Consider the following 60289-nt stretch of genomic DNA (forward strand, 5'->3'; position numbering starts at 1 on the left):
TACTCCCTCTCCCCAGATGGCAGCCTGCGGCAAGTGCAGCCGGGCTGATGGCCGAGTGGTGTGATGTGCCCAGTGTGGGCACTCAGGGCACTCCAAGCCAGAACTTCTTTGCAAGCGGGGCACCCCTTAGAACTGTGTGTCCGGGGTGGGGGTCGGGACCCTTTAAGCGCAGCCCTCGGCTAGCCTGAGACAGCATCTCCATGCTCTAAGTCCTCCTTTTATGCCCTGCCGGCACTGCTTCCGGCCATCCTTAAGCCCTGTTCAGAGTCCACTCAATGTGGACTTACTAGTTCGAACTAGCAAAACGCTAGTTCGAACTAGTTTTTAGTTCTAGATGCGTTAGTTCGAACTAGCTTAGTTCGAATTAACTAATTCGAACTAAGTTAGTTCGAACTAGCGCTGTAGTGTAGACGTACCCCAAGAGACAAAAGGGAGAAAAGAAAAAAAAAACCCAAATTCCTTTGTCCCAGTTTGAAAAGTCCCACCTACATTCCTATTGGTCACTCCACCTGGCTAGGTGTAGTTAACCCCTTAATCCCCAGGCTGCTGGCTAACCCTCATAATCATGACAAACACCATCTACTGGAAGGCATGGGATGCGTAGTCCTACGGATGGGGGTTCCACGGCCACCACCCCCAAAAGGAAAACGACGGGTGGTGGTGGTCAGGGACTCCCTCCTTAGAGGGACTGAGCCATCCCTCTGCCATCCAGACCTGGAATCTCAAGAGGTGTGCTGCTTACTGGGAGCTCACATTCAGGATGTCACTGAGGGTATGTCTACACTACCCCGCTAGTTTGAACTAGCGGGGGTAATGTAGTCATCCGCAGTTGCAAATGAAGCCCGGGATTTGAATTTCCCGGGCTTCATTTGCATGAAGCCGGCCGGCGCCATTTTTAAATGCCAGCTAGTTCGAACCCCGTGCCGCGTGGCTACACGCGGCACGGAGTAGCTAGTTCGGATTAGGCTTCTAATCCGAACTAGCTGTACTCCTCATGGAAAATGATTAGGGGGCTGGAGCATATGACTTATGAGGAGAGGCTGAGGGACTTGGGTTTGTTTAGTCTGCAGAAGCGAAGAGTGAGGGGGATTTGAGAGCAGCCTTCAACTTCCTGAAGGGAGGTTCCAAAGAGGATGGAGAGAGGCTGTTCTCAGTAGTGACAGGTGGCAGAACAAGGAACAATGGTCTTAAGTTGTGGTGGGAGAGGTCCAGGTTGGATATTAGGAAACACTATTTCCCTAGGAGGGTGGTGAAGCACTGGAATGGGTTACCTAGGGAAGTAGTGGAGTCTCCATCCCTAGAGGTGTTTAAGTCTCGGCTTGACAAAGCCCTGGCCAGGTTGAATTAGTTGGATTGGTCCTGCCTAAAGCAGGGGGCTGGACTTGATGACCTTCTGAGGTCTCTTCCAGCTCTATGATTCTATGATTCTATGAAAGGACGCAATGTCGTATGTGAGTCCTTCCCTAAGTGGAGGACTTAATCTGTCTTTTCTGCAAAGACAGGTTTTTTGCGGTTTTAGAAAGGGAAGTCTTCTACTTTACTTTGTAACTCTTTGGGAAACGCTGCTGTGGCTAGCCAGGACCATCTTCTCATAGTGATCGCTATAGCTGTGGAGCGAGCGGCTGTGTCCGCTACATCTAGGGCAATCTGGGGTCCTGCCCTAGCTGATGTGTACCCCTCTTGTACGACAGATCTCAGAAGTGGTCTCTTTGACTTGGGGAGATGTTGGAGCAGCTCCATCAATTTCGGGTAATTATCGACATTATGATTGGACAGCAAGGTGGCATCATTTGCTATGCAGAGAAGCAAAGTGGCTGATGAATACACCTTCCTGCCAAAGTTGTCTAGTTTTGTACTGTCCTTGTCCGCCACAGTGTTTCTGTATTGTGGTGTCTTCGCCTTATGTTGTGCCGTACCCACCACTAGAGAATTGGGTTGTGAGTGGTTAAATAAAAACTCGAGGCCTTTGGAGGGGACAAAGTACTTATTGTTGGCCTGCTTGCTTGTTGGCGCCACAGAGGCTGGGGTCTGCCAGATTTCTTCCTCAGCCTCCATAATCACTTCATCCACAGGAAGGGTGATTTTTTTACCTTTGCTGGGGGTGGAGGTTTTTCAGCAGACGGTATTGTTTGGTCTAGACTTCAGCCACCTGCACCTCTTGGGTTTCTGGAACCTGCTTGAACAGCTCTTGAAATTGTTTCAGGTCATCCGGAGGGGACATGTCACCTGGAAACACCGCTTCATTGGGGAGGAAGAGGACTGATCTGTAGGTGATGTCTCAGGTTGCTGGTCCTCTCCTTCAGATAACTGGCTCTCCTCTGCTGGGGCTCCACTTGGAAGGAGTTGGCAGGTGCTCCTGCTGTTGTGGTTGTGGCTCAACGAAAACATGATGATAAACCGGCGAGAGGTAACAACAAGGGGATCGCCTATGAGAATGTGATCTGTAGTAATGGCAAGCTGAGTAATGTGGTCTGTGGTAATGCTCACAATAACGATCAGAGTGAGCAAGTGATGAATGTCTGGATGACACAACACTAGCATGCCGCCTGTAATATTCTGAGTGAGAAGTCGGTCTTGGCGAATGATGCAAGTGTGGAGAAAACCTCGAGGACGGTGACTTCGAGCTGTGCCTGTCCCTCTGCCTCAGCTACTCCCTCAGTGGTTCCCGGTACGGGGTTCTCACCTTGGGTCAAGGAGAATGAGAGATGTCTCCTGTACGGTACTGAGGATCACTCGGTGTAGAAGAGCGATGATTCGGTGGTGATGGAGAGGGTGCCGGAGAAAAAGTCAGGGCTGGAGAAATAGAAATGCGCCAGTTATCTGACTTATCCATGACTTTGCTTGATGCTGATGTGGTGCCGCTCCTCGGAATCAACCCGGTTTCCCCCTTTCTTAGAGCCACCGCGCTGATGTGTGTGACTCCACCATCATGGGTGCCATTGCGTGTGGCACCGTTGTCAGTGCTGAACGTGTTGGTGCCTGTGGTGGCGAGAGCAACGACAGCGCCGATGGTCATGGTGCCGTAATATCATCCGTTTGGGCTCCCGGTGCCGCTGTTGGTCTCAGTGCCGATGGTGTTCTATGTGCCAAAGTAGTCAACTTTTCAGATTTGCCTCCTGCAGAGATTTCTGAGGCCATGGGGGCGGTGCCAGATGTACCAGGCTTGTCCCCTTTACTGATTCTGCTGACAGGTTCAGCAGGTAGAGATTGCATGGGGGATGCTCTGACTTTCTTCGCGGCAGTCACCCCTGGAGAAGAAGCCCTGCGCTTCTGCGTCACACCCACCTCTGAACTCGGCGGTGGAGCGAGGTCTGTGGGTTGTAAGGCTTTGTCAGACAGGATCATTTTGAGGGGCATTTCTTTGTCCCTACACACTCTAGCAGTGAGCCTAGAGTGATGCGTGCACTTCTGTGGGACATGTACCTCGCCCAGACAGCTAATCCAGGCCGAGTGGCTATCGGATGCCAGCATGGCCTCGTGGAAAGCACTTTTTAAAACCTGGTTAACCAGGCATTGTGTCCAGTTAGGGATACTTGTAGACTTAAAGCTAACTAAAACAACTCTCTTCTTCTTTGTTTTGGAAGGAAAAACCGCTAACAGAGAACAAAGCTTTTTTTAAAAAATACGAAAGAACTATAGAACTGTAAACACACGAAGACTAACACTAACTATTTCTTAACTAACTATTGACAGGAAAACTCTGACCAGATGAGGAGAAGAACGGAGTGCCGCCTGCGACCGAGGATGGTCGAGAGGAACTAGCAGGAGCCAGACCACACACGACAATTAAAGGATGTGAATGGTGCGAAAAGCTGACGGCGCATGTGTGGTCCAGATGACTACGGCTACTGAAAATCTCTGACCTGTGGCTCTGGGATGAGCCCGACACCTGCAGTGGAGCACCCCCGGGGACCACTTGAAGAAGAATGACAGGTTACATGAGGTATTTGGTCCAAAGCATCTTCAAGTTATGGCTACTTGTGTCCTTAAGTCAATTTCATAAAGCATGGGGGGAGGGATGAAACCTTCACAACACACTAGGGGCCACCCTCCCTCACTCTTCCCCTGGTTCAGGTGTAACCTTCTCATTCTGTTCCCCACTCTGGCGCTCCAAGGCAACCTCTACACTGCAGGCTTCTTCCACAAAAGCTTCTGGTGCAAGAACGCACCCACACTGCAAAAGCACATTGGAAAAGCGATGTGCTTAGGTGCAAGAGAGCGTCCAGAGTGCATGGATGCTCTCTCGCAAGCAACCTCTCATTGCCATTTACCCAATAGCCACCAGGGCACCTGTGCTTTTTCCAACTGGCTCTTTTTGCTCAAAAAAACCCTTGTTGCCCATCACACACACCTTTTTTAAGAACGGGGGCACAGGGGTATGTCTACACTACAGCACTAATTTGAATTAACTTAATTCGAATTAGTTAATTCAAACTCAGCTAATTCGAACTAGTGCATCTAGACCTAAAAACTAGTTCGAATTAGCGTTTTGCTAATTCGAACTAGCATGTCCACATTGAGTGGACCCTGAACCGAGGTTAAGGATGACCGGAAGCCTTGCTGGCAGGGCATCAGATTAGGACTTAGAGCGTGGAGATGCTGTCTCAGGCTAGCCGAGGGCTGTGCTTAAAGGGACCCGACCCCCACCCCGGACAGACAGTTCTTAGGGGTTCCCCGCTTGCAAAGCAGTCCTGGCTTGGAGTGCCCTGAGTGCCCTCACTCGTCACATCACAGCACTCGGCCATCAGCCCGGCTGCACTTGCCGCAGGCTGCCATCCGGGGAGGGAGGGTCTATCAGCGGGCTGCAGGAGAGCTTCCACCCCAAGGAGCCCACAGAGCCACCCCAGTCCTCCCCATCGGGGGCTCGTACCCCATTCCTCCCTCACCTCCTTCCACTTACCCCTCCCTAGCCCCCCTTCCTCATGTACTAAATAAAGGACACGTGTTCAAAAATAGAAACTATCTTTATTGAACAAAACTCGGAGAGGCTGGGAAAAGGAGGTGGGAGAGGGGAAGAGAGAGGGTGGGAGAGGGGAGGGCAACTAAAATGATGAGGGGTTTGGAACAAGTCCCATATGAAGAGAGGCTAAAGAGACTGGGACTTTTCAGCTTAGAAAAGAGGAGATTGAGGCTCCTGTTCCTGGGTGGCCAGGCTGGCAGCTGTCCTGCCCTAGACGGCCACTTCTCTGTGTCTAGTGTGGAGGTCGTGGACATTGGAGGCTTCCCCCCAAACCTGGATGAGGTCCACGATCTCCGCACTAAACCAGGCGGGCACCCATCACTTGTGGCCCCGGGCAGGCTCCTGTGAGCCGCCAGCGGGGTCCTGGGAAGAGGCGGAGGGCTGGATGGCAGCAGGTGGCTGGCTCATGCCGTGCTAGGTGCAGGGTATGCTGGTGGGGTGCTGGCAGGCTTGTACCTGGCACGGGCACTGGAGCCAGACCGTGTCCCTTTAAGGGCTCTGGGGCCGGGAGGGGGGCAGACAAGTTTCCCAGGTGGTGCCCAGAGTGGCTACACAGCCCTTAATTCGAACTGCTTAATTCGAACTAGGTGTTAGTCCATGTAGAATGAGGTTTACGTAGTTCGAATTAAGCGCTCCGCTAGTTCCAATTAAGTTGGAACTAGCGGTTTGTATGTGTAGCGCCTATGAAAGTTAATTCCAACTAACGTCTGTTAGTTAGAATTAACTTTGTAGTGTAGACATACCCTGGGGGTGCCTGGCTCTGGGGGAGAGAAAGGGGTAATTTTGTTAATATTTTGTTATGTATTTATTTATTTCCAAATAGAATCCCAAAATGTATATTAATTTTACATCAATAAATGTCGAGTTTTTGCAACTGCATGAATAATTGTATATTTATGCAAAATTTCAAACTGACAAAGTATCTGAAATTTTCCCAGAAGCCTGTTCTATTTGATTAACCATGGTCTATACTTATTTTTATTTCAACAAAACAAGGGATTCCAGTCCCCTCTGCTGGTAGCAGCAAGGAGAACAATGCAGGGGGGTGCAGGCAGGGGCACCCAGAGGGGCTAGGAGGAGACATGTGGGGGCTCTCAGTGTAGCAATTACCACTCAGGTCCCCCACCAAAATGTTACCACGAGTCACCTGTGACTGCGGGACTCACACACACTGATCTAAGTCACGTACATCAATGTAAAAGCGCTCACAGAACATGCACTGGGACTTTGCTATCTACTGTTGCAAAGGGACAAAGAGGCTGAGGGATCTGGGTTTGTTCAGTCTGCAGAAGCGAAGAGCGAGGGGGGATTTGAGAGCAGCCTTCAACTCCCTGCAGGGGGGTTCCAAAGAGGATGGAGAGAGGCTGTTCTCAGTGGGGGCAGGTGGCAGAACAAGGAGCAGTGGGCTCAAGTTACAGTGGGGAGGTCTAGGTTGGAGATTAGGACAAACTATTTTCCTGGGGGGGGGTGGGACGCGCTGGGCTGGGTTCCCCAGGAAGAGGGTGGAATCTCCATCCCTAGGGGTGTTTCAGTCCCAGCTGGACAAAGCCCTGGCTAGCATGATTGAGTTGGGTTGGTCCCGCTTTGGGCAGGGGGCTGGATTTGATGCCTCCTGAGGTCTGTGCCCACCCTGGGATTGTATGAGTCTATGATTGTTTGCACAGCCTGCCTGGTGCTTTCGGTTTCCCCGCAGGCAGGAAGAGAAAGAGACAACATGTCCGAAACTCTCCTAACTCTCCTGTGCTTTGTTAGTTAGTTTCAGGGGGAGCCGAGCTCGTCTGACCAGGGTAAACGTACACACCCACAAATGCTCTGCTAGCACTCTATAGACTAACACACCATGTAGACGGTGTCTTGAGCGTTCGCTGGCACAGCCGCTTCTTCAGATGTCCCAGACAGGGAAGCTCTCAGAGATGGAAGGTAAGAGGTTTCTGCTGCGTTTGGGTTGGTGACACGGATCCCAGGTGTCCTTTTAGCTGCTTCCTTGTGTCTGCGAGTGGAAGGCACGAATGATTTCAAACGGTTGCTCTGAAGGGCTCATAGAAAAGTCCTAAGCCAGGACTGTCTGGTCCGGCAGCACCATGGATGTCCCTGGACCACAGAGCCCAGGAACAGGGGGGTCTGGCAGCGGGCCCGAGTGTGATGGGGATGGGGGGCAGAGGGACACAGGAGGCCGGGACTCCTGTGTCGGGGTGGGGGATGGTGGCATGGCAGGGAGCTCTGGCCCTGGCAGCAGTGGGGCTGGCAGCAACTAGAGGCGGGGGCAGCAGTGGGGGAGGCTGACGCCCTAACCCGGTGGCAGCAGGGGCCCTTAGGGGAGGGCCCTCCCCTGGTCCGGCAAATCCCCTCGTTTGGAACTGGTCAGGTCCTGAGGGCGCCGGACCAGAGAGGTCCTGCCTGTCAATACTCCCTGTTTGCCGTTCCACAGCCCTGAATACCACCCCCGCCAAAGCCAGTGCCAGGGCTTTTGGTTAGAGCTGGGCAAAGCCTTGGGCCAAAACAATTTTGAGGGGCAAAAACTGCAGGTTTGGGAGACACACGGTTTGTGAATTTCAGTTGGTTTTGACAAATTCTGCATTTGAGGGAGAGACCCTCCTTACAGGGAAAACCCGACGTGTTTCATGTGGAGATTCTCTGGGTGAAAAGTGTCAGGAGTTGTTTTTTTTTTGGGGGGGGGGGGGGGGCAGCACCAACTTTTTGTTCCAGAATTGTCTCTGCTTTCTTTGTGTTCGAAATGATAAAAAATGGAAACGTTTCCTTTGTCCCAAAACAAAACAAAACTGCCACTGGTTGATTAGCTGAAAGTTGTTAAAATTTCCGTTCACAGTTCAGCCCCAAACCCTTTTATTCCCCTGGCATTTCAAAGTGGCCAAGGAGCTGAGAGCCGTTATCTTCCTCGCTCTAGGTTCATGGATTCTGGGACTAGAAGGGACCTCATAGGGTCATGACAGGACAAAGTATTATTTAGAGCAGAAGCTACATGCTGGAGGGGGAAGAGGGTGTCACCATGGGGATCAAATGCCCCCCTCAGCAGCCAGCCCAGGTGGGGAGTGGATCAGAGCTAACAGAAAAGGGGCAGAGCCACCCACTCCTCAGCTCGGCTTCGGCTGCCTACGAGCGAGGTTTATATCAATGTGTTTAGTTTCGCATGCAGAAGCATGAAGGGGCCTACGCAGGGTGCTGCGTTCCCCTGCCATATGTATGGGGAGCATATTTTCTGACTCACTATTGGGGACATGTTAGCCACGCCCCCGACCCCTGTTAGCCATGCCTCCAGCCCCCGTTAGCCACGCCCCCGACCCGTTATCCATGCCTCCAGCCCCCGTTAGCCACGCCCCCGACCCCTGTTAGCCATGCCTCCAGCCCCCGTTAGCCACGCCCCCGACCCCTGTTAGCCATGCCTCCAGACCCTGTTAGCCACGCCCCCTGACCTCTGTTAGCCATGCCTCCTGACCCCATTAGCCACGCCCCCTGACCTCTGTTAGCCATACCTCCAGCTCCCGTTAGCCACACCCCCTGATCTCTGTTAGCCATACCTCCAGCTCCCGTTAGCCACGCGCCTTGCACTTGTTCGGATGTACCACTGTCATCCAAGTTATTAATAAATATCTTAGAAACCTCTCCCTTTCCCCTCTGCTGCCATGTCTCCTCCCCACCCCTCACCCTCCTCTGCTGTCCTGGCTCTCGCCTTTCTCATTGTCCTCAGCCCTCCTGTCCCCCTTCCCATCCTCCTTGACCCCTGCACCAGCCCTTCTCTTCAACCTGCGCCCACCCCTCCTCTAGCCCCACTCTGATCATCCGTAGCTGCCCCTTCCAGGTGCCTCCCCCTTCCCTCACTGCCCCTGCCCTCCTTTTTCCCTTTCTTCCTGGTGCCCACCCCCTCACCACCCTCTGCCCCCGTTCCCCTCCTGCCCCTCTGTGCCCTCACACACGACTTGCTCCATCCCCTGCCTTCCTCATGCCCACACCTCCTTTCAGGAGGAGGCGGTGCTGCCGGCCCAGGACTAGAGTTGTTAGGTGTCTGGTATTCAACTGGACAGTCTGATTTTTGGGCCCTCTGTCGTGTAAAAAAATTCAGGAAATATTGGACACGTGCAATGTCTGGTATTTCCTGGTTTTCCGGCTGGGCACCAGAGGGAAGGCTGGCGGGGCCGGGAGAGTGGCTGGGAGGGGTGCAATTGGCGTAGGGAGCCTCTGGTTGTGTCTGACGTAGGAATGATGCCTTGGGGAGGAGGGGAAGCCCTGTCCGTGCTCCTGAGCGCTGGTCAAGTGCCTTGTGGAGCTGTAGCCAGACTCATTCGTGCTTTGCCAGGACCGTGCGTGGGACGGGCAGCGCCCTGGGATCTGCGTGTGCCCGGGTCAGTCCTGCTCCCCGCTGGCCGATTCTCTCTCACCCCGGCCAGTTCCACTCCCCCCGACTCCTCCCGACCAGCACTGCTCCTCCCGACCCCCTCCTGGCCAGCCCTGCTTCCTGTCGGCTGGTTCTCCTCCTCCCTATCTCCCTCAGCCAGCCCTGCTCTCCCTGACCACTCCCACATCTCCCCTGGCCAGCCCCGCTGCCCCTGACACCTCCCCCCGACCAGCCCTGCTTCCCGCCGGCCGTCCCCCCCGATCTCACCCGGCCAGCCCCACCAGCCCTGCTTCCCATCTCCCCCCCCCCCCTCCTCCCAGCCAGCCCTGCTCCTCTCCTGGCCAGTCCTTCCCTCCCCCCCCCCCCCCCCCCGCGGTTCAAGTGTGTCCCGTATGTTTTCTGAAGCTATCTGGTAACCCAAACCAGGACCCCGCATGACAGAGGCGGTTCTGCGGGGGTCGGGAGAGGCCACACGCCACCAGAAGCTGGTCCAGCTGCTCAACGTTCCCTAGTAGGAGGGAGGCAGAGGAGGCTGCGCCATGCGAGTAGCAATGGCACGGCCCCATTTCTTGCTTCTTCCTGCAAGCCAGTGTCCCCATCGAGCAGTGGAATGTCCGGAGGGGCTTTCTGGGATGTTTCACTGCTTGATGGGGCACCGGGACAGAGCATTTAAATTCGGGACTGTCCTGGAAAGATCGGGATGTATGGTCAGTGTAGCCGTGGTACGTTGCCAAGCCGGACATAAAATTAAGCAGATCACTGACCCTGGGCAATTTCCTGCGAGGGCTAGCGTGTGCCCGAGCTGACAGCCTCCCCCGGAGAAGGGCCCATCGTCAGCCCCACCCCCTTTGAAATCAAAGCTCAAGTGTGCCCCCTGCTGCGGGAGGAGGGCGCTAGGAGACATGCCGATGCCGGCTCCCCCATCACTGTTCCACCGGGGATAAAGGGTCAGCGGGTGGGCAGACAGGACACAGGAGTTTACAGTGGGCGCTGTAACCACCAGTCTACACTAAGGAAGTTAAAATACGGTTAACTGACTAGTCGATAGGCACTTCCCCAGCTCACCACTGGCTCCACTACTCCTTTAAAATGGGCAGAGCTGCTGCACAGCTGCCCGGGGTCCACGCAGCACTTCCCTGGAACCCAGGATCAGCTGGGGAGTCTCCAGCTCATCCCCGGCTCCATGGCTGACCCTTTGAAAGGTGCACAGGCAGCATTTTAAAGGGGCAGTCACCGCACAGCTGATCCGCGGATAAGCTATGCAGCGGCTGCCCCTTTGAAAAGCCACCTAGGGATTTCAAAGTGTGGGGCTACCCCTTCTCCCTCCCTTTGCTGCCTCTGTCTTATAGAGGCAGCAAAGTGGGGGGGATCTCAGCTAGTCGACTAGGCAAATGCTTATCAGATAGTCGACTAGTCTTTTACATCCTTAATTTACACAGTCATTCTTTCTGTGTGTCTCTGCCTGGCTCAATCACTCTTTAGTTATTCATCCACAGCTTCAGACTAAGTTTGATGCACTTATGCAGTAAAGCCACCAGTTTCACAGTGTCAGTCTGTCCAATCATGTGCTTTGAAATACTTAGTTGTTGGGAGCAAATTGCCTAGAAAGGCTGTGGAATCTGTGTCACTGGAAGTTTTAAAGAGCAGGTTAGACAGACACTACTTGATCCTGCCGTGAGGGCAGGGAATTGGACTAAATGACTTCTTGAGGTCCCTTCTAGTCCAGTATTCTGTGAGTCTATGAATAAAAGGAAAGGGACTAGGGAAGTGTTAATCCCCCCTTCACATACACAGCCCCCAGGGGTCACTGGATGAAATGAATAGGAAGCAGGTTTAAAACAAACATAAGGTCGTGCTTCTTGACTAAATGCACAGCCAACCTGTGGAACTCATTGCCAGGGGATGGTGTGGAGGCTGAAGGCACATAAAATAATTAGCTATTTCCGTGGACTGTAAGCCCATCACTCTCTAGCAACCAGGGTGAGCAGGGATGCAACTGATGTTCCCTCTGTTTTTAATTTCCATGTGCAGATTGTGCACCCCTGCCAGCTGGGGGCGCTCTGCTAAGCAGCTGGGCGGCATCTGAATCTATCCTGGGTGGCTGCTCAAGCGCTCAGCTGGCAGGAACACAGGATGAAGTCCTGGGCTCTGTGTCCCTAAGCCTCTGACTGCCTGGGGATGTGACAGCTCAGCAGGGGATGGATCACTCGATGGATCACTGTCAGAGGCAGGCACTGGGCTAGATGGGCCATCGTGCTGACCCAGTCTGGCCGTTAGGTTCTTATCTCATGGCCCAGGAGTTATCGCATCTGCCTGATGACAGGACAGTAGCCCTGTCAAGGCTGATTCCCCACTCTGGCATGATGAATGCAGAAGTGGGGGCCCACAAAAGCACCCCAAAATCTGATCTCTCCGGGCTTTGGTAGAAAACTTCCCCCCAAAATCTTAAAACCCTAGATTTTTTCTGCCCCCATCAAGTGTTTTTGAACTCACAAACGAGTGGACACTTGAAACCAACCCCAGGGCACCCCAAGGTCTTTTCCCCAAAGAGCTTGTAAAAGAAAAGAGAAAAGAGTCTGTGGTAGCTGCCCTCTAGTCAGGGGCAGGCTGATCCCACGACAGATTTTCCAGGACACAGAACTGAACCAATTCCAGGTTAATAAAAAAAGAAAGAACTTTTATCATCAGAACAATACTCCTGTTGCGAGCATAATGACTAGAAGGAAAAGGTCACCAATTAATACACTCATGGAGGATTCCGCCATGGGCCAAAACTTAGTTGCAAAAGAGAGGAAACCCCATTTCTAACAGCCACGCGGCCCACCCCTTATGGAATGTCTGTAAATATGGGGTGCATTGAGGTACAACCTTGGACACCTTTAACCCAGTAAGGTCCAGCTCAATTGACTTTAGAGACTGTATTGGTGATATAATGACTTGCTCTCTCTGATCCACTTTTACCACGTGACCCGTTCAATGGGTGTCATCTAGATTTTTGCATATCAGACTCGGTGGCAATTATTTTAAAACTAGCCAATTAGCCCATCATAAGACGGGATTTTCAGGTCTCTCCTCTACGTCGGTCTCTCGCTCTGTCTCTGTCTCTGTCTCTCTCTCTCTCCTCCTCCTCCTACTGCCCCCCCCCCACCTCTCCTCCGCCTCCTGCCTCTCTCTCTGTCTCTCTCTTTCTCTTCTCTTCTCCCTCCTGCCTCTCGCTCAGGGGACCACGGAGCCCACATGGCTGTTTGGGCTCTGCACTCCTTGTGCTGCATGAGGGGCGTGGAGCCCAAACGGTCGCTTGCACCGCTTGCTCCCACGCGGCAGCCTGGCTGAGCAGTGCAGAAGTCAGCCGAGAGCCACAGCGGGAGGGGAAGGGGGGCGGGTCGATGATGTTCACAGCTAGGGGGCGGGGCCTGGAGCCGCTGTCATGCCACACGTCACTGCCCTGCCCCCTTTCGCCTCCCACCGTGGCACTCGGCTGACTTCTGCGCTGCTCAGCCGGGCCGCCGCTGGGGAGCAAGTGGCGCAAGAAGCCGTTTGGGCGCCGCACTCTACAACGTGCACCGGGCCTTCCCGCTTCATTCCCATGGAGTGATCTTGCTCTGCAAACTTCCGATACAGCCCCTGATCTCCGACTTCCCATTCAACAGGCCTCTCTACCCAGCCCAGGCTGTTATCCATCTTTTGGATGTGAACACACAACTGCTCTGCTATTTTCTTACGGATTTATGTTAATGCCTCTACTGGATCCACTGGTTGTTTAGCACTTTGGGTTCCCACCCATCTGGAATATCAACATCTAACCACCACTGCCGGGGTGTTCGCATGTCCCTCCTGTCATTGCTATAAAAGGAGTGTAACCAGGACTGGCAAGGCCATTAGAATCACGGGCAGCTTTTCATCCCAGGCTTTTCCATTTTCCTTTGCCATTTTTCCTTAGAGTACGGTTAGTTTGTGTGACGGACCGGGCCGTGTCTGGGCACAGCTGAGGGCGTCCGCTCAGGGCGAATTGCTCAAATCCGGGGCTCCTTACAGTCCCCCTGACTGGCGACCTCTCCAAACAGGCCACAAACCAGTCCCACAGAGCGCTTCAGCAGCCTGCCTGAAGCCTCCCGAGCAAAACCCCTCCGACACCCCAGCAATATCCGTGCCCCAGATGGCCCCGGGCCTATACACAGGTGGGGGGTCCTAGCACCCAATCCCACCTACCCCGAACAAGTTCTGTCCGGTTCCAAGAAACCAGCCACAGATCCCTGGTCAATTTACCCTCTGGACCTTACCCACAAATCACGCTGGGCCAATCCTTTAGAATCTATATCTAAAGGTTTATTATTACAAGAAAGAAAAGCCTGAGAGTAAGGTTATTAAAGTACAGTACGTTACATGCACCGAATCTCCCAGTTCTCGATGCAGGCTCTAGCAGAGATGTTGCAGCTGCTGGTTTAAAAGTTCTTATTGCACATCCTGCGATCAGGATGGGTTCACAGGTCTTCCGGGCTCTTCAATCCCTGCAGTGCTGCCTCTGGGATGAAGTGCTGAGCTGAGAACAAAATGGCATCGACCGCATGGCCTCTTTATACCCTTCCTGGCCTCTTCTTGTATGCAGCAAGTCACCTGGTCAGAGGCCAATCTCTATGTTCCCTGCTGGCTGCCCTCAGGTGACAAATCCCATTCTTTGGGTGTGTCCATAGCCTATTGAGAGCCATTGTTCCACAGGGCTTCGCTACTCAGCCTGTCCATAGCCATGCTTAACCACATTCACAGAAATATTCAGCTTCCACACAGATTACAGATTCCTACCTACACACACAGACATTATACACTCACATAAATAGCGTACACAGGATCAGCAAACAATAAGCTCCCATTCAATACCCCACATGGCTCCCTTTCATACCAATTTCTGGGGCCAACACCCCCACCTAGGGGTGCAGCAGCGATCTGGCTGCTTCCCTCCAATTCAGCAACGTGACAGTTTGTTCCACTTGTCCTGAGAATTGGGGGTGTCTTGCTATGTGGAACCTTTGCTTAATGCCTGGCATTTTGAACAGCTCCTGCATAGTTTCCCCAATGACGTGTGAGCCTTGGTCTGAATCGATTTTCTTTGGCAGCCCCCACTGGCTAAACAATTGCCTGGCTGTAGTCAAAGCTGTGTTGGTCTTTGTTGGGATGGGTTCTACCCATTTTGTAAAGGAACCTACAATTACCAAACAATTCTTGTAGTTCCTTGGGGTAACTGGTAGCAGTCTGATATGGCCTGTCTGTTACGGGGCTGCCTTCTCTCTGGATCATCACACTACCGAACCGCTGTGTCTGGAAACGCTCTCTGCTCCCAGGGGCTTGTCCTGCCTGGTCTTACACTCAGCGAGGGAGCTGCTTGCCTGGGGAGTTGGGGTCCCCTCAGACCTGCCCCCCCCTGCCCTCTCCCCGGGGATCCCTGCCTCAGGTCTGCCTGGCTGGCTCAGTCTGTTTTCTGGGTTGCAGGTCGATCCCGCCCACAAACGATGGCCCCAGAGCGGCGCATGGAGCAGCCCGTGTGCCTCATTGAGAGCGACGACAAGGGGGCCCTGCGCGTGAACCCCCAGGCTGTGAAGATCCTGGAGGCCATCGCCCAGCCAGTGGTGGTGGTGGCCATTGCAGGACAGTACCGCACGGGCAAGTCCTACCTCATGAACGCTTTGGCTGGACAGAGAACAGGTGAGAGGCCTGGGCCATGTGCCCCCCCCCCCCTCATTATTCCTTGCTGCTCTCTGGGGCTCACAGTGACCTCCCTCCTTCAGCCATCCTGTGTGTCTGCGTCTCATGGAACCTGTCCTCTCTCCCCAGGGTTCTCGCTGGGCTCCACCATCCAGTCACACACCAAGGGCATCTGGATGTGGTGCCTGCCCCACCCCCGCTGGGCTGGCCACGCCCTGGTGCTGCTGGACACCGAGGGGCTGGGAGATGCACATAAGGTGAGCTGGCTCTGGTGGTGCTGATGGAACATGCTGTATCGTAAGGTGAGCTGGTTCTGGCGGTGCGGTGGGAACAGGTGGTCCTGTAAGGTGAGGGGACACCTGAGTTCCTGGGTAAACTCAGACTTCACCTGCCTGTGGCCATTTCATTTGCCCTCGAGTCCCAGGGGCACCTGGTGTTTGCTCTGCTGGCAGAAATCAGGGCCCTTGGGGAGGCTCAGGAACATGCACAATTCACTGGTTCAGGCAACAGCTGTTTAGACGCACTCTAAGCCAGACTCCCCACGGCGCAGAGGCTCCAGGGCGCCAAGGCAGGGATTCTACACAACAGCTGAGAGGGAAACGTGCCCTAGGGTTACCAGGTGTTCAGTTTTCATCCAGACAGTCCGTTATTTCTGGTCCCTGTCCGGTAAAAAAAACCCAGCTGCTTTTAGACGGAAGGCTGGTGGGGACATTGTTCCCCTGCAACATCTGGCGAGGGTGTGGGCGAGGCACATGGGGATATTTAAAGGTGCAGCTACACTTTTTTCTTTTTCTTTGCTCAACAACTTTGGCTCCCCCGAGTTTTTTTATTTTTATTTTTTTGCTGCCATGTTCAGAATTTTTTGTGAAAGCATCTGGCGACCCTAGTGCTCCCTGTTCTACAGCGGCTCTTCTAAGTGCCCTGAAACCCCCTGAGGAAATGGGCGGCCTTGGGAGCGATGGCCCTGCCTGTGGAGCGGGGTCCGGGGGATGATCCAGGCTTGGTTGGTTTGGCCCAGGAGGTTGAGCAACAAACCTCTCGCATATTATGGGAGGCCAGTTCAGTGGCTCTGACAGTGCTGGGGGCTTTGCACCCCCCCGTACGCCATGGCAGGAGTCTGTGTGAGACTGAGCTCAGCTCATGTCCAGCCCCCCTGCCTCTGCGGATCAGAATGGCCGGAAATCCGGGGGGGTGAGTCAGACGTACAACCCGGCTCTAGAGGAGCTGGGTGCCACTTGGTTTCTCTGTAGCCTCTGTAGTGGAGAAAGCAGGCAGCACAGGGGACAAGAGACCGTGTGATATTCCACTCACGCCCCCCAGACTGTCCGCAGCCCCTTCCCGGCCCTGTGAGAGAGGAAACCCTGGCCCAGCGCTAACTGTGCTGGAAGAACGTGCCACCGTCATCTTGCTGAGCCACATTCAGGCAGGGGAGTCAACAGGCCCTGGGCACAGTGGGGTGGGCCTGGCTCCTGGATGGGGTGGGGCCCTGGGCAGAAGGGCAGTGCTGGGGGCAGTCAGCCCTCCATGCTGTCTGGAGTGCAGGGCACTCTCCCCCCAGCCCTCAGAGCCACACAGTGCAGGCAGCGTTTAGGGTGCTGTGGACCTCTGGGTGCGTCCCGGGGCTCAGCCAAAGGTGCTGAATGATTCTGGCCGGTTCGCAGAGGGTCCCGTTGGGCTGCGCGGCGCAGGGCGAACACACCGCTCCGATCCGGCACTCGCGGGGGGGCTGAGGAGACGCGGGACAAGCAGCTGAAGCCTTTGTGGGGCCGTGTCTGAGGGAGGCTTTTCTCCGCAGTCTGTTCCCCTCCCGGAGCAGGGCTGAGCACTGAGGAGCCCCCCGGGTTGCTCGTGTCCCTGGTGCGTCTGCACTGACCGTGGGGCCGGGCACCGCTGTGGGCCGGGCGCTTTGTGCAGACCCTGCGGTGCCAGCGGGTGGGTCCCTGCCAGCGCGTCCAGCTGGCCCCGCAGCTAAGGGAGGCCTCCTGGGGTGGCTCGGCGAGTCACTGGGGTGGGGTTTCTGGGCTTGAGGGACGTCGTGCAGCCGGCCTGGCTTGCTGGGCCAGACCCGCCTCAGATGGCTCTCGGGACAGCCCGGGTCCTGCCCTGGGGAGCGGTTAATGGGACAGGCTGGCGCTGCCGGCAAAGCCCAACCCTGGCTCCTGCAGACAGACCCAGCCCAGCGCTCGCGGAAGGGGAGGGACGAGAACGGCCACAGTCGAAAAAGCAGCTTCTCCCTGGGACCCTCCTGCCAGGTGGCGCCAGCAGCATCCAGGGCCGGGCTGGGCATCTCGGTGCCCCTGGGCAGCTGTAAAACACAGACCGGCGGGAGCCCCCAGCCCGTAACCCGGGCTGACACACCCCTCCTGCCGCCCCGGAGAGGCAGCCCCTCCCCTCGCAGGCACCGCGCCTGGCGCAGGAACAAACAGGGAGCGAGAGGAGAGCAGCCCCCACGTTACTCATGGCACTGGCAGGACTGAGAGCCACAGACCTGGGGGCCGGACACCCACCCCAGAGTGCGTGATGGAGCCCTTCTGTACCCGAGTGTGGCAAGCTAGCAGCCAGCCTGCTCCCCACGGACAGGAACCGGCAGGACTCACACGAGGAGCCGCTCTCACCCAGCCCCTGCTCCCCCTGTGCCCGTTTCCCCAGGGCGACCCGAAGCACGATACCTGGATCTTCACGCTGGCCGTCCTGCTGAGCAGCACCCTGGTGTACAACAGCAAGGGCACCATCGACCAGGATGCCATGAGCAAGCTGCAGTATCCTTCCCGGCAGGAGAGGGAAGGCGGGGGGGGGGGGGCTGTATGGGGTTGGGAGAGGCTGCAGCTGCTGCTACCGGGCAGGGCCCTGGTCCAGGGTGAGCTGGGCCTGGTGGGTGGGTCCAGGGTCTATGCAGGCCCAGAGCCACCCCCCACAAAAGCGGGTGTTTGGGCTTCCCCATAATGCCCACCCAGCCTCTGCTCGGCCTTCCCCGCGGTCTCCCCGCCTCCCTGCTCTGGAGAGAAGTGACTGATGTCACAGTCGGGTGGGGAGTCATCGAGTGACACCCCCCCACAGGCGCCCATGGGGCTGTGGGCAGGTTCTCACCCTGAGTAACTGGGCGGGGGGGCAGCCCCGGTGTCAGATCGTCAGTGGGGGCTGAGCCCCGGCCACAGGACCAACTGACATGTGAGCCCAGGAGAAGGGGGGGAGGATTCAAAGGAAAAGTGTCTCCTGTTCCCAACAGCCACCTCAGGCTACGCACCCTCAGCCCCTCCCTCCCGACCTCTCTGCCGCTCCCCCAGGGCGGGGAAGGGCCTGCAGGGGGGCCTCTCCTCACTGCTCTGCGGGGGGTGTTGTGGGGGGACCGTGAGGACAAGCCGGGGAGCAGCAGGAGACCTGCAGAGGGTGCTAGGCAGGGAGAGGGGCAGCGCCTGGGGCACAGACCCCCCCCGGAGCCCTGCAGGCACCGCTGGGAGAAGCCGTGTGTGGAGACGTTCCAGTGTCAGCAGAGCCCGGGCCAGCCCTGGGTCCTCTCCCATGTAGGGGTCCAGCAATAAGCCCCACAGCCTGCTCCTGGCCAGGGAACTGGCCTGTCTCCTCCTGGCCTCCAACAGCAGGTCCCGGGGTGAAGGCTGAGTGGGGCTAGAGAGCAGGGAGCCCTGGGGCCGCGTGTTGCTCTGTCGTCTCCCCCCATTCTCCTCCCCCACGTGGACTCTGAACGGCCTGTGGTGCAGGAACAGGGCAGCGACGCCTGGGTCCGAAGTTCCCGCTGAGCTGTGTGGTGCCCAGACACACGGCTTCCCATTCGGCCCCGTGCCGGGCTCAGGGCTGCAGGGCGCAGACTCTCCCCAGCCCCCACAGCTGCTGCTGGGCCGCTCTGGGCTGGGGCCACTGGGGATGCATCTGATGAGGACAGAGATGCAGCAGCCGGTCGCCTGCCCAGAGCTTCTCTGGAGACCCCTGGCAGGGCCGACCCGTCAGTCCCCCGAGCGCCCAGCCTGGCTGCACCTCAGGGGCTGGCTGGGAATGTTACGTCTGATCGTGGCCCGAGCCAGCAGGCCAGGCGATGAGCCGAGAGTCCGTGTCTGAGCTGGGGAGGGGCTGGGCTCAGCTCCAGAAGGGAGGAAACATCCAGGGAAAGCCCAGACCCATGTGAGGCCAATGACAAAAATCCCATCAGTGTCTGTGGGGCAGGATCTCAGCCCTGGGCCATGGCTGGGCTGAACCTTCCCCTGGGGCCGAACGTGTCTCCCCACCCTTGGTCTGGTCAGACCATTTGTGAGGGGGCTTTGCCTTCCCCCGGGAGCCACCTGTCGCTCCAGCCACCTGTGAGACCCCCCAGATCCCTCGGCCTTCTAGGGCTGCGTCATGTCCTGCCTTCCTGGCCTAGCCCAGGTACAGTTTGGGGTTTGCACACCCAGGCACAGGGCCCAGATTGGGGGCTGAAGAGATGTGTGTGTGTGTGTGTGTGTGCGCGCACGTGCACACGTGCGCTGCAGCTGCCTCTAGTGCACAGGCTGCCATGGGAAGGGTTGGTCAATGGTGCACAGGGAATGACAGACGTACCCTGGTTTTGTGGGGGTGGGGTCCAATGTTCCCTCATCTTTTCCATCCACGTGTGGAATAAGTTTTTATGCGCACCCAGGCAAGTGCAGATGTGAACCACCTGTAGAAACTAACTGTTTTTTCAGGAAGAATGGCTCTGATGCAGGAGGGGGTTTTGCACAAAAAAGCGCAGTGTAGATGGCACCTTTTTGCACAAAAACCTCTTGCGCAAAAACGGCTCAATAAATTATGCAAATGAAGCACGGCAAAATGCTAATCCGCAATTTATTTGCATAGGCTCTTGTGGAAGAGGGAAGTGGTGTAGATGTAGCCTCAGTGCCCGGCTGGGGCTGGTCTGGCTGCTTTACTCCCAGCCCCTGTCACCAGCATCCCAGGGCACCTGTCTGGATTCCTTAGCTGCCTGGCCAGCTTCGTGTTTGAGCTCTCGGAGCACATCAAGGTGAAGGCTGACGAGGCAAAGCAGGAAGAGGAGGAGACTGCGGCTGATACCGAGTACGTCAGCTTCTTCCCAAGCTTCATCTGGACCCTGCGGGACTTCACACTGGACCTGGAGCTGGAGGGGAGGCAGGTGACGGAGGACGAGTATTTGGAGAGCACCCTGATACTGAAGAAGGGTAAGTGCTCGGCCGAGGCCGGGACAGAATTGCTGGGAAGTGAATCAGGTCCCAGTGCGGAGGGGCAGAGGGGATGGAACTGCTCAGGGCTCATGGTCCTTTCACAAACGCCAGGGCAGGGACCACCCTGGGGTGTGCAAGGGGCTCGGAGCGACGGGCTCGGAGCGATGGCTCAGGGGTGGACGTTGGCATCTGTGTGAAAGTGGTTCCCGTTAACACTGAGCTGTGGATGGGGGAAGGTTCCACGTGGTGATGTCGTGAGTGTCTGACGCTCACGCGGAGCCAGGCTGAGCTCTGTGCTGACCCACGTCTGGCCTGTGCAGTGACATGGATCTGTGTGTCCGAGCGGCTGTCTGCAGGAGCTGCACAAACATGCTCTGGGGACTCACTTCACAGAATAGGTTCCTCTAAGCTCCGTGTCTCTAGTGTGTTAATGAGTCATGTGGGGCCCTGACAAAGGGTCACTAAAGGCAGGACAGACGACAGCCCCTGCTTCCTCTCTGCCCATGAGGGATGTTACCAGTCAAAGATCGCTACTGGATTGCTGTGACTGGATTTGTTCTGAACAGTCCATGCTGACTGTGGCTTATTGCCTTGTTATCTTCTAGCTGCTCGCGAACTGATTGATTATTTCAAATATTAGAATCATAGAACACTGGGACTGGAAGGAACCTCGAGAGGTCATCGAGTCCAGTCCCCTGCCCTCATGGCAGGACCAAGTACTGACTGGACCATCCCAGATAGACATTTATCTAACCTGCTCTTAAATATCTCCAGAGATGAGGATTCCACAACCTCCCTGGGCAATTTATTCCAGTGTTTGACCACCCTGACAGTTAGGAACATTTTCCTAATGTCCAACCTAAACCTCCCTTGCTGCAGTTTAAGCCCATTGCTTCTTGTTCTGTCCTCAGAGGCCAAGATGAACAAGTTTTCTCCCTCCTCCTTGTGACACCCTTTTAGATACCTGAAAACTGCTATCATGTCCCCCCTCAATCTTCTCTTTTCTAAACTAAACAAGCCCAGTTCCTTCAGCCTTCCCTCATAGGTCATGTTCTCTAGACCATTAATCATTCTCGTTGCTCTTCTCTGGACCCTCTCCAATTTCTCCACATCTTTCTTGAAATGCGATGCCCAAAACTGGACACAATACTCCAACTGAGGCCTAATCAGCGCAGAGCAGAGCGGAAAAATGACTTTTCATGTCTTGCTCATGATATACCTATTAATGCGTCCCAGAATCATGTTTGCTTTTTTTGCAACAGTGTCACCCTGTTGACTCATATTTAGCTTGTGGTCCACTATAACCCCTAGGTCCCTTTCTGCCCTACTCCTTCCTAGACAGTCGCTTCCCATTCTGTATGTGTGAAACTGATTGTTCCTAAGTGGAGCACTTTGCATTTGTCTTTATTAAACTTCATCCTGTTTCCCTCAGACCATTTCTCCAATTTGTCCAGGTCATTTTGAATTATTACCTTATCTTCCAGATTAGTCGCAACCCCTCCCAGCTTGGTATCATCTGCAAACTTAATAAGTGTCCTCTCTATGCCGATATCTATATCGTTGATGAAGATATTGAACAGAGCCGGTCCCAAAACAGACCCCTGTGGAACCCCACTTGTTATACCTTTCCAGCAGGATTGTGAACCATTAATAACTACTTTCTGAGTATGGTTATCCACCAGTTATGCACCCACCTTATCGTAGCCCCATCTAAGTTGTATTTGCCTAGTTTATTGATTGGAATATCATGCGAGACCGTATCAAATGCCTTACTAAAGTCTAGGTATATGACATCCACTGCTTCTCCCTTATCCACAAGACTCGTTATCCTATCAAAAAAAGCTATCAGATTGGTTTGACATGATTTGTTCTTAACAAATCCATGCTGGCTGTTCCCGATCATCTTTTTATCTTCCAAGTGTTTGCAGATGATTTCCTTAATTACTTGTTCCATTATCTTTCCTGGCACAGAAGTTAAACTGACTGGTCTGTAGTTTCCTGGGTTGTTCTTGTTTCCCTTTTTATAAATGGGCACTAGATTTGCCCTTTTCTAGTCTTCTGGAATCTCTCCTGTCTCCCATGAGTTTCCAAAGATGGCAGCTAGAGCCTCAGATACCTCCTCTATCAGCTCCTTGAGTATTCTAGGATGCATTTCATCAGGCCCTGGTGACTTGCAGGCATCTAACTTTTCTAAGTGATTTTTAACTTGTTCTTCTTTTATTTTATTGTCTAAACCTACCCCCTTCCCACTAGCAATCACTATGTTAGGCATTCCTTCAGACTTCTCCGTGAAGACCAAAATAAAGAAGTCATTGAACATCTCTGCCATTTCCAAGTTTCCTGTTACTGTTTCTCCCTCCTCACTGAGCAGTAGGCCTACCCTGTCCTTGGTCTTCCTCTTGCTTCTAAAGTATTTATAAAAAGTCGTCTTGTTTCCCTTTACTCCCGTAGCTAGTTTGAGCTCATTTTGTGCCTTTGCCTTTCTAATCTTTCCCCTGCATTCCTATGCTGTTTGCCTATATTCACCCTTTGTAATTTGTCCTACTTTCCATTTTTTATATGACTCCTTTTTTATTTTTAGATCATGCAAGATCTCGTGGTTAAGCCAAGGTGGTCTTTTGCCATATTTTCTATCTTTTCGACACATCAGAATAGCTTGCTTTTGGGCCCCTAATAATGTCCCATTGAAAAACTGCCAACTCTCCTCAGTTGTTTTTCCCCTCAGTCTTGCTTCCCGTGGGACCTTACCTATCAGCTCTCTGAGATTACCAAAATCCGCTTTCCTGAAATCCATTGTCTCTATTTTGCTGTTCTCCCTTCTACCCTTCCTTAGAATCATGAGCTCTATGATTTCATGATCACTTTCACCCAATCTGCCTTCCTCTTTCAAATTCTCCACCAGTTCCTCTCTATTTGTTAGGATCAAATCTAGAACAGCTTCCCCCTGGTAGCTTTTTCAACCTTCTGAAATCAAAAGTTGTCTCCAATGCAGTCCAAGAACTTATTGGATAATGTGGGCCCCACTGTGTAAGTTTCCCAACATATATCTGGATAGCTGAAGTCCCCCATCATCACCAAATCTTGGGCTTTGGATGATTTTGTTAGTTGTTTAAAAAAACCTCATCAACCTCTTCCACCTGGGTAGGTGGCCTGTAGTAGACTCCTAATGACATCACCCTTGTTTTTAACCCCTTTTAGCCTAACCCAGAGACTCTCAACATGTCCTTCTCCTATGTTGCACTATGTACCAAATTTAAGATGACTGTTCTATATAGTCCTGGGTTTTCTTTATTCCCCTTTTTGTAGATGGGCACCATATTTGTCCTTTCCCATATTTGTGATTATTTACTAGTCTGTCTACTTCTTCCTGGTCATTAGAAGCCCTGGCCCAGGCAAAGCACTATGAATAACGGTGACTTGGTGGGATGACTCGCATGGAGGAGTAAAGGACAGGCAGGGGAGAAAAGGAGGAGGAGTTTCACTGTATGTAAGACTACGTCTATATTGCACCCTTTTCCGGCAAAATCTTATGCAAATGAAGCGAGAAGTTGAATACTGATGTGCTTCATTTGCATAATTAATTAGGGGATGTTTTAGTGCAAGAAGCTTTTGCATAAAAAGGAGCTGTGTAGATGGCTCCTTTTTGTGCAAAAACCTCTTCTTCCATGAGAACTGTTCTTCCTGAGAAAATGTGGAAGAACGGCTCTTGCGCAAAACAGAGATTTTGCACAAAAAGGAGCCATCTACAAAGCTCCATTTTGCGCAAAAGCATGCAAAAATGGCCCCTAATTAATTATGCAAATGAAGTATGGCAATATTCCACTCCATGCTTCATTTGCATAAGCTTTTGTGGGAAAAGGGTGCAGTATAGAGGTAGCCAAAGAGAGCAGTAGGATTGCTCAGAGCACCAGTGTATGGACGGAGAAAAGCCTGTTGAGAATCTTTGGGTTAAGTTTAGAGGTGCAAACAACAGCAGGGATATTGTGGTTGGTGTCTGCTACAGGCTAGATCCGGTGGATGAGGCAGACAAAGCGTTCTTCAGACAGCTGAGAGAAGATTCCAGATCGCAGGCCCTGATCCTGTATTGCTATCCCAACAGATGTCATGGGGGACTTTAATCATCCCGGCATCTGTTGGGAGAGCAATACAGCAGGACACAGACAATCCAGGAAGTGTTAGGAGAATGTTGGGAATAACTTCCTGGTCAAGTGCTAAACGAACCACCCAAGGACCATACGCAGCCCGACCTGCTGCTCACAAACAGGGAGGAACTAATAGGGGAAGTCAAGGTGGGTAACAACCTGGGCAGCAGTGATCATGAGATGGTCGATTTCAGGATATGCACCCTGGACTGCAGAGAAGCAGCCTGTGACTCCCTCAGAGACCTGATGGGCAGGATTCCCTGGGATGTTAACATGAAGGGGAAAGGAGTCCAGGACAGCTGGCAGGATTTTAAAGAAGCCTTATTGAAGGCGCAGGAAGAAACCGTCCCAATGAGCAGTAAGAAAAGCAAATATGGCAGGTGACCAGCTTGGCTTAGCAGGAAGACCCTTTGTGAGCTTAAACACTAAAAGGAAGCTGACAAGAAGTGGAAAATTGGACAGATAACCAGGGAGGAGGATAAATCTATTGCTTGAGAATGCAAGGGAGTTATCAGGAAGGTGAAAGCGGAATTGGAATTGCTGCTAGCAAGGGATGTGAAGGGTAGTAAGAAAGGTTTCTACTGGCATGGTAGCAATAAGAGAGTGATCAGAGAGGTTGTGGGACCCTTACTAGATGAGAAAGGTAACAGATGATGTGTACTTCCTGAAATGTTCAATAATTGTTTTGCTTCTGTCTTCACAGACAAGGGCAGTTCCCAGACTGCTGCTCTAGACAACATAGTAAGGGGAGGCGTGAGCAGCCCTCGGTGGGGAAAGAACAGATTAGGAACTATTTAGAAAAGCTGGACATACACAAATCCATGGGGCCGGATTTAATGCATCCGAGGATACTGAGGGAGCTGGCATTGCAGAGCCTTTGGCCATTATCTTTGAAAACTCACGGAGATCAGGAGAGATCCCGGATAATTGGAAAAAGGCAAATGTAGTGCCCATCTTTAAAAAAAGGAAGAAGGACAATCCAGGGAACTATAGACCAGTCAGCCCTGATCTATAGTGGAGGGGATCCTCAAGGAATCATGGAGGGGATCTTCAAGGAATCCATTTTGAAGCACTTGGAAGAGAGGAAAGTGATCAGGAATAGTCAGCATGGATTCACGATGGGCAAGTCATGCCTGACCAATCTGATTAGCTTCTATGATGAGGTAACGGGCTCTGTGGGCATGGGGAAGTTGGTGGATGTGATATACCTTGGCTATGTCTACACTGGGCCACTTATTCTGGAAAATCAGCCGCTTTTCCGGAATAAGCTGCGAGCTGTCTACACTGGCCCTTGAATTTCCGGAAAAGCAACGACGTTGAACTGTACGAAATCAGCCGCTATTCCGGAAAAACTATTCTGCTCCCGCTCGGGCATAAGTCCTTATTCCGGAACACCGTTCCGGAAAAGGGCCAGTGTAGACAGCCCAGTAGTCTTTTCCGGAAAAAAGCCCCGATCGCGGAAATGACGATTGGGGCTCTTTTCCGGAAAAGCGCGTCTACATTGGCCATGGACGCTTTTCCGGAAAAAGGGCTTTTCCAGAAAAGCAGCCTGCCAGTATAGACGCTCTTTTTCCGGAAATACTTATAACGAAAACTATTCTGTTTTAAGCATTTCCGGAAACTCATGCCAGTGTAGACACAGCCCTTGAGTTTAGCAAAGCTTTTGATCCAGTCTCCTACAGTAGTCTTACTAGCTAGTTAAGGAGGTATGGATTAGATAAATGGACTGTAAGAAAGATAGAAAGCTGGCTAGACTGTTGGGCCCAATGGATAGTGATCATTGGCTTGATGTCTGGATGGTGGTCGGTTTCTAGCGGAGTGCACCAAGGATCAGTTCTAGAGTTGGTTTTGTTCAACATCTTTATTAATGACCTGGATGAGGGGATGGATTGCACCCTCAGCAAGTTTGTAGATGACATTAAGCTAGGGGATAAGGTAGATACATTGGAAGGTGTACATAGGGTCCAGAGTGACCTAGACAGGTTAGAAGATTGAGCCCAAAGAAATCTGATGAGGTTCAACAAGGACAAGTGCAGAGTTCTGCCCTTGGGACAGAAGAATCCCAAACATTGCTACAGGCTGGGGACCGACTGGCTAAGTAGCACTTCTTCAGAAAAGGCCCCAGGGATTCCAGTGGATGAGAAGCTGGAGATGAGTCAACAGGGCGCCCTTGTAGCCAAGAAGGCAAATAGCATATTAGGTTGCATTAGGAGAAGCATTGCCAGAGGATCCAGAGGAGTGATTGGTCCTCTTTATTCAGCTCTGGTGAGGCCACATCTGGAGTATTGTGTCCTGTTTTCCCCTCTACACACTATTTAAAGGATTTGGATGCATTGGAGAGGGTCCAGCCACAAACAGTCTGCATGTGTCTTGTCTCCTCTCATTGCTCACTGCTATTGTGCCAGTAGTTTCAAAGGTTCATACGGGATGACCCAGTCATTACGTGCCTCTCAGCCGGGCTCTCAACTCAAACAAGACGGAGGAGCAGCTAGCACAGAGCTTGGTTAATAATATTACAGGGGGTAATGCAATTAATGCCAACTGCAGAGCTCTCTGGAAAGTAGGCTCTGTGGGCCTGGGAGTTACCGGGGGTCTGGCACGGGGCAGTAGCAGGGCATGGGCCCCACACTCACCTCAGCAGCAGGAGGCCGAGCAACCTGGCAGCCTGAACCCCTCTCCCCTGCTGTCCAGTTCCCAGGCCAGTGCACTTGGCATCGCCCTGGCCCCAGCCCCAGCGACACGCAGTGTAACAGTGTAACAGGCATCAGTGGGGCAGAGCTGAACTGGCTGCTGGGTCACTCCAGCTCCCACCACCACGGGAAGTGTGGGGGGCCACCACCTGTTGCTGCCCCATGTCAGGCTCAGGGTAATCCCCTGGCTCACGTCACTCGGGGGCGGTGGCTTGGGGCAGAGGCTGCAATGGAGGGCAGGGCAGAGCAGGTACGAGAAGGGGGAGAAGGGAGCAGGGACGGGGCTTGGTGGAAGCAGTGGAATGCGGGAGGAGTGGGAGAGGGGAAGAGGCAGGCGGGGCGGAGCCTGTGGCAGGGCAATTCCTCCTGGCCCTGCACTCTGATTGGGCCGGCCCTACACACGAGAATCCGTCTGTATAATGAGATGAGATCCAGGGCAGACAAATGGGAAGTTCTTCAAAATCTCAGGCACAAATGCGGCAGGTGGACTAACTGGGGAGGCAGCTGAAAGGGGCCGGGGGTACAAACTAGCAGCGTGAGTCGTGTGCGGGGAGGGAACGGCGTTAGGAAGCAGCCTGGGCTGGGTTGGAGAGCAGCGACTGGGGCTAATTCATCACAATGTCGCTGCCCAGGGCGTGGGAGGGTGGTTAAAAAAACCAACCCAGAGAGAAAGTGCAGGCAGCCCACGGAGTTCAGAAGAAAAACATTCAGGCCACAAATGGATTAAAAACTCACCAACCGAAATAACTGTGAGCCCCAAATGCATGTTTACCGCTGTCCCGGCCACCTGAGCCTGGGAGGGGGAGGAGACAGCTTTTAGCAAGCCCCTTTCTCTCAGCACATCCCCCAATGGGTTGTGGGGAATAGAGACCACCTGGCATCTGGTCCTGGCTTACCGAGACAGTTCCTGTCTTTCTCCTCTCCCATGCTCCTGGGACTATTTCCTTGCTAGCCCTCTTCCTCCGTACATCCCTGTGTGTCTTTACTGGGCCTTCCAAAACCCTTATGGGGACTGTCCAGGTGGTGGGGTGGGCTGACCACTAGGCACTCTGCCCTCACGGGCATGTCACCTGCCACATTATCTGATCCTGGTTTGTCAAACTTATTCCTGCTTTCCAAGTGTTTAGTTGGGAAGGTGGGAACTGAATGTAAGCGGGGGAATGGTCCCACTATTGTGGGGAACTTTCCTGGCTTCTATACACCCCGGTGAAATGAACCAGCGAAAGGATCTGAGTCCCCGCTCCCACTTCCTTTACCCCACGGCTCCCTGATCCTGAGGGCTCCCCCTCCACTCTCCTGAGTAGCAGAGTCCTCGAAACCCCAACAAAGCTGGGCCCAGGTTTCCTGGGGCTTAATCCCTGACCTTGTAGTCACTAGGGGCAGGAGTTGGGGTGTCCCCACTCCGAGGTGCTCTCCTCACACTGCAGGCCTTCTTGGCCCAGTGATCACTTCATAAGGTTCAAAGCAAATACAATTTATTAAACATCAACTGATTAAAGAGAAAAGAATAAGAAAAAAATGAGAATGGTTAAATGAGAACACACAGCCCTGCTCTGTAGCACAGGGACATCAAAACAGCAGTCTGCAGAGTGTAAGGACAGTCCACAGTCTCTTCCTTAGAAGCCCTGGATATGCTGCAGGGGGCTGCAGGCTGGACACGCTTGGGGTATGTCTACACTACAATGTTAGTTCGAACTAACTTTAATAGGCGCTACACTAGCGCTCCGCTAGTTCGAATTTGAATCGAACTAGCAGAGCGCTTAGTTCGAACTAGGAAAACCTCATTTTACGAGGATTAAGCCTAGTTCGAACTTACTAGTTCGAATTAAGGGCTGTGTAGCCCCTTAATTCGAACTAGTGGGAGGCTAGCCCTCCCCAGCTTTCCCTGGTGGCCACTCTGGCCAACACCAGGGAAACTCCATTGCCCCCCTCCCGGCCCCGGACCCTTTAAAGGGGCACGGGCTGACTACGGTGCCCGTGCCAGGTGCAAGCCTGCCAGCACCCAGCCAGCAGACCCTGCACCTGGCACGGCACAGAGCCACCTACCCGATGTCCCCCAGCCCTCCCCCTCTTCGCGGGACCAGGCTGGCGGCTCCGGGGAGCTTGCCCGGGACTGCAAGAGGCGGGCACCTTTCTGGGCTAGTGCAGACATCGTGGACCTCGTCCACGATCTCCACACTAGGCACAGGAAAGTGGCCGTCTAGGGCAGGAGAGCTGCCAGCCTGGCCACCCAGGAGCAGGTGTGCATGAAAATCAAGGGGGTCCACTGAGACCCCCGACCCTGAGCCCTGAGCTTACAATGGCCGTCCTGGGTCAGACCAAAGGTCCATCTAGCCCAGTAGCCTGTCTGCCGACAGCGGCCAACCCTAGGGACCCTGGAGGGGATGGACCGAAGACAGTGACCAAGCCATTTGTCTCATGCCATCCCTCTCCAGCCTTCCACAAACAGAGGCCAGGGACACCACTCCTACCCCCTGGCTAAGACTACTCCATGGACCCAACCTCCATGACTTGATCTCACTTCCCTTTAAACTCTGTTCTAGTTGTAGCCTTCACAGCCTCCTGCAGCAAGGAGTTCCACAGGTTAACTATTTGCTTTGGCAAGAGGAACTTTCTCTTACTACTTTGAAGCCTGATACCCATTCCTTTCCTTTGGTGTCCTCTAGTCCTTCTTTATGGGAACTCAGGAAGAACTTTTCTGGATGCACCCTCTCCACCCAACCCCTGCTTTTAGAGACCTCTATCCTGTCCCCGCTCCTTCTCCTCTTTTCTAAGCTGAATAGTCCCAGTCTCTGTAGCCTCTCTTCATCTGGGACCTGTTCCCAACCCCTGATCATTGTAGTTGCCCTCCCCACTCCCAGCCTTTCTCTTCCCCTCTCCCACCTTCTTTTCCCAGTCTCCCCCAGTTTTGTTCAATAAAGACAGAGTCAACGTTGGAAGACACGTTATCTTTATTTTGTACATCAAGAAAAGGGGCTAGGGAAGGGTAAGTGGAAGGAGGTGAGGGAGAAATGGGGTACGAGCCCCCGATGGGGAGGACTAGGCTGGCTCTGTGGGCTTCTGGGGGTGGAAGCTCTCTTGCAGTCCCCCAATTGCCCCCTCTCCCCAGATGGCAGCCTGCGGCAAGTGCAGCCGGGCTGATGGCCGAGTGCTGTGATGTGCCCAGTTTGGGCACTCCGGGCACTCCAAGCCAGGACTGGTTTTCAAGCGGGGCACCCCTGAGAACTGTCTGTCCGGGGTGGGGGTCGGGTCCCTTTAAGTGCAGCCCTCGGCTAGCCTGAGACAGCATCTCCACGCTCTAAGTCCTCCTCTGATGCCCTGCCGGCACTGCTTCCGGCCATCCTTAACTTCGGTTCAGGGTCCACTCAATGTGGACATGCTAGTTCGAATAAGCAAAATGCTAATTCGAACTAGTTTTTAGTTCTAGACGCGTTAGTTCGAATTAGCTTAGTTGGAATTAACTAATTCGAACTAAGTTAGTTCGAACTAGCGCTGTAGTGTAGACATACCCTTGCTCTGGCAGTGACCACACAGCCTCAAGCTCTAAGTGGCCAGACCCCTCTCCCAGTCCAGAGCCTCTCCCCACACTTTGCAGGTCCCAGTAGCTCACCACACCCAGCTGCAGGCTGTGCTGCTTGGCCAGTCTCCAGCTCCTTGCGTTGCTTCTCTGTTCCTTTTGGCTCTCTGAGCACTGCCAGTCTGCTGCTCAACACAGGGTCTGCGCTCCTTGAGCTGTGTATACCTGGCTCTGCAGCTGCAAAACTTCTGCACACAGCTTGCACTCCGTGGGCTCTCTCTCAGCTCTCTCCTTGCTCAGAGAGACCCAGAACAATCCCAGTTCACAGGGAGGACGGGGCCTGGCCTCTCCCCTTCCTCACTGGCCTGTCCAACCTGTCAATCAGGCTGAGCTGGAGTGTTGGCAGCTTTCCATTGTCTCTGGGGTCTGTCAGTCTCATGGACCCTTCCCCTTCTGAAACTAGGAGCTGGCAAACCAAAAAACTCCCACAGGGTTTTAGTAACGGGGAACAGTCCGCTTACATGAAGGAGTTGTGCTTGGGATAAAGCCAGAATTGGCAGAGATCTGCCTTTGAGTGGCAACAAGCCAGCAGCCAGGATGGGTGGACGGATGCTCTGCTGGGAGATAATACGTCCTGTTCTAGACTGTTTGAATTCACTGGTCTCTCTCTCTCTCTCTCTCCCCCTCTTCCCTACCGCACCATTGCTGGCTGCTCCATTTCCCTCTCCATGCAGGCCGGAGCAAGGAGGTGTTCAATTACAACCTCCCACGCCAGTGCATCCGCGAATACTTCCCCACGCGCAAGTGCTTTGTGTTTGACCGGCCAGCCAGCAACAGGGACATGAAGCAGCTGGAGTCGCTCCCTGACAGCGCCCTGCAGCCTGAGTTCCTGAAGCAGAGCCGCAGATTCTGCCAGTACGTTCTCCAGGAGTCGAGGGTGAAGACGCTGAAAGGAGGCCACCCCGTCACCGGGCCAAGTGAGTCATGAGCGGGAACTAGCAAACCAGGGGAATGTCTGTGCAGCCGGGCTGCCCCCTCCCCAGGATAAGGCCGGGAGAGCAGGTCCTCAGGCTCCAGGGACTGACGCGAGGGTAGAATGATCCTTTCAGTCCCTAATGCCACCTCTCAGCTCCATCGGCCGGTGTCCGAGTGCCTGTTAGTCAGTTTCCAAGCTGAGGGAATTTACTGGGAGTGGAGAGCAGCACTCTAAGCCTCCCCCTCCCCCCAGCGCCTGGAGCAGAGGGGCCCAGAGAGCAGCCAGACGCTTTGAACAGCCTGGGGCTGCTCTGAATCTGGTGGCTGCTATGAGCCTGGGGCCCTGATGGGGTGGTCCACAGATTGAACTGGGCAGCCCGCGGGCCAGATCCAGTGGCTTGGGGGCCAGATCCAGCCCATGACCTGACCTTCCCGCCCAGTCCCCATGGAAAGCCCTGCGGTGCTCCGGCTGCAGGATGTAGCGAGTCCGGTGAAGATGCTCCATGGGGCCGGGGGAGAGCGCGTCCGTCAGCCCAATAACTCCCCTTCTGCGCTTAGGTGGGTGCAGCTCCCCTCGCCCAGGGCAGTGAAACTTACACAGAACCAACTGGGTGTGGCCCAGGCCTAGGTGGGCGACAAGGGAGACGGGCAAATGCAGCCAGGCAAGGGGGGAGCCCGAGGAAACAAGACACAAGGAATTTCCATCCCTTCCTCACCATTCACCTGCTGCCCCGTCCCTCCTGTCCTCCCTCGCCCCCTGGGAGCTGCCCTGCTCCTCTCTCTGGATTTCCCTGGTCTCTTCCCGTCCCCCTTCTCAGCTGGTCACCTGTCCGCCCCCCCCCCCCCCGCACCACCTTCAGTGTAAGCCAGGCTTTTCGCCGTCTCCTTCCTAGCTGCCCCCCCGTACTTCATACCACTCAGAGGCTTTGCCACCGAGCACCGTGAAGCCATCTGGCCAGAGCTCCTGTGTAGCACAGGCTGGAGCAATTCAGCCTGTCGTTGCAGCTCCCACCTGGGGTGTTTGGCGGATCTGACAGATGGAGCCCCTGAGTCTTGTCGCAAACAGAAGGGCTGGTGAGTGGATCCCAAGGGAGCAGTTTTCTCCACCCACTTAGCCCCGGTGCCAACAGCTTTACCAGGGGCCGGGGAACGGTGCATCAGGGCCAAACTCCCCAACCAGGAATCCCTCCCCCACCTCGCAAGGCAGGGTGTCGGAGAAGGGGACGTACGTGCTGGGTTTAGGTTCCATATGTTACATCCAGATTTGCAATTAGCCCGAGAAGCGGCCCAGGCGGTGCCCTGAGTTCAGAGAGCAGCTGCACTGATGTATCTGAGGGTCCAGTGTTCACCTGTCCTGGGTGATTCCTGCAGAGCAGCTTCCTGTTGCCATTTCCAGGGTAATTAAGTGACAAACCAGTTTCCTGGGACGAGTCCCCCCCAGAAACAACATTTGGCAAAGTCAGCGCATCTTTCCAATGCTCTTGTCCCAGACTGTGACTCTGATCCTCCCCAATCCGATCTCACCGCTCAGCACAGGAGTGACTGCCGGGGACAGAAAAAGGGGGCACCAGTCAGGTGACTGCCCTCCCCATGTGACTCCTCCCCTTGCACCCCAGGCCAGGGGAGGGAGGGGCAAACCCCCTTCACCCATGCCCTACCCCTCATCTTCCCACCTCACCTACCCCCACTTCACCCCTTCCCCAAGGCCCCAGCCTTGCTCTGCTCCCTGCTCTGAGCCACCCAGGGGCTTGGGCCCCATGGGCTGCTGGATCGTTGCCCCCTCCCTTCCAACATTCAGGAGGGACATGTGGCATCTCCCCCCCACCTCCCCCTGACTCAGCGACTCGCTCAGCGGGTGCAGGGACTCATGGCCCTTTGGCCACTGATGTCAAGGGAGAAGGGAGCAGCGTGGGCCAAGCTGATTGGCCCAAGAGAGTCACGTGGGCTGGTGCAGAGCAGAGGGGTGCGGCCGACACAAGGGGCTTCCCAAGCCAACATGCCCCAGTAAACGTGACACATGGGGGGGGGACGTGCTGAGAACCGGGCACCTGGTGAGTCACAACCCAGCCCTTGGCAGGTCATGGAGACGGTTTGGGCCCGTCCCCATCTCTCCAGCTGCATCCTGCAGAGGCTGCTGGGGAGAGTCGCCCTCCCCTGGGACCGGCACTTCTGAATAAAAAGCAACAAGGGAAAGTGCCAAAGGCCACGTGTGGACTTGGTCTGCACTTCAAAGACAGGTTCCACCCCTCCAAGGGAGTTAGACTCCTTCCTCCTCCCTGGTGCACCCAGCTCATCTCCCTGCCCCGCAGTGCTGTCCAGGACACCAGGCAATGGGGATAGGGCAGGGGTGGGCTATAGGTGGCCTCAGACCAGACCTGGATCTCCAGGTGCAACACGTCCCACAGCTCCCATTGGCTGGGAACAGTGAACTGTGGCCAAGAGGAGCTTCCGGCAGCTGTCCCTGCAGACTTGCAGGTAAATAAACACCTGGGGGCCTGCCAGGGGGTAATGCCGACAAACCTCGTCTGGCCTGTGGGCCACTTGAGCTCCAGAGGGCAGGGCGCAGGGACAGCGCTGGCTCTGAGGGGCCGGGCTCACTCCTGGGGGTTGGACGTCAGAGGGACAGGAGCTGCCACCGGCATCAGCCCCCCAGTGATGTGTCTGTGGGAACTACTCAGCCAGGCAGGGAAGGGCCCAGGGCCAGTGCAGAGCTGGGGCCAGGCCCTCACGGGAGTCTCTGGGAATTCTCCTAACGCCCCTCCCCTGCTCTCCCCCAGTGTTTGGCCTCTTAGCCCAGAGCTACGTGGAGACCATCATGAGCGGGAAGGTGCCCTGCCTGGATGAAGGAATAACCACCATTGTCACCAAGCAGAACGAGGCTGCGGTCAGGGAGGGGCTGGCTCTTTATGACGCCCAGATGGAGGAACAGGTCACGTTCCCGGCGGAGGTGGCCGCGCTGTCTGAGGCACATGGGGCGTGCGAGAGGGCAGCCCTGCAGCTGTTCATGCAGCAGTCCTTCAAGGATGAGGGTCAGAAGTACCAGGAGCAGCTGTTGGTAAGTGTATGGGCCCTGCACGTCCCCCTGCCTTGGACCTGGCCCTGGCTTGACATGGGGGCTGGGCCCAGCCCTGGCCCAGGCAAGACCCCAGGGGTTTGGATGCCGGCTCTGGGAGCAAGCCGGAGACACGGGCCCTCGGCTCAAGAGCGGGTGCTTGGGTGGCACTTGAACTGGCTGATACTAAAGCCACCAGCCCAGGCCCTGGGGCTGACGTTCAGCCCAGCCTTGCTCCTGCTGATCCGGCTGCGTTTGCCCCTGGCCGGGAAAGCAACGAACGTGGCCCCAAACTCACTGCAGGGTCAGTGACCCTGGGGTGCAGTGAGGTGCTGCCATGTTCCAGGATGGGCTGCCCCTGTGGGTATCTCAGAGTGAGAACACTGCCCCCAGGCGTGTCACACCGGCGCTGTCCAGCACGTCCCCGTTCCCACACACGGGCCGGTGGGAGGCTGTCAGCAGGTGACTGCCCCTCGCCTGAGGAACGAACAACTCGCAACCAACTCTCCAAGCATCTCCCTGTGCGCTGCCTGGGCAGGTGGGCGAGAAATCTGCACGTTCATGTTCCCACAACTCCCCTGAGTCTGGAGCCGTTGCTCCCATTTCTGACCAACTGTCTGTCTCCTGAGTCTTACCAGCCTGGCTGTCCACTGGATAAAGACAGACAACCACCCCCCTGTGTGCTGCTCCCCATTCAGAGCCACAGGGAAGATGGCCCCAGACCTAGAAAGAAAGGCATGCTGGCACTAGGGATAATCCAACCATCCTCCAGCCCCTGGGCCTCTCCGGTGTTGCTGGTCCCCAAGAAGGATGGGTCGATCCAATTCTGTGGGAACTATCGAAAGCTCAGCACCATCCCTGTGTCAGATGCCTCCCCCGTGCCTAGTCCTGAGGAGCTCCTAAACAAGCTGGGGGGAGTTGGCTACCTCATCATCCTGCACCTCACCAAGGGTGATTGGCAGGTGCAGCTGGACCCAGGTGTCAGGGTGAAATTGGTGTTTATCACCCTGGTGGGGATCCAGGAGTTCCTGGTCCTGCCCTTCGGCCTCAAGGGGGTGCCAGCCACCTTCCCATGCCTGAGGACCAGGGGCTGTGGGGGATGGAGTGTTGTTATGCTTAAACAAAGCACACAAGATCTTTTATATGGGAAAAGGCAGTACGCTGCATTTATTGAGTACAACAGCAGCATATGCTTTTCAGCCACTCACACACACAAACGCACACACACAGTCCCACCAGACGATGTTATAGTTACCAGTCCAGAGTCTGGATCAATCTAGTGGTCAGCCAGATCGATCACAGAGGGGAGCCGGGCTTTGTCGGTCACGATCTGATGGTCTCCTGGAGTTGGTGGCAAGGCGAACCCAAAGTCCCATAGCAAGGCACCCTGCTTTTATAATCCTTTTCTCTGTTGAAGTCTATGGATTTCACTGTGTCAGTCTTTTACCAGCTGCTGCTTATCTTTTGATGTTGACATTCCAAATATCTCTGAGGGTATGTCTACACTTCAGCACTAATTCAAACTAAATTAATTCGATTAGTTAATTCGAACTAAGCTAATTCGAACTAGTGCATCTAGACCTAAAAACTAGTTCTAATTAGCATTTTAGAGGCCAAACATGGCACATGCTGTGCAGGTCACAACAGCAGATCTATCACCATCCAAACCTGCCTTCCGTCTGAGAGATTCCTCAGATGTTTTTAAATGCCTCCTTGAAGGGCAGAAGAAAAAAGAAAAATCCAAGGAAAAGAGCACCAGACACTATGGGGCTCCCCCAGGGTGAACTCCCAGGCAAACTCCCCAGTTCTCTGCTCTCTGTGATCGCTCTGGCTGTCTTTTTATAAGGCTGAGGCTAGGCCTGGCAAAATTCCTTGCCTCTAGTGCAGTCAGCCCCTGCAGACTCACCTGGAACAAAGCACTCCCAGTTCACACTGTTCTAACTTTCCCACTGCTGCACTTTTAAACGGCTGGACACACAGTCACACAACTGCTCACAGACAAACACTTGGATACTCACCCCACCAGCTCACAGCACAGCCCCCCAAAAGCCGCACTTTCCTGAGCTCCTCTCAGACGTTTCCCAGGCAAACTCCCCTGTTGGCGGCTGCCCTGTTCTACCTGCCGACTGAGAGTCACGACTGGCTACGTATGGGGGGCAGGGCCACTGACTCCCCACCCCTCGGTGACACCCAACACCCGTGAGCAGTCGCTAAGGAACCCCCGGTGTCTAGGGGCTAGTCCGGTTGTCTAGTTACTAGGTAGTGTTGTTCTGTTAAAGGTCTGAGTGTCCTCAAGGGAATTCCCAACATGAATGTTCCCCGGAGGCAGGACAGGGGCAAATCGCAGGCTGAGACCCAGCATCTCCACAAGGGTCTCAGGCTGTGGGACCAGGGCACGAGTGTGACCGGCGGGGCTGCACCGAGTGCCAAAGGGCCTGAGAGCTCACAGGGTCGGGTGCCCGGCGGCAGCTCAGGGCTCAGTGGGATTTTCAAACGTTTCAGCGGGTTGGCACCGAATTCCCACGGACAGTCCCAGCGAGGGTTGGGCGGGAGGGACAGGTCCCCGGGGACGTTCTGTTTCTAAAAGCCACTGACATCAGTAAATCACCCAGGCCAGCTCCACCCGGACACTGCCCGGCCCCGGGTCAGACGCTGGGCCCTGCTGGGGGGGGGACGTCTCCTGAGCACACGGGCACTAGCACGCTGGGCAGGGCAGAAATGCAGCCCCCCCCCCACTCACCGCTCTCTCCCCGTCACTCCCCAGACGGCGATAAATGAACATTACAGCGCTGTGCTGGGCAGGAACCAAACCGCGTCCCAGGAGACCTGCCAGGCCCTGCTCTCCCAGCTCTCAGCCGACGTGGAGAGGAAGCTCAGTGAGCGGGTTTACATGCAGCCTGGCGGGTACCAGCTGTACGTGACTGACCAGAAACAAGTGCAGGAGAGTTTCCAGAGGGCGCCCAACAAAGGAGTCATGGTGAGCACTGGGCAGGGCTGTGGAGTTAGTCGGGACACAGCTGGGCGCTGCCCGTTGTTATCTGCCCACACACTGTGGCCTGTGAGAGCATCAGGCCTGGCTGTGAACACTCCTAGCACTCCCAGCATCTGTTGCCAACTCCACAGAGCAGGAAGCCACCAGAGAAACCCTGACAAGTCACTAAGTCCAGGGCCAGCCCACAACATTTTGGCACCTGAGACAAGGAGCTCAAATGACACCACCATGGCCCCTCACTTGGGCCAAAACTTTGAAAGGTCCCAATTCTGCCTCTTCCTGTTCTACTCCTCTCCTGGGACTGCTCTGCTGCCTCCATACGCACCAGCACAGACACAATTGTCTACACTCTGGGTCCTAATGGCTCCTCCCACCCACAGTCTGGCACCTGAGGCAGCCGCCTCAGTTCGCCTCATGGTAGGGCCAGCCCTGACTAGGTGTCTCTATTTGAGCCTCCAATGTGTGTCAAGTGTCACTACACACAATTCCCACAGAACACAACCGAGAGTTGTATGTAACACACCCCGAGGGTGGTTCGTTTTCATTATGAACGTGAAATGAAAGAACGCGCCATAGAGCTCCTCTAGGTGCTAATCACTGAAAACACTTTTGACGGGAAGTTGTCGTCCAAACAGTATTTGTCATAGCGGGTTTCAGGGCCTATTGGAGCATGTTCTGGCAAGGGAGCGCAGGCAGGGGCTTGGCCCAAGGGGCTGTGAATGGGAGAAAGGGTTTGACTCAGATTCATGGTTAGCCTGGATCCAGCCCCAGGGGCTTAGGGCTCCCCCCCAGCATTGGGGGGCCTGTGCTGGAGCTCCAGTCCCTGCTGCCTCCCATCTGACTGATTTTTTTCTGGGGGTCAGTGGCCCCTCCCCAGAAAAGGTTCCCACCCTTGGTGTAGGGGAGGGGTGCGCAACCTTTTTTGATCTGTGTCCCCCATGCTGCAGTGGCTGCCAACTGCTGAGCCCAGCCCCTGGCAGGCAGGATCTAAGCACCGCGACCCCCCAGGAAGACATCCACGACCCCCTTAGGGGTCACGACCCACGAGTTTCACACCAGTGGTGTAGGGGAGGGGTGAAAAGCCAGGACTTATGGGGACAGGAGGCTGGAAGAGGGGAGGACACAACTGCCCAGGGGGAGAAGTGATGCTCTGCTGTGGGGCTGGAGGTTATTAGGGTATGTCTACACTACCCCGCTAGTTCGAACTAGGAGGGTAGTGTAGACATACCCTTACTCGGTGCCCAGCAGTGAGCTGGAGGAGAAGCGTGTGGGGGGGAATTAAACACTTTGCTGAGGCCAGTGGGCTTTGGAGAGAGCAGCGCAGTAGCCAGGGCCTGTTTCACCCCCAATGTTTTCTTCTTCCCTGGGCCACAGTAGGCAGCCACCCATAGTAATGCAGGGAAAGATGAATAACGGTGGGGACAGGATTGGGAAGGCAGGTTAACTGGGGAAGAGAATCACGGGAAAGGTTCCCTCTAAGCCAGGGGTCTCCAACCTTTTTAAGCACAAGGGCACTTTTTGAATTTAAGTGCAATCCAAGATCTACCTCAAATATAAAAACCCTTTGTCCCGCCTCTTTCCCAGCCCTGCTCACTCCATCCTCCCTCTCTTCCCCCTCCTCCCCCGCTTTCATCAGGCAGGGGCAGCGGGTTTGGCTGCAGGCGCTGGTCTTGGATGAAGGGATCTGGAGTGTGAGGGGGGCTCTGAGCTGCTCTTGGGGCAGGCGGTTGGGATGGAGGAAGGGTTCTAGGTGCAGGCTCTGAAATGGTGTTTGGATGTAGGGGTGCTCAGGGCTTGGGGGAGGGGGTTCATGACTGAGGTAGGGTTTCAGGATGTGGGCTCCAGCCGGGCCCTGCGTACCTCAGGTAGCTTCTGGTTGGTGGTGCAGTGGGGCTAAGACAGGCTCACCCCTGCCCTGGCCATGGATCGCTCCCTAAAGCAGCCAGCAAACTCCATCCCAAGCCCTGTTGTGCCCCCTCTCTGCTCTGTGGAGAAAGGATACAGAGTGGGAGGGGGCACCTTGACATCAGCACCCTCCTCTCCCTCCCCTGCCCTGCACAGCTAGCAGGAGGCTCCCCAGCTCCAAGGCAAAGGGATGGAGTTGAGCAGCAGTGAGGGGAGGGGCAGCTTGATAGGCTCTTGAGCACCTGTCAGAGGCTCCAAGATTTACCAGTGGATCCCGAATTACTGGTTGGTGACCTGCCCCCTCGTCCCCAGGCGGAGCAGGTGCTGCAGCAGTTCATGGACAGCAAGAAGGCGGAAGCAGCCTCCATTCTCCGGGCCGACAAAAAGCTGTCAGAGGTGGAAAAGCAGCAGGCAGGTAAGTCTCTGGGGAAGGGTTTTAAGCAAGTTTCTTTGTGTTTTTCAATCATTTCAACAACAACAACAACAACCCTCACTCCCTATGCAGAGCTGTGGCTGGGAATCCATGGCCACCCAGTCTCAGGGGTGTCCCTACACCATTGTCAGTCTCCCATTTCCGGGTTGTGCTTTGGGAGCTACAGGGGCTGCTCAGTTGCTCTGCCGAAGCTGTTCCACATTGTTCACCCGTTAGGCTGTCTGGAGAGGCTCACGACTGTGAGCGCTGGTCTCTGGGAGACTGTCAGACACACGCGGGTGCGGGGTCGTAGAGTTCAACTTCCCCTCGTCAGTAACAACCGTGCATCCCTGGGTCCCTCCCCCAGTCTCACCACAGTCACAGGCTGCCCCTGAAACGCCCCGTCTGTCTCGCCCCCAACTGACAGAACTTAGTGAGAACGGCCCCGTCAGCCAAAACTCCCAGCACATCAGTTCTCCCCGTCCCAGCGTCCCGCCCCCGGCCCAGAGCAGTTGGTTCCCCAGACCCTGCAGCACGGGCAGCCAGTTGGGCCTGCCTTTCCTGGCCGGGAGCGAGGCCGGCAGTGTGTGTGTGAAACCGCCGGTCAGCGCCAGACTGGTCGCTTGCTTGGAAATCAGCACTGTTCTGTTACGCTCTTCGTTAGCATTTCACCAGCCAGGGGAGTTCAGTTCCAGGCTGCACACACGTGTAGAAGTTGGTCCTATCTTGAGACCAGGAGACAGTGAGACGGGTGTGAGGAACCACCCCGAGCATGAACTTTAGACACCAAACACTCTTGTACAAACCTTGAGAGCTCTAATTGGTGTGTATGAGAATGTCATGAGGTCAGAAGAAGACACGGTCCCTTTCACTTGTACCAGGTGGAGGTGAGGGGGAGCTGGTGGTTGAGAAGGAGGCTCCCAAAATTCCCCTGAGCCAGGAAATTGTTCCCTCATGCGATGCAGAGGGTCAGATCCTCGCCCAGGCTCCTGTAGCCAAGGGGTTAAACCGAGGCCTGGTCCACACTAGACCAAGGAGTCGGCCTCAGTTCCACCATCCAGCTGTACAAGGCGCGTAGCTGGAGTCGGCTGCCTTAAGCTGAGCCCCTGCAGCATCGACACTGCTGGAGGCTGACGGGGGCAGGTGTGTCCTGCGGCGTGTTGGGCGCTGGCGGGGGCTGCCCTCAGTGTTCCATAGGGGGGTCTGCACTGGACTTCGGAGGGTCGATATTCTCTGTAGTGCAGACGAGCCCTTAGTGCCCAGCAGCTGCCTGTTTACGGCCCTGCCAGGCGCCTCCCAGGCCTCCTGCAAAGCGGTGAGGGAGCAGCCCTGGCCAGGCAGGAGCCAGGGCACTTTTGCCTTCCAGCCTCCTGCTCGTCTCTGACTCTGGAGCCAGCAGCTCTGTGGCTTGGAGCTCTGACTGGCTCTGGGGGGACTCGGTGCCCCGGGCTGGCGGGATGGGCCCAGGCGTGAAGAGCTCGCTGACACTTCAAAGCTCATCCCAGTACAAGGTGTCACCTCCCCTGCCTTTCATGGCCTTCTCCAGCACTGGAGACTGGTCACTCTGTTCACTGCAGTCTCCTCTCCTCCCATCCCCCGCCCCCTCCATGCTGACACCCCATGTCAGTTAGTAACATGAATGCTGTGTTCCCCTCTGTGGCCAGGACCCAAGGGGCTCACGCAGGGATTGCTGAGTCAGGTCGAACCGCAAAGCACGGGGCAGCCAGTCCCCCAACGGGGGTTGTTCTGACATTTCTCTGCATCAAGGCAGACTCAAAACAGTTTCTGCAATTCCCTCCCGGTGAGCTGGGAGCCAAAGGGCCGTCCCATGCAGCAGCCCAGCACTGAGCCTACAGCAAAGGCCCCCACGGTGAGGGTGAGTGAAAACCTGGCTCATCCTATAAACAGCTCCACCATGGCCAGAGCATCAGGCACTTCCCCCCAGACACAGAGGCTGTGTCTACACTGCTTTTTTCCAGCAAAGCCCCGAGCTGGAAAAAAGCGGCAGCCATGTTCATGCAAATGGAGCGGGGAAAATGTAAATCCCCGCTGCATTTTCAATTCCGACTTCTCTCATCTGCATCCCTTTTCCGGAAAAGGGGTGCAGTGTAGACACAGCCAGTCTGTTTCAGATCCTACCCAGTAACCCAACATCTATTGAGAAAGGAGAGACTCTTGGTTCAAAGCTCATTGACCATCCAGACGTGTCTGAGCTCGTAGGTCAGATACACAGCGGCGATGGGGAGGTTGGAGGCACCAATGATTCTGTCAGAATTCGCCTGTAGGATCAGTCCAGTGTCCAACATCAGGGAGATGCAGCCGGGACGGAGACGTCAGCCTTTTGGCTCAAATACCCCCGATAAAGCTTAAGCAGGTCTCAGATTAAAAGATCAGGCCCCAGGAGCCCTTTACACAGTTCCTGGGTAGCCTCGTGGCAGCAGGCCGTCCTGGGGTGAACAACCCTAGCCTGGAAGTTGGCCTCCTGTTCCCTAAGTAGCAGGGGTACCTGGCTCCTTGGTTTAATATAAAACAATCTCAGCGGAGGAATTGGGTTGTGCCCACAAAAGTTCATGATACCACCTGTCTATTGTTGGTTGGTCTCTGATGTGCTTCAGGACCATTCCTTGTGATTTACGATTTTTTGTTATAACAGACTAACTCAGCTACCCCTGTGAGACCTATAAAGCAATTGCCCATCTTCCACCATTTCCAGGAAGTAGCTGCAGACTTCAGAGGGGATTCCCAGGTCACTGAGATGTGGGCAGGGGCTTTAGGTGCAGGGAGAACTGTGTAACCAAACTCTCCTGGCGAGAGAGACATGAGCACGTCCGATTGGTGGTACCCCAGGTCTTTCAGGTTACATCTACACTGCCAGTTTTTGCTGCAGCAAATATGCTAATGAGGGACTCATATGCATGAGTCACATGCATGGATCTCATTTGCATATTTTCTGCTGATCCGTTTTTGCGCTAGGGGTTTTTGTGCAAAAACAAGCAGTGTGAACGCGGGATGGGCGGTGCGCAAAATCCCCTTCTTTGCACAAGACTGGTATACCTCCTTTTTGAGGCATAAGGATCTTGCTCAAAAAGGGGGTTTTGTGCAAAAAGAAAACATTCACGGTACTTGCTTTTGCGCAAAAACTCCTAGCACTAAAATGGATCGTCAGAAAATATGCAAATGAGATTGTGACTAATGCAAGTTAGTCCCTGTGATGGGGCCCTGGGCTCCGAGCGGGTGGCGTGCCCGGCACCCCACACTTCACAGCTACTGGGGGAAGCGCTCAGCGGCGAGCGCGCTGTGCGGGAGACGCTGAGCCCAGAGGTGGCTGAGCTCACAGCTCCCCGTGCTTCCCACCGGTGATCTTGCCCGGCATGCTCCATGGCTGGCGGGCACTGGGAGGAGGCTGGCGGGCACTGGGAGGAGGCTGGCGGGGAGAGGACATCAGCTGATGTCATGGGTGAGCACTGGGGGCGGGGCCAGGGGGAGGGGCCGAGCGTGGCCGCGTTGCCCCAGCCCACCGGGCAAGGGAGGTGAGCGCCAGAGGGCCACAATGTAGGGAAGGGGGCTGAGGAGGACTCCTGGTGGGGGAGCCACTGAGGACCCCGCACGGATCAGTGCCAGACCGACAACCACAGAGGGAAGGAGGAAGTGACCTATGACGGGGAAGGGAGGTGGAGCCAGGCCTGTGTTGGCTGTTTGTAGGGAAGGTCCCTAACTCCCATTCACACATGGCTCTCCTTTGCCTTTACAGGCTGAATTGGGGCCATGTAGCTCCAAGGCACTTAACCCTTTCCAGCCCGTGTCACCCCCTCTGGGCTCTGCCCATCTGTCCAGCGGGGGTAGGGTCTGGCTGGGGCTGCCCCAGTGAGTGTGGAAGGTGGGTTTGATTTGCCCCCTGCCCCCAGCAGAGGCCCCATGACCCTTCCCCCAGTGACCCACTGCTGCAGGGTGGGAGACAGACGGGAACTTCCCGCCCATCTCTCTCCCTGCGGGGACACGCGGGGTGTCTGGGCTGGGGGCGTGACTGGCAGGAAGGTCCCAGCTCTCCTGCCTTGGCCGGGTCACTTCCCGCTTGCAGGACAAGTCAGTGCTTGGCCAAGCGTAACGTGACCCCTCAGCCTGACCCGGCGTTCTCTGGGGCCCAAAGTGGGGCCCAGTCCGGTCTGTGGGAACCCACCGGCAGCCCGACCTGTGGAGCAGGGGTGGCCATTGTATCGCCATGGAAACTGACCGGCCCCTCCTGTGGAGAGGCAGCTGCCAGGTTAGAATCAGCCCCAGCCCCTGTCTGCCGGGCTGGGCGCTCTCTGCCCCATGCAGACTGCACAGCAGGGGGCTGATGCCGGGTTCTTTGCATTTCCCATTTCCACAGCTGACCAGGCGAGGTTGGAGCAGCTGGAGCAGCAGCGCAAGGCAGAGGAGGAGAGGAGGCAGCAGCTGGAGCAGCAGAGGAGAGACCTAGAACGCAGCCACCAGGAGAACATTCGCCAGATGGAAATTGAAAAGCTGAGGCAGAAGATGGAGGCAGCTCTGCAGAGCAAGCTGAGGGAACAGGAGAAGCTGCTGGAACAGGGCTTCAAAGAGAAAGCCGAGATGATCAAAGAGGAGATGAAGCAGCTGCAGAAGAAGACAAAGCAGTGGGAGAAGCTGCAGCAAGAATTCCTAGAGAGAGACAAGCTGTTAAAAGGGATGGAGCAGCTGCAGAAGGAGGCAAAGGAGCGGGAGGAGAAGAAGCAACAGGAATTTCTAGAGAGAGACAAGCTGCTGAAAGAGGAGATGGAACAGCTGAAGAAGGAGGCAGAGGAGCAGGAGGAGAAGAAGCAGCAGGAATTCCTAGAGAGAGACAAGCTGCTGAAAGAGCAGATGGAGCAGCTGAAGAAGGAGGCAGAGGAGCAGGAAGAGAAGCTGCAGCAGGAATTCCTGAAGAGAGACAAGCTGATGAAAGAGCAGATGGACAGATGGCAGAAGGAGGCAAAGGAGCGGGAGGAGAAGCTGCAGCAGGAATTGCTAGAGAGAGCCAAGCTGCTGAAAGAGGAGATGGAGCAGCTGCAGATGGAGGCAAAGGAGCAGGAGGAGAAGCTGCAGCAGGAATTGGTGAGTTCCTGAGGGTTGGAGTACGCTGACCACACACCCTGATTTTTCCGGGACTATCCTGAATTTACTGACTTTGTTCCGGTGCCCCATCAAGCAGTGAAATGTCCGGGAAGGCCCCGCCGGACATTCCACTATTGATGGGGACTTGGAATTGCAGGAAAAAGCGACTGAGTCCATTGCTCAGCGCAGCAGCAACAGCGTCCTCCCTCCCCCCGGCAGAGCGTGTAGGCAGCTCCCATTGGAGCTTTGCCGGCTGGGGTGGGCTTCTGGAGGCGCGTGGCTCTGGCCGCTCCACCACACACTGCCCCATCACCGTGCACCGCATGGACCCCTCCTGACTCCGCGGCACTGCCCCATCACGTGGGGTCCTGGTCCCTCAGACTCCTCCTCCTCCACATGGTCAGGCAGCAGCTTGTTACAGTGGCTGCTGCTGGGAGGGGGAGGGGTGGCCAGGTCTGAGTCAAAAGGCGCCGAGTAGCTGTTCCTGGACCTAAGCATTTTTAAACCTCTGCCTGAGCCCCGGCAGGGGCGGTGCCGGACCCAGGTGGGGGGCTGCCACCCACCTCAGGGTGCTCTCAGGCTCGGTGCGCCCTCAGTGCTGCTGCTTCCTCTCCCCGTGCCCCTCCCCACCCCGATGGGGGAACAGCAGCAAACCTGGTCTGGTGGAGAAGGTCGGGTTTCTTCACCCCCCCCCACATACCCTCCCAGCGGGAAGCCCAACCTGGTGCTGCAGCCGGTGGCTGCACCGGGATCCCTGCTGTGTAGGGAGGGGTCTGAGCACCTGCCCCTGCTGGGGATATGACAGTGTGCTGCCTGGAGGCTTTCCCTGCTGCACGGGGGTGCCAGGTAAATGTCCCCCTCGTGCCCAGACCCCGCACCCAAATTCCCCCACTCACTCCCCTCCCCCCATCTGAACCCCACATTCCCAGCTTGCTCTGACACCCTCCCTTCCTCCTGCCCTGAACTCCCTGCCCCAGCCTTGTCTCTGCACCCCACCTCAGCCCGGATCCTGCACTCTATCCCTATCGCGCACATTGGCAGCTCTGTCCCACACACTGAACCCCTTTTTGCTTCTCTCCACACCACAGCCTAAGTGGATCCATAAAAGCCACTAACTCTGGACCCCCAGAAAAGTGAATCTGGCCTATGGGAAGCCCTGAACTATGTGATAAGCAAAAGCTTATTGGCTAGTTGATTAGAGTATCGAATACCTACTTTTCCCGCACCCCCTTGCTGCTGCTATGAGAGGCAGCAAGGAGGGGAAAATAAATAGTCGGTGCTGGGAAGAGCCAGTTTAAAAGCCGGTTCCCCCCTCTGTACTGTCTCCCCCTCCTGCCTGCTCCCACTCTCTCTCAGAAGCAGCATGGGGTGGGGTGGGGATAGAGGAGGCTGCTAGGAAGCAGTGTCTGTCCACAGCCGGCCAGGGGTCGCTGTGGGCAGACGATCCCCCTGTGGACAGGATCTTCCTGCTCAAGGCAGAGCTACATTTAAAACACTGCAACTACTCTGTAGCTTTCTCCTTTAGTTAATCCCCCCAGCTCAGTGCTGCCTGAGCCAGGGCTGGGTCTCTCAGGGGTGGGTTTGGGCCTCGGTTTCCCATTCCGCCAGCCAATTGGAACTGGGCAGGTCAGATGAGGGCCTGTCCCACGTGCACTGGGAGGTGGGTCGGGGGTGGGGGAATTGTGTGTTTATCCAGCTTCTGCCCGTGTTGGCTCCTGAGGCCTGTGGGGAGAAGCCGTTAGGAGGTGAGTGGTGAATGGGGGGAGGAATCCCCCTCCCTTCCCGTCTGTCTAATCAGTGTCACCCGGTGCCCCTCACTGCCGCGTCTGGGCCCCCCCACGGAGAATCAGCAGGGTGGGGCCGTTTGCTTGGGCTCTGTAGGGACCAGACATGGGCTGGTCACTGACCCCCAGTGGGCAGAGACAGGAGCTGCCTTCCTGCCAGGCTGGGGGGCCCTGCCAGCTGGGCTGCTCGTGTGGGTGAGTATGCGTGTGTCTAAACTACATAGCTCCATAGATGGAGCCATGTAGATTAGGCTGATCGGCAAAGGGAAATTAAGCTGCGATTTAAATAATCGCCGCTTCATTTAAATTTACATGGCTGCTGTGCTGAGCCGACAAACAGCTGATCAGCTGTTTGTCGACTCAGCTTCCTAGTCTGGACGCTCCCGCGCCGACCTGAAACCCCATTATTGACCTCCCCGTTATGCCTCGTAGGATGAGGTTTACCGGGGAGGTCGATAAAGGGCTTTCATGTCGGCAGGGGAGCGTCCAGACTAGGAAGCTGAGTCGACAAACAGCTGATCAGCTGTTTGTCGGCTCAGCGCGGCAGCCATGTAAATTTAAATTAAACTGCGATTATTTAAATCGCGGCTTCATTTCCCTTTGCTGAACAAACAAATCTACATGGCTCCGTCGACGGACCCATGTAGTTTAGACGTACCCTCTGTGACAGGCCGGCGGGGGCTGACATGTGACAGGCTGAGAGCTGGTTTCCTTATCCGCATCCACAGCCCAGCTCCAGTTCCCTCACCCCGGCGAGGGCCACGCCCATCGTCAGCCCCCGTCCTGCTTCTCCACATGGCCACAGCCCTGTGAACGTTCACCCAGGTCTCTGCTGTTCTAGCAGCACAGATGCACCTTCTCTGCCAACCTGTGCTCCTGGCCTGCCAGACGGGCTGCTCCTCACCTGCGCCTGCTCTCCTCTCCCCCTCCCCCCTGCCACTCGCTTTCCAGGCCCCTCCCACCTCTCCGGGACTGCACCAGCACCGAGAAACCAGAGCACGTCCCGAACTGAATGGCCACATTCCCCAGGACATGTCACCACCATGTGCTACATGGTGAGCTGGCACCACTTCCCCGCTACAACCGTCCACTGGGGTCTCCTGCTGGGACACGTGACAGACTGCACGTCAGTCATCATACACCCAGACACACACAGATTCACACAGACATACACATGCACACATACGTATACAGCCATGCACACACATACGCACACACCCCTTTACATGTGCTTCCTCCAGCTGTGACTCCTCCCTGCCTCCAGAGTGCATGCGACCCCCCGGATTGTGGTTCCCTGACGGGTGTAATGTCCGTCACTCGGAGAACCGACCCACCAAGGCACCAGCCACTGGTCCCTTTGCGCCTCCCCTGCTGTAGGCCACACTCCACACATCCCCCTTGGGGTGGAGCACTCACCGGGACCGTCAGACGTTTTTTCTCCACATCTGAGCCAGACACGCCCAGCTGCTCTCTGCACCAGGGAGGGTGTTTTACATGGGACCCAGGCCCCTCCTGCTCAGAGTCCCCCCATCTCCGTCACTGCCCAGCCATGCTCCCGGGCACCAAAGCCCTGGCAGGTGAGCTCTGCTGGAGGCTCTGAGCCACAAATGGGAATTTCCTGCTATGTTCTCAGGCCCCGCTTCACATGTGGGGCACATCATAGGGGGTCTCTTGGCCACCGGAGATACCCCTGCTGTCCTGCCCCTGCAGTGAGTGGGGGAGGGTTGCAAGGTGGTGCCCTTCCCCCTCCCTGGATGCTCTGTCTCCGCTTTGCCTTTTCCCCCATCCTTCCCTGCAAGTTTTCTGCAGGTTCGGCCAGGACCCAGCAGTGGCAGCCCTCGGGGCCCCACCTGGGCCTGGCCAGTGTTGTTCAGGGCAGAGCGCCAGCACAGGCGGGCCTGGATGAGCTGGAGAAGCATTTGCAGCCCCCCCCCTTGGTGTGCTCTGCGGTTTGATCAGTGACCTCTCTGCACCCCCCTCCGGCATTCACAGAGATTCACAGCCCTGGCCCAGACCAGGTCCCCGTGGATCCCCCCGGAGCTCCCCTTCCACGCTGGCCGTTTCCATGCGGAGTCCCTCCGTGGCTGTGACTGGTTGGCCAGTTACCTCCCCACCTCACGGCCGTTCTCCCGAGCCCACGAGTCTCCCGCTCACTGGCCAGTTGTTTAGTGAATCCCAGGACCATGGACCTCACTGCCCCTCCTCCCCCCACGCTGCCTCTTCTCATGGACTTCCAGAAATTGCACTGAGCCTGGTGCAGGGTGCACCTGCCTCCCTTGCACCATGGGCCTATTGCTCCCCTCCCCTGCTAACTCCCCTTCCAAGAGCCAGGGACACATTGAGGCTGGGGTAGGGAGGAAGGTTCCTGCCTCTCAGACAGTCTGGAGAGGAGCTGGGGACAAAGGACTTGACTCCTTCCAGTGAGAGTGGGACCAACGCCTGAGTGTGGGGGTGACAGGCAGGGCAGGGGCGGGGCTCAGCAGCCCTGGGTTCATTGTTGGCAGAGGCCTTGTGCTCCCAAGGCTCATGCTTCAAGACTTCATGCAGCCAGCAGCAGGGGTCAGGGCCTGCGCCCAGGCACTTCTATGAATCCCCTTCCCTCCGCACAGCGGGGTGGGCACAGCTGCACAGGGAGCACTGGACAGAGAGGGCCAGGTCTTATGCGCACCCAGCACCCCTCTGCACAGGCCTTGGCCACCTGGGTCTTCCCACCTGCTTGTTGCGAGAACCACAGGTCCAATGATGCATAGCCAAGGGGGGAAGGACAGAACCAGGTGGACCGTTTTAGTAAATAAAGGATATTTATTTGTGACACTGATGATTTTATAGTATTTATTCTAAAATGTATAATTGACCATGTCAGTAATGAATTTACTATATATATATTATATTTATGCTACGATTTTACACTAGTTGAACGTATCAGAAATATAAGGATATCAATCTATACTAATTAATAACAATGATAACTACAAGCTCTATGTATTACCAAAAAAATCCTATGACACTAAGCTATACAACAAGAAAAATTAAATCCTACATACCAACTTACACAGCACACGGAACATTTCAAAGATATCGGTTCAGTTGCGAAGGCCTTGGTTACGCCCGAGAGTCGGGGGAGGTGGCTGGTCGGTTGATCAGGCCGGCAGTGCTTTGAAGTATACGGGAAGGCACACGCACAGTGGTGCATGTGTTGCAAAGACCTCCTCGAGCCAACTGTGCGATGGGTATTTATCCCCAAGCCTGCACAACGCTTTCCCGTGCTTGCATATTACCATATACAGCCCAAGTGGGGGTCTGTGTTCCAGGGGCTGGGCCAAAACTGTACAGGTTTCATGACCAGGTAAGCCCGGCTGAGGTGATGGGTGGGAGAGTCTGAGGCTATTTTCCCCTTTTCACACCTTCACTTTTCTCAAGGCAATGGTATGTAGGAAGGGTGCGGCCGGTTTCTCCCAAGGAGTACTGCTGCCTGCTATAGCAAGAGCAGCCTGGCCAAACTTTTTACTGGGGGTGCAGCTTTTTTTTTCTGACACTGCTCAGGGTTGCTAAAGGTGGATCAGGCAGGAAGTTTCCCATCGGATGGATTCACAGGGACCTTGGGGGAGAGTCGCCTTCCTGTGCCGGGTGGGGGTGAGTCACTTGCCAGGGTTCCCCGGGTGGTGTTACTTTGGGGGCTGGGCTGTGTGCAGTGCCGGGTGCTGGATCGTTGCTCAGCAGTGCTCAGTTGCCTTTCTTTGCATAATTCCACAGAGCCAAAAGAGAGCGGAAGAGGAGTATGAGGAGCGCCAGCGGGAGAGAGAAGAAAAGGAAAGGCAGCGCCAGTGGGAGGAGCGCCAATGGGAGAGAGAAGAAAAGGAGCGGCAGCGCCAGGAAAAAAGAGAAGAAAAGGAGCGGCAGCGCCAGGAAAAGAGAGAAGAGAAGGAGAGGCAGCGTCAGCAGGAGGAGCGCCAGCAAGAGAGAGAAGAACAGGAGAGACAGCGCCAGTATGAGGAGTGCCAACGGGAGAGAGAACTAAAGGAGAGGCAGCTCCAGTGGGACGAAAATGAGAAGCAAAGGAAACATGAGCTCGAGATGCAGAGGCTGAAGGTAGGGAAGCCGCCCCAGGTACCTGTCCCGGTGGGTGGCATCGGTACCAAACCACTGGCTCACTTGAGGGAGGAAAGTGCTGGTAACACCACCTGCAGCCCACCCTCCAGAGTTATCATGTGACCGAATCTCCAGGGGTGGGAGGTCCCATGGCCAGTCCCACGACAGCATCGTCCCCTGCTCCGACCAACACGCACGGAGTCACCCAGAGCACAGGCACCGGGAGAGCCACCGTCCCCAGCGGGCAGCGGGAGGGGCGATATGGAGAGACAGTCGCTGCAGGGAGGGATTCTGGGACGGCTGAGCTGACCATTAAGCCTCACAACATGAAACCCCGTAATGAAAAGGAAACGTGGGTTAATGTTCCTGGGGCAAAAACCTTCACACACCTACAGCCAAATTGCTAAACACCCCGGGAACCCTGCCTCCCCAGGCTCTGAGAGTTCTTTGACAGGGTCGGCGCTGAAGTGGACAAAGGGGGATCCAGTGGCTACAGTGTACTTAGCTTCTCACAAAGCCTTTGACAAGGTCCCTCACCAAAGGCTCTTAGGTAAAGTGAGCTGCTGTGGGGTAAGAGGGAAGATCCTTTCATGGGCTGGTAACTGGTTAAAAGACAGGAACCCAAAGGAAGGAATAAACCAGGGCGGGGCAAAATATGTCCTGGGGCGGGGGCTGGATCTGGTCTGTGGAACCCCCTGCCGGGACCCTCAGGCACTTGCAGATGATGCAGTTTAAAACCCAGAGTCTCTGTGTGTCTCTGCTCTGCAGGAAGCGGGGGGGGGGGGGGGTGTGATGGGGGGAACCCTTCATGCAATCTCCCTGCCCCCAGCCCAATGCTCAGCTCCTATTGGCCAGAAACAACCAGCCAATAAGAACTGACCTCAGCCAATCTCTCAGCTACTATTGACTGGAAACAGCCAGCAAACTGGAGCTGAGAGATTGGCCTGAGAGGCGGGGGCAGCCGGAGCTGAGAGCCAGGTGGAGGGAGCAGCCAGGGTAGCCAGATGGTTCCAACGATACTGGACACCCATGACATGACATCACAATCTACGTGACATCGTATTTAGAAAATCCCTGACAGTTCTATTTGCTCAATTTGTTTCCCGAACAGAAAGCTCAAATACTGGACCGTCGGGTTCAAAACCGGACACCTGGCAGCCCTAGGAGCAGCCTGTATTTTCAAGTAGGCTAGTGCTGCCAGGCTGGAGACACTTAGATAAACTCCTCCCAGCCAGCGCCTGCCTCTGGCACCCCAACCCCTGCTGCACCCAACTCCCTCCCCCTGGTCACCATCCAAACCTCTGCACCCTCTGCCCCAGGTGACAACTCCCTCCCAGACCCTGTACACCCCTCCCCCAGGCCAGAAACCTCTCCTGTACTCACACCCCCTCCCTGATCCTGCACCCCAATCCCTGATCCAAGTCACAACCCCCTCCTCCACCCAAACACCCTCTGAGACCCCACACCCTCTCCTGCACCCCAGTCCCTTACCCCATGCACCCTTCTGCACCCAACCTCCACCCTAGACCCTGCACCAGCCCCACCCTCCACAGAACAGTGCAGCCCTTCGCTATTTGCCAAAATCTTGGAGTGGCCCCCCCCAACAAAAATTATTGCCCACTCCTGGAATAAATGGGCAGTGTTCGGAGTGGAGAGAGGTAACTAGTGGTGTCTTCATGGGTTTGTACTAGGACCAGTCCTATTTAACATAGGCTGGAACAGACCTCAGGAGATCAAGTCCAACCTCCTGCCCTAAGTAGGACCAACCCCAATTCAGTCATCCCAGCCAGGGCTTTGTCAAGCTGAGACTTAAACACCCCTAGGGATGGAGATTCCACCCCCTCCCTAGGGAACCCAGCCCAGGGCTTCCCCACCCGCTTAGGGAAATCATTTGTCCTAATCTCCAACCTAGACCTCCCCCACTGTAACTTGAGCCCATTTCTCCTTGTTCTGCCACCTGCCCCCACTGAGACCAGCCTCTCTCCAGTCTCCTTGGAACCCCCCTGCAGGGAGTTGCAGGCTGCTCTCAAATCCCCCCTCGCTCTTCTTTTCTGCAGACTGAACAAACCCAAACCTCTCAGCCTTTCCTCATAGGTCATCGTTTTGGTCACCCTCCGCTGGACCCTCTCCAGTGTGTCCACATCCTTTCTGTACTTGGACGGGCAGAGGGAGGGTGGGGGAGGGCGGGCAGAACAGGACACTATTCCAGATATAACCTCCCCAGCGCTGAATAAAGGGGAATAATCACTTCCCTAGATCTGCTGGAAATGCCCCCACAAATGGACCCTAATATGCATAAATGCTCTGGATAAGTGGGGTAAAAAAATTAGCTATTCATTAGACAATCTCTCTATTAAGCGGCCACCGTTCTTGTCTGTCTGTCATGGGATTTCCAACTTGTTGCTCCTGTACATGCACCAACAGGGCTACCCCTGCCAGCTCCTTCAGGCTGCCTTTGCCGCCTGGCTCCGTGCCGTGTTGCGTGGCTTCCGGCCCCCTGCCCCTCCCCCGGCAGGCTGCCCCCTCTGCCAGCCTGACTGCAGGAGCCGTTGCAGGTGAGCCTTGGCTCATGGAGGAGGGGAGCTGGCTGTGCGGCACTGCAGCTGAGAGCACGCCGCAAGCAGACCTCTGTCCTGACAAAGGCAACACACTAGATTTACAACCAAAAAGACAAATACAGGCAGCCCCCGGGTTACGTACAAGATAGGGACTGTAGGTTTGTTCTTAAGTTGAATTTGTATGTAAGTCGGAACTGGTACATATTGTAGGGGAAACTCTAGCCAAACATTTCTCCAGAGCTCAGTTTTATTCTCCCACACCTCACTTCCCTCAGTCCTTTATTCTCAAGCTGAGGTGTCTGCTGAGAAAAGCCGCTTCGCGTCTCCCTGGTCTGCTTGGGGGGGGGGGGGAAGGAAGGGCGCTAGCTTCGCGTCTCCCTGGTCTACTGGGGGAAGCAGCTAGTGCGGGGTTGCCTCACCCCGTTTGTAAGTAGGGATCCGATGTAAGTCGGATCCATGTAACCCGGGGACTGCCTGTATAAAATATATATACAAATTTTTTTAAAAAAACAATCTTTCTAAAAGGGCACCAAAAGAGTAAAAATAAAGTTTTCAGCTACCAATGTAGGAGACAGACTGGATGGCTAACAGTTAACAACTACCTTGAATTGTACTTAGCCATCCAATCTGTCTCCTACATTGGTAGCTGAAAACTTTATTTTTACTCTTTTGGTGCCCTTTTAGAAAGCTTGTCTTTTTTAAAAAAATCTTTTTTTATTTATATAAAATATTTTACCCCGCCTCTCTATTTAAAATGAGGTGGCTAAATTGCAGATGAAACAAAACTACACAGGGAGATAAGCCCAAAGCAAAGGAGTCTCTCACAATTTGGTGAGTGGGAAACAAAATGGCCGATCGCGCCTTCCACCTGGGGCGCCAGCTGCCGCAGCCAGCCTCAGGCCACACCTGCCTATGGAAAATATAATTCCAACTATACGTATAAAATGAAGGGGTTTTCTTGAGTGGGCAGTTAATTGAGAAATCTCAGAGCCCTGGTGGATAGTTCTCTACAATGTTCACTCAGCGTGCAGCAGCTGTCAGAAAAGCAAACACCATTTGGGAATCATTAGGACAGGGATGGAGAATAAGACCAAGAATATCATACCACCCCTATATAAATCCACATCTTGGATACTGTGTGCAGATTTGTGGCCCCATTTCAAAATGTACATGGGACTTGGGAAAAGAGAATAAAAATGATCGGGGTATGGAAGCGCTTCTGTACGAAGAAAGATTACTAAGACCAGGGCTTCTCAGCTTGAAAAGAGATGACTAAAGGGGGTTATGAAATCATGAGTGGTGTGGAGAAAGTGAATAAGGGAGTTTTTACTCCTAACATATGAACCAGGAGTCACCAGATGAAATACTTCCTTTTCTTTGTTTTAAAAAAGCCACCTGCGGGTTTAAAACATTCTTTTTTTTTTTACACAATGTTCAGTCAACCCGTGGAACTCCTTGCCAGAGGATATTGTGAAGGCCAAAACTATAACAGGGTTCAAAAAGAACTAGGTAACTTCCTGGAGGTTAGGTCCATCAATGGCTATTAGCCATGATGGGTAGGAACAATGTCCCTGGCTGCTGTGTGTCAGACGCTGGAAATGAGTAACAGGGGAGATATCACGTGACAATTCCCTGTTCTGTTCAATCCCTCTGGGGCACCTGGCACTGGCCGCCGTGGGCAGACAGGACACTGGTCTGGGTGGACCGTGTGTCTGACCCAGTGCGGCTGTTCCTATGACCTTGCAGGAGAACCCGGAGGTGCTGGGCCCTGGCTCCCAGCCTGAGGCACCGACCCTCCTAGCCCGATAAGCAGAGCCCATGCTCAGGGGTCTCAGTGGGTCTGTCGGGTGAGATCCGGGACCCTCAGTGTCTCAGCCCGTGAGAGGTCCCAGCGGGCCGGAGACCCTGACACAGCGCGGTGCCCTGAGCCCTGGGCACAGTGTGGAAACGGGCTGGGTGTGGCACTATCCAGTGCAGGAATGGTGGGTGCTCCGAGCCTCACTCAGCGCGAGGGGCAGGCCAGGGGCTTTCCTACAGCCAGTGGCCACATGGGGTGACACGGCCTCTGGGCCACGTCCAACCCTTGGCTGTGCAGCGCGGCCTGGGTCTGACGTGCCGAGCATCCCTCCCCCCTTCACCGCAGAGGGACTCGTGGCTTCTGGGAGATGGGACACGAGGCTTCTCCTGGCTGGGCTGAGACGTCCCCATGAGGGCGGCTTGTGTGATGGGGCCGGCGTTTCTCTGGGGGGACCGGGGGAGGGGTCCGTGGGTGTCTGAGCTGCGCCCACCCTGCGACGCAGCCTTCGCACTGGGCTCCTGCCCCCCCAGGCACCCCAGAGAGTTGCCTCCTTGCCGGAGAGACGCAGCGGGTGGGTCAGAGCCAGGTCTGGCCGCGGCGGCCATGTCGGGGGAGCCGAGGGGGCTGACAGCGTCTGCTTTCTTCTCCAGAATCAGAGATGGTGCACCGTGTCCTGAGCCAGGCTGGATCCCCGTGGAGGGGACAGAGGAAACGTTCCGACCAAGTGTCACAAGCCGCTGCTGGACTCTGGGGGTTGCTCTGTTCACTGATCACCCAGGTGCCCCCCACCCGCCCTGCCCCACAGAGGCCCTGGGGTGGGGGCTTTCCCTGCTGGGGGAGGGGGGTTCCGGGGAGATTAAAGCTTCCTGAGCACCGAGCCGTCGCCTCTGCAGTTTGTTCCCTGCTGCCCCTCGCGCCAACCCCGCCTGCGGCTCTGAGCGGCTGGGCCCCGCGCCGGCGTCTGGCCTGCTCTGTCCCCAGCTCCAGGGCGGGGGGGCCCCGGGCCGGCTCCTGACTCTGGGACCGGGGGAGTCTCCTCACTCTCCGGCCTGCGCCCGGCTCCTTGCTGAGGGGCTTTTCCATCCACACCCAGCGCCCAGCACAGGCCCCTTCCTCAGCCCTCGGGACACACGCGACCCCCCAGCTCAGGGTCTGTGCCCCACGGGCTGCTGGGCATCAGGGGGACGTCCCCAGGGCCATTCCCACCCAGTGCTGCCACGGGGGATGCAGGGCCCCGCAAGAGCTGGGAAGCAGGGGATTTCCATGGGGGGGTGCCCTCTGCAGCACCCCAGGGCACGGGGCCTGGGTGGGGGGGCACCCAAACATCATTTCCAGGAGGGGCCCATGGCTGGTGCAGGGTTTGGGGGCAACTGGCTCAGAGGCACCAGTGAGCCAGGGTGAGGCGCTCAAGCAGCCGCCCCTCATAGGCCCCCTCAGGCCTTGGACAGCCCCCCCCCAGTACTGCACCCAGGTGTGTGTGTGTGTGTGAAGCCTCCCCCAGACAGAGGAGTGGAATACGGTTGGGGGGTTCAGGAGTCAGGGCAGCGGTTGAATGCCAAAGGTGCAGGATAGTGGGGTGGGGGAGTCTGTAGGGGACAATGCAGGGCAAGGGTCCATGTAGGGAGGTCAGGAGGCCCCCCCGATCCACACCAGGACACCGCTCGCTCCCCCTCCCTTCCCGTCACTGACAGGGGATGCACAGGCAGGAGCCAGTATGGGGCCGTCCCTGCTCTGCCCCTGCCCTCTGGAGGAAGGGAGGCACTGACTGCTCCCCTTCCACTGCTGGACCATGCTGGGAGGGGGACTCAGGCAGCCTCCAGCACAAATCTCCAGGTGGGGGGCCAGTGCCCCCTCCTCAATTGGCGCCGGGGTGTGTGTGTGTGTGACGAGAACTCAGGCCAGTCCCGGCCCTGACCATGTGCAGCCAGCATGGTGAGTGAGGGCAGGGCAGCGTTGCAGGACTTAGTTCGGATTAACGTTAGACTGTCGCGTGTAGCCACGGGCAGTCAGATGGAACTAAGGGGGATTTAAAAATGGCGGCCGGACCGGAAGATGCAAATCAAGCCGGGGATATTTAAATCCTGGGATTCATTTGCAACTTCGAATGCCGACATTAGCCTCCCTAGTTCGAACCAGGAGGCTAGTGTAGACAGACCCTTCCAGACTCCAGCCCAGGAGCTTGGGCCCTACCTCTGCTAGGTGCTAAGAGCCAGGGGGGCAGCAGAGCCTGGTTCTGTGGCCCAACACAAGTTGTGATGCTGCCTGCAGCTGCCAAACCCTCTTTGGCCAGCCCGGGTGTGTTCTGAAATCTACAGTGTTGTATCTCAGGGCCTGGCTGCAGACAAGGGATCGTGAGATGTGTCCCGGGTGGAAGCTAGAGCCATGTGGGTACGAACAGCGGGCAGTAGGTTTCCAGTATAGGATGGCGTTTACCTGACCATCATTTAATGGCGCTGCAGTGTCCAGGGAGTGCATCTCTCTGTGGATTGGTCTGGGCTGAGGGTGGGATTGTTGAAATCCCGCTGGAATTCTTCAAGGATTTCCTTCTCATGGGTCCAGATGTTGAAGACACCAGCCTCTCCTCCACCCATGGAGACAAGAGTCTCCATGAGCAGTGGCAGCCCCTGGCTGGAGTGAAGGACACCCCCAGCCTCCCCCAGGGACACCTGGCATGTGTCACAGACCCACAGGGCCTGGCCTGGGGCACCACTGTCACCCGTCTGCTGCACGGGTGGGACCTACACGGGTGGGACTTCAAAATGGGGCCCCTGGGTGCCAGTGACCCCAGCACTCGGCAGTGGGTCCAGCTGAACCAGACCCTGCGAGAGTTTGCAGAGAAGCAGAGTGAGGGGGAGCACTAAGCTCACACTACCACACCAAGATACCACCATCCACTGGGATGTGAATTTCCGAGGTCTGTACGTTTTTCTTCCCTCCTCTCGATATGCCTCCTCCAGCCAGTTTCTACAGTTCATTTGTTGTATGCCAGCGTGTCTGGCTCTGATCCATTTGTTTCTGGCTGAATGGCCCCCTTCCATGGACCCAGGTTTGCTCTACTACCAATGTAGTAAGGAGGGTGGGTTTTCTAATTAGTCCCCACAGTTTTTGGTCCTTTTCTAAATGTCAGTGTCAAATGTCCCATGTTTGTGCATCTCTCCTTGTGGAGAGGGGCGAGGGGAAAAGGCATTTTGCTCAAGGGGGCTGCTTGGCCCATCAGGGCCGGGTTCTCTGACTTGAGGCGATTAAAAGTCATCGGTGCAGTTCTCAGCCGTTCCAGCCGCCAGCGCTCTCTGGTGTTACCAGCGCTGCTCTTCAGCAACCTGCTGCCCAGTTCCTCCTGCAGTTCTAAGGTTCGTAACTTCCCCTGGAAGCCAAAGAGACCCCACACAGAGCCTGCTCCAGCACAGCCTCCTTCTCCCGGGGACATTGGGAATGCAAGAGAGGATTCTACCCATCCCTGGGTGGCTGGCCAGTCCTGATGTTCCCCCAAGGGAAAAGATCCATGCTCCCCCTCGCCTCCTGCATTTCCCCATCAACTGCTTAATGAAATCTCTCTGGGTATGTCTACACTACAAAGTTAGTTCGAACTAAGAGACGTTAGTTCGAATTAACTTTAATAGGCGCTACACATGCAAACCGCTAGTTCGAACTTAATTCGAACTAGCGGAGCACTTAATTCGAACTAGGTAAACCTCATTCCACGAGGACTAACACCTAGTTCCAATTAACTAGTTCGAATTAAGGGCTGTGTAGCCACTTAATTCGAACTAGTAGGAGACTAGCCCTCCCCAGCTTGCCCTGGTGGCCACTCTGGGCACCACCAGAGAAACTCGTCTGCCCCCCTCCCGGCCCCGGCCCCCTTAAAGGGGCACAGGCTGGCTACGGTGCCCGTGCCAGGTGCAAGCCTGCCAGCACCCAGCCAGAAGACCCTGCACCTGGCACGGCACGAACCAGCCACCCGCTGCCACCCAGCCCTCCGCCTCTTCCTGGGACCAGGCTGGCGGCTCCCAAGAGCCTTCCCGGGGCCACAAGAGACGGGCACCCGCCTGGTCTAGTGCGGAGATCGTGGACCTCATCGAAGTTTGGGGGGAAGCCTCCAACGTCCGTGACCTCCACACTAGACACAGGAAAGCAGCTGTCTAGGGCAGGATAGCTGCCAGCCTGGCCACCCAGGAGCAGGTTTGCATGAAAATCAAGGTGGTCCAGTGAAACCCCGACCCTGAGCCCTGAGCTTAGAACATAAAAACATAAGAATGACCGTACTGGGTCAGACCAAAGGTCCATCTAACCCAGTAGCCTGTCTGCCGACAGCGGCCAACACTAGATACCCTGGAGGGGATGGACCGAAGACAATGACCAATCCATTTATCTCATGTCATCCATCTCCAGCCTTCCACAGAGGCCAGGGACACCATTTCTACCCCCTGGCTAATAGCACTCTATGGGCCCAACCTCCATGACTTTATCTAACTTTTCTTTAAACTCTGTTCTAGTTCTAGCCTTCACAGCCTCCTGCAGCAAGGAGTTCCACAGGTTGACTATTTGCTTTGTGAAGAAGAACTGTCTGTTATTACTTTGAAGCCTGCTACCCTTTCATTTCATTTGGTGTCCTCTAGTCCTTTTATTACGGGAACTAATGAAGAACTTTTCTTTATGCACCCTCTCCACACCACTCATGCTTTTAGAGACCTCTATCATATCCCCCCTCAATCTCCTCTTTTCTAAACTGAAAAGTCCCAGTCTCTTTAGCCTCTCTTCATATGGGACCTGTTCCAAACCCCTGATCATTTTAGTTACCCTCCCCTCTCCCACACTCTCTCTTCCCCTCTCCCACCTCCTTTTCCCAGTCTCCCCCAGTTTTGTTCAATAAAGAGAGTTTCTATTTTTGACCACACGTGTCCTTTATTTTGTACATCAGGAAGGGAGGCTAGGGAAGGATAAGTGGAAGGAGGTGAGGGAGGAATGGGGTACGAGCCCCCGATGGGGAGGACTGGGATGGCTTTGCGGGCTCCTCGGGGTGGAAGCTCTCCTGCAGCCCCCCAATTGACCCCCCCCCCCCCGGATGGCAGCCTGCGGCAAGTGCAGCCGGGCTGATGGCCAAGTACTGTGAT

At 55.4% G+C, this 60289-nt stretch overlaps 1 protein-coding gene across 1 annotated transcript; it reads left to right on the plus strand.

Annotated features, from left to right (window-relative positions):
* The first annotated feature begins 6509 nt into the window (after nucleotides 1-6509).
* LOC142819584 (guanylate-binding protein 3-like) lies at nucleotides 6510-56055 on the plus strand. Its single transcript, XM_089772586.1, has 12 exons — nucleotides 6510-6880; nucleotides 14796-15008; nucleotides 15138-15265; nucleotides 17658-17767; nucleotides 19965-20170; nucleotides 31257-31499; nucleotides 34275-34552; nucleotides 37314-37526; nucleotides 39759-39861; nucleotides 44228-44949; nucleotides 50487-50822; nucleotides 55829-56055. The coding sequence occupies exons 1-12, from the start codon at nucleotides 6847-6849 to the stop codon at nucleotides 55853-55855; spliced, it is 2613 nt and encodes an 870-aa protein (XP_089628712.1). The 5' UTR covers nucleotides 6510-6846; the 3' UTR covers nucleotides 55856-56055.
* Nucleotides 56056-60289: the final 4234 nt, after the last annotated feature.

This window comes from Pelodiscus sinensis, chromosome 22 (genome assembly GCF_052426305.1).
Source record: "Pelodiscus sinensis isolate ZL-2025 chromosome 22, ASM5242630v1, whole genome shotgun sequence".
In the NCBI taxonomy this organism is placed as follows: domain Eukaryota; kingdom Metazoa; phylum Chordata; order Testudines; family Trionychidae; genus Pelodiscus; species Pelodiscus sinensis.

Excerpts from the sequence above, each read along its gene's own strand:
- LOC142819584 (XM_089772586.1), top strand. The coding sequence starts at position 6,847 with ATGTCCCAGACAGGGAAGCTCTCAGAGATGGAAG. Across the intron at positions 15,009-15,137 it reads TTTGGCTGGACAGAGAACAG|GGTTCTCGCTGGGCTCCACC; the intron begins GTGAGAGGCCTG and ends CTCTCTCCCCAG. Across the intron at positions 44,950-50,486 it reads AGAAGCTGCAGCAGGAATTG|AGCCAAAAGAGAGCGGAAGA; the intron begins GTGAGTTCCTGA and ends ATAATTCCACAG.